This window comes from Trichomycterus rosablanca, chromosome 12 (assembly GCF_030014385.1).
Source record: "Trichomycterus rosablanca isolate fTriRos1 chromosome 12, fTriRos1.hap1, whole genome shotgun sequence".
Taxonomy (NCBI): Eukaryota; Metazoa; Chordata; class Actinopteri; order Siluriformes; family Trichomycteridae; genus Trichomycterus; species Trichomycterus rosablanca.
Genome location: NC_085999.1, coordinates 21,397,032 through 21,469,120, shown reverse-complemented (window position 1 = coordinate 21,469,120; position 72,089 = coordinate 21,397,032). Strand labels below are relative to the sequence as shown.

At 40.1% G+C, this 72,089-nt stretch overlaps 2 protein-coding genes across 2 annotated transcripts; both read left to right on the top strand.

Moving 5' to 3' along the window:
- The first annotated feature begins 13,158 nt into the window (after positions 1 to 13,158).
- LOC134324457 (uncharacterized) lies at positions 13,159 to 15,349 on the top strand. The gene is made up of 3 exons (XM_063006311.1): positions 13,159 to 14,092; positions 14,276 to 14,641; positions 14,819 to 15,349. The coding sequence occupies exons 1-3, from the start codon at positions 13,847 to 13,849 to the stop codon at positions 15,032 to 15,034; spliced, it is 828 nt and encodes a 275-aa protein (XP_062862381.1). The 5' UTR covers positions 13,159 to 13,846; the 3' UTR covers positions 15,035 to 15,349.
- Positions 15,350 to 30,670: 15,321 nt separating this feature from the next.
- On the top strand, positions 30,671 to 71,310 carry rnaseh2b (ribonuclease H2, subunit B). The gene is made up of 11 exons (XM_063006132.1): positions 30,671 to 30,803; positions 32,190 to 32,261; positions 32,505 to 32,609; positions 39,913 to 39,989; positions 41,186 to 41,300; positions 43,304 to 43,368; positions 45,066 to 45,171; positions 45,259 to 45,340; positions 65,951 to 65,996; positions 69,334 to 69,411; positions 71,159 to 71,310. The coding sequence occupies exons 1-11, from the start codon at positions 30,740 to 30,742 to the stop codon at positions 71,267 to 71,269; spliced, it is 921 nt and encodes a 306-aa protein (XP_062862202.1). The 5' UTR covers positions 30,671 to 30,739; the 3' UTR covers positions 71,270 to 71,310.
- Positions 71,311 to 72,089: the final 779 nt, after the last annotated feature.

Genomic DNA, 72,089 nt, shown 5'->3' with positions numbered 1-72,089 from the left:
ACAATAAATTTCCATTTTTGTACATTACATTTTACAACTTGTGTTTAAAAGTAATTTTTTTTTTCTGTTTAGTTATATGAGCTCCATCTTCATCAATAAAGCTCAAATGTCCATATGTTTAAATATGTTCAAAAAGACAAAGGTTTTCATGGGGTGTCCTAACTTTTTCACATGACTGTTGTTTATGCAAAAATCAGTAACCAAAGGTCTGTCTTCATTTGACCTGTAGTTAGTGTGAAACAATGGTAATTTTTAATAATTCTTTTGAATTGTAATTATACCATACAGTGTAAGTTATCTACAACCCCAAATCAGAAAAAGTTGGTACTTCACTGCATTTCGTTCGCTCTGCACAGTGACAATAAAGTTGAATCTAATCTAATGTGCAAACAATACAGAAACAGTTTTTTACATTTACTTTGACTTTTATTTTATTGCAGACACTATAAACATTTTATGTTTTGTCTGGTCAACTTAATTTTATTTCATTTATTCATTCATTCACCTGCTTCTGCATTTCAGGCCTGCAACACATTCCAGAGAAGTAAAAAGCATTTACCATTTTGTAATGCTGCCATTCCTTTTCACCACACTTAAAAGACGTTTTGGCACCAAGGATACCAAGTGATTTAGAGTTTTATTTTGTCCTATTCTTCCAGCAAACACGTCTTAAGATGTGCAACAGCACAGGGTCGTGGTTGTCACATTTTCATTTCAATTCTCCACACATTCTCTATTGGGGACATGGCAGGACTGCAGGCAGGCCAATCCAGTACCCATACCCTCTTCTTCTGCAGCCATGCCTTTGTAATGTGTGCAGAATGTGGTTTTGCATTGTCTTGTTGAAAAATGCATGGAGGCTTCCTTGGAAAAGATGATGTCTTGAAGGCAGCATATGTTGCTCTAAGATCTTAATGTACTTTTTGCCAAGGGCACTGACACAGCCCCATACCATGACAGACCCTGGCTTTTGATGGTCTGGATGGTCCTTTTCGTCTTTGGTCCGAAACACAGGGCGTCCATTAAAAAAAAAAAAAAAAAAAAAACTGGAATGCTAATTTATCTGACCACAATACACGTTTCCACGGTGTGATGGTCCATCCTAGTTGACGCCACCGTTCATTTTATGGACTCGGGTTAATCTGAGTCACTCAGTAATGTGATCCGGTTCACTTGGGTCAGTTGAGTCACTTGTACTGACATACTGATTGTGATTGATTTACTGCATGAAAATGCATCCAAATATCACTGGTCTTCCGTGCACTCATCTTCTGTAAATAAATCCTTCTCTCTTAATTATCTTGGCACCTCACACTTCTCTTGTCAGTGACAAGTTGACACTTTTTTCTAAGTGGAATCTTGATCATGCGGGAGAGGGGGGTGGACTCACCTACCAATCAGATGGGGTATATTAATGGGTCAAGGGTTTAAAATTATGGGGCTATGATAATCCTTAAGTGGTACAGTACTAAAGTAGCCTGTAAGCATTTGCATTTTAATAATAATATAACTATATTGTGTTGTTTTGCTTACAAGAAAATATGCTGCATTACTTATCTATACCACTACTACTGATAATTATAGCATGTGCATAAAATTGTCACGAGTGGGGCTAAGTGGCGAGACAGAAGGGGCAGACACACACGCAGAGATGCAAAAACTAAGAATTTATTAGTAACAAAAGTTAATCACAAGAGCTAAACACAAGAGCTAGTAACATAGTGAGTAATGAGACATAAACAGAAGAGCTAGTAAAATAGCGAGTAACGAGAGCTAAACACAAGAGCTAGTAACATAACGAGTAACGAGAGCTAAACACAAGAGCTAGTAACATAGCGAGTAACGAGAGCTAAACACAAGAGCTAGTAACATAGCGAGTAACGAGAGCTAAACACAAGAGCTAGTAACATAGCTAGTAACGAGAGCTAAACACAAGAGCTAGTAACATAGCGAGTAACGAGAGCTAAACACAAGAGCTAGTAACATAGCTAGTAACGACCTGGAGCTAAGAATAACCTGGAGCTAGGAATAACCTGGAGCTAGGAACAACCTGGAGCTAGGAATAAACTGGAGCTAGGAACAACCTGGAGCTAGGAACAACCTGGAGCTAGGAACAAGCTGGAGCTAGGAACAATGACTAGGAACAATAACTAAGAACATGACTAGAAACAATAGCAAGGAGCATGACTTAGAAACATGACTTAGAAACATGACTTAGCCTGAAGAGAGAGACGAGAGACCTGAGCCATACAGAGCCAAACCTAGCCCAACAAAGCCAAAGTAGTAGTCCAATAGTTCCCAAAGTCTGAGGAGAAGCTGCCTCCTTAAATTAGAAGCAGCTGGAGTTAATTAGTCCAGGAGGACAGCGTGTGCTCCCAGTGAGAGAGGGGTGTGGCACATAGGCACACTGGAGCACACAAAGGCTCCAAGTGTGACAGATGCCCCTCCCTAAAGGCACTACTCCTGGAGTGCCTTAAAAAAAGCAAAAACAAAAACAATGAGGTCCTGGACCCTGAGGGGCAAATTTGAAGTAGTTAAGAAAGTTCCGAGGCAGGCATGACAAAAATGCTGAAACGCGGGCTGTCGACGGAAGAGCAGAAGCGCCCTCTGGGGGCGCCAACTTGAGACCAGAAGCGCCGTCAAGGGATGCCAACGAGAAACCAGAAGCGCCATCGTGGGACGCTGACGAGGAGCCAGGAGCACCATCTAGGGGTGCCGTCGGAGTGCCGTCGGAGGGCACCAACGTGAGTTCAGAAGCACCCTCTGGGGGTGCTGACTTGAGAGCAGAAGTGCCATTGGGGTCGCCAACTTGAGAGCAGAAGCGCCATCTGGGGCATCAACGAGAGTTCAGAAGCACCCTCTGGAGGTGCCGGCCTGAGAGCAGAAGCACCATCAGGGGCGCCGACTCGGGAATAGGAGCGCCATCGAGGGGCGCCAACTCGGGAACAGGAGCGCCATCAGGGGGCGCCAACTCGGGAACAGGAGCGCCATCAGGGGGCACCAACTCAGGAACAGGAGCGCCATCAGGGGGCGCCAACTCAGGAACAGGAGCGCCATCAGGGGGCGCCAACTCAGGAACAGGAGCGCCATCGGGGGGCGCCAACTCGGAAACAGGAGCACCAACAGGGGGCGCCAACTCAGGGACAGGAGCGCCATCAGGGGGCGCCAACTCAGGGACAGGAGCGCCATCAGGGGGCGCCAACTCGGGAACAGGAACCAGCTGCGTGGAACCTGGCGAAAAGGCTTCGGGAGTCAGCTGCGTGGAGCCTGGCGAAGAGGCTTCGGGAGTCAGCTGCGTGGAGCCTGGCGAAGAGGCTTCGGGAGTCAGCTGCGTGGAGCCTGGCGAAGAGGCTTTGGGAGTCAGCTGCGTGGACCCTTGAGAAGAGGCGTCCGGAATCAGCTGCGAGGACCCTTGAGAAGAGGCGTCCGGAGTCAGCTGCGAAAACACTGGAGAGACGTCTTGAATCCGCTGCTTGGACCCTGGAGAAGAGGCATCGGAAGTCAACTGCTTGGACCCTGGAGAAGCATTGGAAGTCAGCTGCTTGGACCCTGGAGAAGCGTTCAGAATCAGCTGCTTGAACCCTGGAGGGACTTCTTGAATAAGCTGTGAAAACCCTTGAGAAGCTTCTTGAATCAGCTGCTTGGAACCTGGTGAGGTTTCTTGAATCAGCTGCTTGGAACCTGGTGAGGTTTCTTGAATCAACTGCTTGGAACCTGAAGAGGCGTCTTGAATCAGCTGCTTGGAACCTGAAGAGGCGTCTTGAATCAGCTGCTTGGAACCTGAAGAGGCGTCTTGAATCAGCTGCTTAGAACCTGAAGAGGCGTCTTGGAGTAACGACCTGGAGCTAGGAACAACCTGGAGCTAGGAACAAACTGGAGCTAGGAACAACCTGGAGCTAGGAACAACCTGGAGCTAGGAATAACCTGGAGCTAGGAACAACCTGGAGCTAGGAACAACCTGGAGCTAGGAACAAACTGGAGCTAGGAATAACCTGGAGCTAGGAACAAACTGGAGCTAGGAATAACCTGGAGCTAGGAACAAACTGGAGCTAGGAATAACCTGGAGCTAGGAGCATCTGGAGCTAGGAACAATAGCAATGAACATGACTAGGAACAATGACTAGGAACAATAACTAAGAACATGACTAGAAACAATAGCAAGGAGCATGACTTAGAAACATGACTTAGAAACATGACTTAGAAACATGACTTAGAAACATGACTTAGAAACATGACCTAGAAACATGACCTAGAAACATGACTTACAAACATGACTTACAAACATGACTTACAAACATGACTTACAAACATGACTTAGCCTGAAGAGAGAGACGAGAGACGAGAGACGAGAGACCTGAGCCATACAGACCAAAACCTAGCCCAACAAAGCCAAAGTAGTAGTCCAATAGTTCCCAAAGTCTGAGGAGACGCTGCCTCCTTAAATTAGGAGCAGCTGGAGTTAATTAGTCCAGGAGAACCAATCGTGAGCTGGGGCGTGGCAGAGGACAGTGTATGCTCCCAGTGAGAGAGGGGTGTGGCACATAGGCACACTGGAGCACACAAAGGCTCCAAGTGTGACAAAAATCAGCCACGTAATGAACACTAGTGTGTTTAACTGCTTGTTTATTGGAATATTTAACTTATTACTTAGATTCACGGACTGTGTGCCTTGTGTACTTAGCAGCAGCTCAGAGGACTCATAGGATCCGGGTTAATTGAGATTTCAGATTCGTGATTCCTGATTCAGTACAAAGATTCGAATAATTAACCCGGGTGATTCAGGAACCGCCCAGCTCTACATAAAGCTTCTTTTTTCTTTTTTGACTTTAATTATTCAATGACTATTCTTTTGGCCAAATTGATTACTAGTGTGACAAATAACATGTTGAAATAGTTGCATAGTTTCTGCAGTTGCATAGTTTCTGTAAAATCTAAGGATTTGGCGCCGTCTAATGGCCATTATTATTCAGTATTGCCAGAATTTTCAGTTTCAATCAGAATCATATCTAGTTCACGCTACATGATTTTTACCCTGATTTGCGACTTGCTGACTCAGGAAAAATATCTAGCATGCTAAATATCTGGACTCCAAATCCAGTAGTGTTAAAGGTGTTGCGACCAGTTTATGACTTGCAGCAAGTGCGGAGTCCAGCCAATGAAAACGAAAGATACAAAAGAATTGTAAATGTCATCAAGCATGGCTACAGTACTTTCTTTCAGAAACGTAGACAAGCACACGGGCCTTACAGTATTTGTGGATGATCTGTCAGAATTTGTGATCGCCCACGCCAAATCGTAGTACTATGGAGCCCCTTAGGGGTCACTAAGGAAAAAAAAATATATGAAGAGCAAAATCCGTACCCTCGGTTTAGTAATCCGTACCCTCGGTTTAGTAATCCGTACGCACGGTTTAGTAATCCGTACCCACGGATTTGTAAACTGTACTCTTAGTTTTAAAGTCCGACCGCGGTCAAGCTATCTGCGCTACAAGTTTTACTGTGCGCCTAAACCCCGTCTTACGGTAATACAGTTGCGAAGCATTGAAGAGGATAAAGCGTCTCTTTACATCTTAATATACTAAATATTAGATATAATAATATATCTGCAGAACAGACAATCCCTACTGGCCGCTTAGCTCAAGCGCACAAACATCTCGGATCGCTTGCTTCCTGCTGACGTCCATTTTTGTAAGGAAAAAAGCCCTGCATAACAATAGTCTCAGGTTTGCTGAATTAGTTGCTCTGTTTCTGCAGTCGTTTGTAAAATTTATCTCTAAACAATAATAAAGTTGCAAGCAAAGTACTAAATTCATACTAAGGAAAAGTAACAATAAAATAATCGAATGATAGAACACGTTTTAAATTTGCTAAGGCTTTGGTCCTGTCAAATGGTAATTGTCATTCAGGTTGCAACCTTTATCGTTTATGCCAAACCATAGTACCTACGGTTTCATTGGCGAGAAGGAAGGAAGCATATTCACTCTTTTAATTGTAAAAGGCAGCCCTTAATGCCCTTTAGGAATTGCTCTTGAATAAGTTACAAAATCATGAAAAATACCAGATCTAACATAGGCTAATGGCGTGCTCTCAGGGTGAATAAGAAGGGATTGGTGGACTGCACACACATCGGAGGGAGTGTGTGTCAGGTGAAAATACAATCAAATATACACCCTCCTTGGATGCCCGTCCCCAGCAGCACATTGGCTACGCTAAATTGGGAAAAAAGGGGTAAAATGCATAAAAAGATAACAAAAAACATCCCAATGAACAATAACCCAAACATAAACAAATGGCACAACAATTTCTATACTTGATAGTCAGCAGGCTGTGGCAGTGAAGTGTTGCCCGCTGGAGTTAATGAGGGCTCTGTCTCAGCCTCTGCCGATTGTGACCTATCGTGATTATGCCGATTATGTCAGTCTATCGCGGTGGACGACTACCATGCACCACCGCATTCAGACACAATAGACAATCTCCGAGAGACGATTGAGCACCATGTGTGGGCCCTCCTAAGCCCTTTACGCCATTTGGGGTTAAACAGCCATACCTAGGCACCAGGCTAGAGCGGTTCTTCCCGGCACCTCACGGCTTTACTGCACCAAGCCATGCACACATTAGCCTGAGCAACTGTGACTCGAAATTTCGCAAAGGGTTTTGGTGCTTTAACAGCAGCTGTTTTTCTATTTTGTCCAAAGACTTCCAACTTCAGCAGCGGCACATCTGTCTGTCAGGCCTCCTCCGCCAGCGGCTAAACGAACGTCTGCACATGGCGCTCCAGAGCTTCGGGACTGAGCGCTTTCACAAATGTCAGACTAGTGTGAGCACATCCGCCACTAAGACCCCCAGCCACTCATTTCTAATGCACACATGTACAGCGCTTGCCACTCAACCTCCGCCGCTGGGATGTGGCCAAAGCTACTTTAAGGATGCTAAGACTGCCACGCTCAGTCACGGCACATCCAGGAGCACTTGCTGCGCTTTACCTTCCAACGCCAGACTGAGATGCACCACTATTGTCCTGCTGGTCCAGTCGCAATAGCTCGCTATTGTCACGCTTAGTACAAAGTGGACAGACGCTCGCGGGAAAAGATCAAAGCAGTTTTAATGAAGTGCACAAACACAGCAAACAAATCCAAAAACACCAGGCAAAAGAGTGGTCAAACATGTAAACAAAAGTCCAAAGCCGAAAATCCAATAACCGAATAAACAAGCCGAGGAGAATCCAAAAATCAAAAATGCAAAAAAGACGGAAAAGGGTCATACACGAAAAATCTGTTGGCAGATTGCGCAACCTTAAATAACATTTGTAATTACAAAGTGCAAACAGGTGTGTAACTAGAACTCTGGAGAGGGGGGTCGCTTAAAAGTGTCCGTCTGGTTCCCAGAGAGTGTCAACAGTTCCGCACGTTCTCCCACTGCACTCTAGGAGTTGTAGTCATACCCCGATGGCCGAACTCGGTCAGCGGGCTGTGTGACAATACCCCCTCAAGGAGTCCGATACAGCCGAGGCTCGAGGACGACCACGACAACCTCCTCCAGGCTTGACCACAGGCCGCCCACCTGAATTGCGTAGGTGCTGGTTCTGTGAAGCCTCTTGTGACTGCTTTCTGGGACGACCTCTGGGATGAGGGGCTGGTTTACCCGGGTGGTTGTGATGAAACTCCACCACCAGGGTAGGGTCCATAATGTCCTGAGCTGGAACCCAGCTCCTCTCCTCTGGGCCATAGCCTTCCCAGTCCACGAGGTACTGTAATTGGTTACCCCTTCTCCTGGAGTCAAGCAGCCTACGAACAGCATACACCGGGGTCCCTTCCACCATAGCTGGAGGAGGTGGTAACTTGTCCGGCAAAACCTCGTCCAGTGGACCCGGAATGACTGGCTTAAGGAGAGACACATGAAAAGAGGGTGAGACTCGATAGTTTTGTGGTAGGTCCAGTTTGTATGTGACCTCATTGATTTTTTTCTTTATCCTAAAAGGACCAATAAATTTAGGAACAAGTTTTTTACTTCCCTCCTCAAACCTGGTCACGTGTTGACAGCCGTACTCTATCACCGGGGTTAAAATCTGGAGTTTCCCCTCTCCGTCTGTCCGCCTGGACCTTGTTTCTCCGCAGGACTTGTTCAATGTGCAGATGAGTGAACGCCCAAACCTCCTCACTCTTCTTCATCCACTCGTCCACTGCTGGAACATTCGTACTAACCACTGTCCATGGCATGAGTGGAGGTTGATATCCCAGAATACACTGGAATGGTGTTAATCCTGTGGCTGAGCTGGTGAGTGAGTTTTGGGCAATCTCTGCCCAGGGAAGAAAATGAGACCAATCCAAAGGATTTTCATGACAATACAGTCTGAGAAACTTGGTTAGTTCCTGATTAGCGCGTTTGCATTGCCCATTAGTTTGAGGATGATATCCAGATGTTAAACTGATTGTTACCCCCATATGTTCAAAGAAAGCGGACCAAACCCTGGAGGTAAACTGTGCTCCTCAGTCCGACAAAATGTCCTCAGGTATACCAAAAAGACGAAAAACCTGGTTAAACAACGCCTCTGCAGTCTCAAAGGCTGTGGGAAGCTTAGCAAACGGTATGAAGCGTACGGCTCTCGAAAAACGATCAATCACAGTTAAAATCGTAGTATACTCTTGTGAAGGTGGCAGGTCAGTCACAAAGTCAATCGCAACATGCGACCAAGGACGAGTAGGAACTGGAAGAGGAACTAGCTTCCCAGCTGGTAATGCTTTAGGAGTCTTACACTGAGAGCAAGTTGAACACGAAGATACAAATGTATGAATATCGGAGTACATACTCTCCCACCAGTACCGACTAGCTAACAACTGTTGAGTTCGTGTTTCCCCTGGATGCCCGGATGATAATGACGAATGAGCCCAAGTAATAAGGTGATCTCGATTTTTTACCCATTGGGCATTGCGCTGGCACAGTAATACTTTCTAACTCTTTATCAATGTCATCATCAACCTCCCAATGGATGGAAGCCACAACGCAGTTAGTCAGAAGAATTGCTTCTGGAAGCCCCTGTACACTAGAATCTTCTTCCATATTTTGACGTGAGAGAGCATCAGCTTTGGTATTTTTGCTACCTGGACGAAATGTGATTTTAAACTTGAACCGAGAAAAGAAGAGAGACCAACGCGCCTGTCTGGGATTCATTCTCTTAGCCTGACGTAAATATTCAAGATTTTTGTGATCAGTGAGAACTATAAAGGGGCGAATGGCTCCCTCCAACCAATGGCTCCCGGTCTCCAATGCTGTAATTTCTTTCGGCTGGACTTAGCTTACGAGAAAAAAATGCCACAGGATGCATCTTACCCGGATCTCATACGTGCTGGGAGAGAACAGCTCCCACACCCACCTCAGAAGCATCAACCTCAACCATGAAAGGTTTCGTGGGATCAGGATGAATGAGGATGGGGCAGACGTGAAAGCTTCTTTCAGGCTCTTGAAAGCAGTGTCTGCCCTACTATTCCACACTAGATGTTTGGGTGAACCCTTCAAAAGAGAAGTTAGAGGTGCAGAATAAGTACTAAAATTTCTAATAAATCACCGATAGAAATTGGCAAATTCTAAGAACCGCTGTAGTTCCTTAATCGTGGAAGGAACAGGCCAGTTTACCACAGCGTTGACCTTATGGTCATCCATGACAACCCCTTCTGTGCTGATGATGTAACCTAATGAAATGAAATTCGCACTTTTCTCTCTTCACAAAGAGCTGATTCTCCAACAACCGCTAAGTACCCGACGAACATGACTGACATGAGTTGCATAATCTGGAGAGTATATCAAGATGTCGTCAATATAGGCAATTACGAAACGGTCCAACATATCTCTAAGCCCGTCATTTATAAAGGCTTGGAACACAGAGGGCGCTATAGAGAGCCCAAATGGCATCACCAAATTTTCATAATGGCCATTACTAGTACTTCTACTCATCACCCTCCCTTATAAGAATCAAATTATATGCGCTACGTAAATCTAGCTTAGTGAAATACTTAGCTCCCCGGAGCTGTTCTAAGGCTACCGGCACCAAAGGCAAAGGATTACTAAAAGATACTCTTATCTTTTAGTAACCAGACTCAAACACCTGTAATCAATACATGGCCGGAGAACCCCCTCCTTCTTTTCAACAAAAAAGAAACCTGCAGAGGCTGGAGACGAGGAGGGACGAATGAAACCCTGCTGGGGTGCTTCCTGAATGTACTCCTCCATTGCTTGACACTCAGCTTGAGTAAGTGGGTATATGCGAGACTTAGGAGGAGTGGTTCCTTCTAGGAGTTCAATCGCACAGTCATAAGGGCGATGAGGAGGCAACTTGGTAGCCTTCACCTTACTAAAAACTTCACTAAGTTCAGAGTACTCTACCGGAGGATCTACTTTGGATTCCCTATCAGGGCTTTCCACTGACGTTGCATGTAACGTTATCTTAGGTTTAGTAATGCAATAAGGGGACCATGTTAATAATTCTGACCTCGCCCAGGAAATCAGGGTAAACCTAAAATAATAGAATATTCTGAGTATTGTGTAACTCATTCCAGTGTAACTAGAACTCTGGAAGGGGGGGGGGGGGGGGGGGAGTTCTAGTTACACTGGAATGAGTTACACTGAAAAGCGTCCGTCTGGTTTCCAGAGAGTGTCAACAGTTCCGCATGTTCTCCCACTGTACTCTGGGAGTTGTAGTCATACCCTGATGGTCGAACTCGGTCAGCGGGCTGTATGACAGCTATCAACTGCAGTTGAGCTTCATAATTCTCCCATAATTCTCCCATGCTCAGTGGTAGGTGTAGCGTCTGAGTCTCTTACAAATGTAAAATTGTTTTGTGTTTTTGAGGTAGTTTGGATTATTCACAGGGTATCGTATTTGGCTTGGGTAAACTAATAGGTTATGTAGTGTTAGAAATTCGGCAGAAATTCGGTTAGAAATGACAAAAGGTGTAAGGAGACAGGATTAGGTGGGTTATTCTCACGAAGTCAAGCTCATGAGGTGGCATGAGGAATTTTGATAAACAAAGTCAATGTTAACAAAATAATAAATATAAAATCATAAACATCTTTCTTTGGTCTACCTTGCACGTGTTTTGAAATGGACATTATAAGTATATTTTTTGTTGTTTTTTCACTTTTTAGGGCAAAATTCTCATTTCCGCAACGTGTCCATCTAAAAATTTTTTACATTGTGTAAAACTTTTCATATTTAAATATTAAAAACAAAAAAAAAAAATCAATGCATATCATACTATGAACACGTTTAGTAAATAAACATAAAAGATTTGTTATTTATTTGTAAAAGCAATAAACTTAATAAGAGAAAGGAGTGTGTCCAACACCAATTTTCTCATCCACCGCAACAATTTTAAATCATTGGTTAAATCCACAAGGAACTACATTTTCAAGGCATTTTCGAAGTCAGGGAAGACTTTGGCTGTGACACTCAAGATGGCTACCAGGTAAGCAGCTCTTCTCATATCTCTCTAGATAAAAGATAAAAAGTTTGCTCATCACACTGTGTGCATGACTTTCTGGTTCTCATTACCGATATATCAAGTATTGAACTTTTAAAAAAAGTTGCAGTTTTTATTTTTGATTATGATAAACTATATTCTAAATGTAGTCTAAATGTAAACAGTGAGTGAAAGTTTACCTAGCCCACATGGTGTCTCTACAGTTAGCAAAAAAGGCTAGGGTCACTCATCCTCCGCAACAGCATTCTCACTTACCGCTACAATTGAGCGCCTGTTGCGGTGGAGAGATGCACTGTTTCGGTAATGAGAAATTGACTACAAATCCTCATACAGATGACTTTTGTTTACTTCCTGATTGTTATGAGTGCTGCCATGAACATTTCTTAGATTATGCTAATTTAGCTATTGTAAACCACCATTAGAGGTCACTGATTTTCTATTTACTTACAGACGGGTAGCTGTTGAGAAAAAAAAGGAAGCAGCAAAAGCTAGGCTATCGAAGTTTAGGGAGAAAATTTACAGCAATCCTGAGCTACTTGAGGAGTACAGAAGAAGAGAGAGACAGAGGTTAGGGGACAAAGTGATTATAGCAAAGAATTATAACTGTCATTCAGAAAAACACTTGGACGCATACTCACAGACACAAAGACACACAATTGTTCGAGTTAAAAAGTTACTTTCACATCATATGCATTTCAAAGTATGGATTATATACAAATAAATTCAGATTTTGTTCATTAATGTTATGCTTTCCATTTCTAGGTATCAGGAACGTAAGAAAAATAGAAAAATAAAGACAACTCGTGATCTGACCAAAAAGCAACATGACAAAAAGAAAAAGCAATGGAGGGAAAACTCAGCCAAATATTACAGAAAAAAGAAACAACTTCAAGCACTTCTGGACATCACCCCAGCGAGTGAGAACGAAAATTCCTTTCAGCATGAAGAACTCAAAAATTCAAACAGTGAATACACTGCAGAACATAAATCCTTAACAGAACACATCCCAGTCACATCGTTGCTCACCATCAGTTTAACACCAACAACAGAAGAAAGATCCCTAAACCTGGCTGGACCAGTAGGAGCATCCACTCCACACACACCACCACCAGAAACAAGAAAAAAAGAAAGAAGAGCAAAACTTGTAAGCAAATTAAGATCAAAATTAAGATACGCTGAAGAGAAACTTCAGGAGAAGTCTAAAGAATTACAGAATCTCAAAAAAAGAATTAAAAGACTTGAAGCAAGGAAGAAGACCGCAAACAGGCCAACTGTAAATAATGTGCAAAAGGTCAGGAAAACCAGAGAGGGTTTCCCAACAATTCCCAACAGCAGCAAGAGGAGGGAAATGAGAAAACTTGTAAGCCGTTTCCTGCACCAAGATGATGTCTCCACTGTTGTCAATGGGAAAGCTGGAGAGATAAGGCAAAAGGGACAAATCTACAGAAAAAGGACCCTGTCTGACACCCTGGGTAAACTTCATAGAAGATTTTGTGCTGAGAACCCCGAGCAATGTGTGTCCAAAGCCCAGTTCTTCAAACTGAGGCCATTTTGGATAGTTAGGCCCAAAGTCACAGACAGGGACACATGTGCTTGCAAAATGCATGAGAACTTCGGCCTAAAACTAAAAAAGTTGCAGCAGCTTGCGGTTCTCAAAACCGCAAACATGAGAGACATTGTAGAGTCCAGTGTGTGTGACTCAAACAACATGTCCTGCATGTACAGACGATGCCCGGACTGCAAGGAAAAGACATTTCCCACATCACTGGATCCTTCGACCCAAGGAAACATTGTTACATGGCAGGAGTGGGTAACAAGGTCTATCAGCATTGCGAAGACTGGCAAAGACGGATCCATTGAAAAGAAGGATGTGAAAAACACTTTCCTTGAAAACAAGAACACTTCAATTGAAAAGCTGGTGGCCATGACAATTGAGAATCTCCCAAATTTTGCAATACATCTATTTAACATAAAGCACCAATTTGTGGCACTCAAAACTTTGAGAGAGACCCTCTCTGAGACTGATGTGGCAGTACATGTAGATTATAGTGAAAACTACAGCTGCAAATACTCATGTGAAATCAAGGAGACACATTTTGGAGGTGGAAACCAACAAGTAACCCTCCACACTGGAGTAGTCTACCTCAGCAGTGGCAGGGTGGAGTCCTTTGCATCCATCTCAAAGTGTCTTCAGCATGATGCCAAAGCAACATGGGCTCACATTGACCCAGTGATGAGGAAAATACGAGAAAAACATCCAGATGCCAGAAATATTCACTTTATTTCAGATGGTCCAACATCCCAATATAGAAACAAGACGTCTTTCTACTTAGCTTCCACAGTGCCTTTCATGCGAGGATTTCAGTGGGTGACATGGAACTTTACAGAGGCTTCCATGGTAAAGGTGCACCAGACGGAGTAGGCGGTGCCTTAAAGAATCTGGCAGATCGAATTGTCGCCTATGGAACAAGCATTCCAGATGCAGACACACTCTTTGAGCAGCTGGCAAAGAATTCTTCTGTGACCCTCTATAAGGTATCAGAGGAAGACATTAAGGCAAGCAATGAATTGGTTCCTACACAATTGAAATCAGTTCGGGGGACAATGAAAATTCATCAAGTGAGTCCACAGTCCAGTGTTAAGTTGAGCACAGAAAATGCAACATTAAAACACTTCAGTAGCCTATTATACAAATTAATAAAGCAAATAAGCTCACAATAATATCTATGTCTATGAAACAGCAGTATCAAACAAGGATTCTGTTTTATTTTTCTGTTTTTCTAATCAAATTTAATCACACAGCTTACATCCACAAAACCTGGAGTCATCAGCACAAGGGAAGTGTCATGTTTTTGTGAGAAAGATTGCCAATGCTTTTCTCCATGTGTCCATACCTTCTCTGAAAGAGAGGAGAGCCCTGATAACGCTGAATCTACCATAGAGGTTGGACAGTGGGTCCTTGTTGAATATGATGCCGAGTTGTTCCCTGGCACAGTCACACAGGTGAATTTAATTTTTTGTGAGAAAGATTGCCAATGCTTTTCTCCATGTGTCCATACCTTCTCTGAAAGAGAGGAGAGCCCTGATAACGCTGAATCTACCATAGAGGTTGGACAGTGGGTCCTTGTTGAATATGATGCCGAGTTGTTCCCTGGCACAGTCACACAGGTGAATTTAATTTTTTAAGATTACTAATTATTTCTATAACTGAAAATGCAATGAAATTATTAATTGACTGGTAATGTAATCTAGCTATATGATAATGTGTTTTCCAACCCCAACAGGCCAACGGGACTTGGAATAAAACATTTAAAACTGCTTTGCTTAATAATTTTTTTTTACTAGATTGTTGATGGACAATACGAAGTGGACACTATGAGCTGCGCAGGAGAAAACCGCTTCTTTGTCCCGAGCATCCGATTTCCTGGAGAAAGGGTCTGGTACTACCGCAATGACATACGGGACATAATTCCGGAACCACTTCCTGTTACCTCTTCAGCAAGACACTTCTGTGTTTTGCCTGAAATATGGGCAAGACACAGAAAAGTTACACATCAGTGACTAAAAAGTCTGATTGGTCACAGCAGGCATGCACCACTGGTCTTACGAGCTTGTGGAGTTGGAGTCTCTGAGAGATCTTTGTTTGAAATTTGTTGGACAGTTTCCATTAGTTCATTGTATTTGAGATGTTTTATTGTTGAGGGTGCTGTAGGCTACATGAAATGCTTCTTTTTATGACCAAATGTTTGTAGGTTAAATGTTCATAGAAAATATGAATTGTTCATGAAAAATAGATATTGTATGTTAAATATGTAAGTCATCTGAACCCTTGCTTATTTGTTAATGTATTAAACTGATTAACTTTGCTAAATCTCATTTCCGAAATATTCAACCTAATTTCCGAATCATCATTCTCATTACCGAAACTGTTGTTTATTTACAAATTAATTAATTATCAGAGAGACATATTTTATTCTTAATAGTATTCACATAATTTATTAAACTTTTTAATTAATCTCTGTTTATTAAAAAAAGAAACATATTTGTTTCAGTCTAATATCCTAAAAAAACAAGTTGTAAATTCTTGAGTATGTTGCGGTAATGAGAGAAATTAAGAAAAATTAAAAAAATAACAAATATGAAAAAAACACTCAACGTCATTTTATGTAGCTCTGTACATGAGTGGTGTTAATCTGCTTTTAAAATTGCCAAAAATATGTATTTTTAATCATATATTTGATGTATTGTCACATTGCGGTAATGATACATTTTTGTGGACTTCATCTTTAAAATCCAAAGAAATACACAAAATAATTTTTTTAATGTTATGAAATTAATGGACACAGTAGGTTTAGACCTTGATCTTAAATCATCAAAAATAAATTTGTCTGTAAATGCCTTTTGAAAATTTAAATGTTGGATGCCCTTTGAATCAGGATTTCGTGAGAATGACCCAGGTGTGTGTAGGAGACAGAGAGTGGGGGTAATACAGGATATCAACCAGGAAGGTTCATTTCAATATCCAAAAGATGAGAGAAGAAGAAGAATTTCTGTCAAACTTCCCCCCCCCTTGATTCTCCCTAATGGAGAATCACAAAATCTAAATCTACAAACATTAAACATATAGACAATAAGACAAAAAACAAACATTTAAAAAGGGTTATAACGATACAGATACAGAACAATGCCTATTTCCGTAAAGTTATTCTGGTGTTGTTTAAGGCTGTTACTTGATCATGCAAATGATGTAAGTTGACAGAGATGTTGGAAATGTCCTTAGAGAGGTGTATTCTCTTAGTCCAGAAGTGACAGAAACATATGGTGTCTTCAGGTAAGATGTGTCCAGGGAGCTTGGGTGGTTTGTTGCAAGGTGATGTGTCTCCATTGTTCACCTCCATTGTTCATCAGTGTGCAATCCCATGCAGTAAAACCACGTCTGAGTGTGTCAGGTGGACACGTTGTTGTAGTGGGCTTCCACAGTACCAGTCAACTAGGCGGGTAGTCATGCAGACACACTTAGCTCTCTCACCATTTAACTTCTGGGTAGTTCTGTGGAAGACACAAAGAAACATATGCAGTTAACTGTTCCTTATTGAGATTAGTCACTTTAATTAATTTAATTCATTAATTAGGTTACTTGCTGCTCCTCACTATCTGTCTCTTAGAAGGGGATGCTATGGTAATGTACAGTGTGTTGAGATCTTCACCACTGGGTTGGCCCTCATAGCCTAAAAACGACAGTTTTTCCCTTGTGGCTCTGTACATTACCCACCCCTCCTCTCACTGACCCTAACACTTAGTTCAGAGGAGCAGACACGACCTTACAGTGAGAAATGTGAATCCATGTTTTCTTTCCCTTACATTTCACTGCCGAGTCAGTAATGTGCAGAATCTAATATGGGCCATCCCATCTAGATTCTAAGGACTGTTTGTCATGCTTCCTCACCATGACCCATTGGCCTGGAATTATTGTATGACCTCCTTCAGCTGGTTTACCCCAAGTATTTTTAACCTGAATGTGAGCTTCCTGTACTGCTTGCGTGAGTATTTGACAGTAATTAAGAAGTGCATCTGACAACAAATGCACATCTGCCTTATAGAGATCAGTTAATCAATTAAAGGTAAAAAAAAAAACAAAAAAAAAACTTGCCCTTTTAGCCGCTTCATCAGCAATTCTGTTCCCTTGTGCATCAAATGAAATGCCCCCAGTGTGTGCTTTAACTTTTACAATAGCTATATCTATGGGTAAGTGAACTGCCTCCACAGAATCAGCATTTTTAACATGGTTACATAGATAGATAGATAGATAGATAGATTCTTTATTGATCCTTTGCAGGAAATTTCTTTGTTACAGCAGCTCAGACAACAGTCAACAACAACTTCTTTTATACATACAACATTAACTTACAGTGCAAAAACAAGCAATAAGATAAAAATGTACAGTATGGTACTATATACACATGTAAACTTTTTATGGTGCATGCATAGCATACAGAAGTAAGTATTTCTTATAAATGATTTATTTGAATTATTGTGAACTGTTAAACAGTCTGATAGCAGTTATAAGAAAGGATTTTCTGTAGCGTTCAGTCCTGCATTTAGGAGGAATCAATCTGTGACTGAAGGTGCTCTGTCGAAACACCTCCAGGGAGTGAAGTGGGTGTGAATGGTTTTTGATAATTGAGTTAAGCTTTGTGAGCATTCTTAACTCTGCTACCTGCTGAACTGAGTCCTGTTCAGACCCCACTATGGAGCTGGCCTTTTTGATCTGTTTGTTTATTCGTTTTGTGTCCATTGTTCTAGCACTCTCACCCCAGCAAACCACTCCAAAGAAAAGAGCACTGGCCACCACAGACTGATAAAAGGTGCACAAAAGGGGCCTGCTGATGTTAAAAGATTTCAGCCTTCTTAAGAAGTACAGTCTGCTCTGCCCCTTTTTGTACACCGTCTCCATGTGTGTAGACCAGTCCAGCTTGTTGTCCAGCTGAACTCCAAGGTACCTGTAGCTGGGTACAAGTTCCACCTCAGTTCCTAGGATAGTAACTGGCTCAGGATCCCTCCTCCTCCTTCTAAAGTCCACCACCATTTCTTTGGTTTTTGTGATGTTTAGTTGTAGGTGGTTGTTGCTACACCAGTCCACAAAGTCTTTAACCGTGCCCCTGTATTCCTGCTCACATCCTGCCTTAATACAACCCACGACTGCTGAATCGTCTGAAAACTTCTGGAGAAAACAGTTGTCTGAGTTATATTGAAAGTCCGATGTATACAGCGTAAACAGGAAAGGCGACAGGACTGTTCCTTGTGTGTTCCTTTGTTTCCTGTGCAGCCGTCAGGAAACCTCTATGTTTTCACAAGTGCCCAAAATCATGGGCCACCCCAAATGCATAACGAGAATCAGTATAAATCGTAGCCCTCTTGCCTGATGCAAGTTTACATTCTTCAGTTAGGGCCACTAACTAGGAGGAAGGTAGCTGTCAGTTACTGCCCATCCAGATCTACGTTGACCATCACTGTGGGTTGAGGAACCATCTGTAAAAATAATCAAATCAGGGTTATCGAGAGGGGCATCTTTAAAAAAAAACAGGATGAGGATTAGATAATTCAATGTGTAGCAGAAAAATGATTATTACTGGATTAAACATTGACACTTCTCTTCAGTTTTCTCTGCATCCAGAGATCTCCATGTCTGTTTCTCTTCAAAGAAGTTTACGACCTCCTTGAGGGAACCCTAAAACGTATTTGCCTGGACAGCCTACTCCCCGGTGGACTTTTATGACTGGTCAGAGCTCTAAAGATGCCAAGGTAATTTGTGGTCTTAACCAGATCTGCACACTCTGGACATTAAGTTCAGCTTTTGGCGCCAGCAAGGCCAGCCAGATGTCACCATCAAACTCAAATTGTTTACACTTAAGGATGCTAAAGACATGGAAAATGTGGATTCCATTTAGGGCCAGGCATCGTAAAACTTCCTCCAGCCAAGTAGAAGCCTGCCTTGACCAGAACACACACCCAACTTTTACGACTCCAGAGGCCAGAGACAATATGTGTCCTGACACACACATACTTTGGAATTCGGGGACTGGGACAATATGGAAAATTAACTAAACCAAATTAATTCTAAGCAACGAACCTTTAACAATTACCTTCACAAACTTGTATGTTTTATAATACAAGTGACCTGTGGTTTTATGTTTTTATTTACTCTTCATGGATCCCATACAAGTGCCCAGAACTACTATCGTATACAAAGATGTGAACATCTGTACTGTATGCTTAAATTTCAATATGTATTGATTCCTGTATGTTGTACTTGTGTAATCCATGAATGACTGTTTAGATTTTCTTTTATAATTTTAGGTAATACTAAGAGTTGATTTGGAATAACTTCCACAAAGATCTAACTCTTACAAAACTTAATTTGTGAACCAACTTAACCAACTCATGTATTGTTGTATCATAGCGCCACCTGCTGGTTGTCAGTAGTTAAAAGTACATGGTCTTAAAGAAAAGTTTAAATTGATTGGCTTTGACTTAGATAACCCCGCCCTCTGCTAACAGTTTAAGATGCAGTGCAGACTCAGTTTTTCAGTGAAGAAAGTGCAGGAAACAGTTCAGAAAGATGGAGTAAGTTCAGTAAGTTCTAGAGGTCGACTAGGCCTTAGAACAAAAGCCGCATGCCTGCTAACTGTTAGCGTTCGCAAGTTCGGGTTAAACAAAAGTTCGCGTTTGGACAAAGTCCTTATTTGACCGCATGTAGAAATCCAACCTTTTTAAGTGAATAGCACAACTCGTGGTGATCGGAAAATCTGTACCTGTGGAGAAACGAAGGAAGGAGCATCGTTTGGCCATAAAGGACACCTTCTATATGCGTGTGTGTTCGAGATTCTTCGGTGAAGAGACGGGGAGAACAGCAATTGTTCTACGGACCGAAGCCCGAAATAGAATCAACAAAGACAATCGCAAGGTGATCCAAACCTGGGCCTCTCTCTTCTACCTCCTACTGCCGATGTCTCCAGGTAACACGTTCCGTGCTCTTGTTAAAAGGTTGGTTTCACTACAAATATTTTATTCGTTTCACTATTTTCGTATATTCTTTAATTAGATCTTAGAAGGGTTTCCTTCCATCATTCAATCGTAAATCTCAACCTAATTTTACGTAATAGTCCATCTAACAATGTATGCATGAATCTTAGGCCATTTAATTAATAATTATTGTATTCATTATGTTATTGTTTGTTTAATAAACATTATAATGGTATGCAACTTGGCACGGTGTTTTTAATTACTTAGATGTGAGAAATATTCCATTTTACGAACTCACAATCAGAGAAAAGACTGATTTGTTTAAACTGAGGTTTCCCAAAATCGCTGGTGGTGCTCCGTTTTAAAGGCTATTAATTATATAATTAATTAATTACTCAATTATTATTTTATCCAATTAATCCAACAAATGCAATCATGGTCGTCTCCTTCCTCAGTGGCATCAGTCAGTAAAGACATCATAAGGGAGCAAGGGCTGCTCATGGGTGCATTAGGATGTCATGAAGTCACAATCTTCATGTACAAAAACAGTAAAAGGCACTTTTGGATCATAAAGACAGAGAGCTGGTGCAGATACCAAGGCTGATTTGAGCTTGAAAAAAGCAAATGTGCTATCATTTGTGTGTGCAACAGGGTCGTGTTGTCCAGGGTTACTTTTAAACAGATCATATAGTGGTTGTGAAATTGCAGCATAAGAATCTATCCAGGGTCTACAGTACTTGCATAGACCTAAGAAAGCTCGCAATTTGTGCACTGTAGTTGGCAGTAACATTGCATTAATTGCAGAGCTTCTAGCAGGCAAAAATCCTCTAGAACCCTGGGTAACCCATTGTCCCAAATATTGTACACCCACACAACACAACACAACTTTGACTTGTCATGGCTGGCCTTGTGTCCTTTGCTAGCCAAAAAATCATGAAGTGCCCTCATATCTTTGTGATGCATTTCCTCATTCTCACTACTCAATAGAACTTTATCAATATCAATGTTCCAAACACAAGAATCAGCAGAAATTAAGAAAGAGCAGTTCAGGGCCCTCAGAAAATCCATACCAATATTTTTTCAACTTTTCCTACTCAAAATTGCCATGAAATTTTTTTAGGCCCTAGATTAACCGATATGGGTAAAGATGAAGTTAAGGGAATACCAGCATTACCTATTCCCTCAGCTGTGATGTGTTTGTTTGTTAAAGGTATTCCTAAAGAAATGCAAACTGTTTCTGACAGAGTAGTGACTTGAGCCCCTGTGTCTATAAAAAATGAAAAATTCTTTTCCCTGATTTGAACATCAACAAAAACGCAGTTCTCAAATACTTTACTGATAGCACACAGATAGGCTGAAGCGGCTGGGCAAATTAGTTTAAAGCTGGAGCAGACGGAAGCCCTGTGCATCCTTGCACTGCCTTAATTATCATGGCTAACTGGTCCTGTGATATACGCAGAAAAACTATTTCAAACCGCCTGCAATACTCTGCCACTGATTGCCCTTTCCTCTGTTTACAATGTGTTATCTGTCCCCAGTCAGTGTCAAGATGAGAGAAAGCTCTTTGAAGAAGATAGATGATTGCATTATCCACCCCAATGCTTGGCTGGTTGGCAAACTGTAGCGGATCCATTACTGGTTTTACCAGTGGGCGGAGATAGTCAAGAACAAGTCTTTCCATGGCCTTTATCAGGTGAGAGGTCAGTGCCACTGGTCTATATCCATTTAAATCAATGGGATGTGCAGTCTTTGGTATGGGCACTATACATGATGCCTTCAAGAGGACTGGAACTCTCTCCTGTTTCAGTCTTAGGTTAAAGATGACCTGGACTATCCCACACAGCTCATCTGCACAGTGCCTCAGGAGCCCAGGGTGGATGCCATCAGGGCCTGCAGCCTTTCTCACCTTAATTTTTCTCAGTTCCCTCCTCACTTGATCTCTTGTGATAGATAGAGAAGAGCAGGCTTGGGTGCTGTGGTAGGTGAAGGTTGTGATGAGGATGGACAAAGGAGTTGAGAGCTAGGTGTTAATAGCATGGGGTAGGCATAGTGGAAACAGTAGACGTTGGGGGCAGCTGGATAAGTTCCATAGTGTTCATGGGGGGCAAGTGCCTAATCAAATCTGTTAAAGAATGTGTTAAAGTCGCTAGCCCACTGTAGGTCTCCTACAGACTGTCTGTTGGTTTCCTTAGTTCCTGAAATTGTTCTGAGGCCCCTCCAGACTCCATTCACATTATTCTGCTGCAGCTGATCCGCCATCCTCTTCCTGTAGCAATCTTTGCCTTCCCTGATCTTCTTTTTCAGCTCCTTCTGTACACTTCTCATTTCCTCCTTACTTCCTGATCTCTTTTTCTTATTTAGAAGAGCCTTAAGATTGTGTAAAACAAGTCCAGTGTTTTATTGTCTATTGTATTGTCTAACATATTGCTTGTAATTCGGGAGTAGACGAGGATTTCGTGCTCGATCACCTTCCCCAACTACCTGCAGACGAATCAAGGGGAGAGATTCCAACCTTGTCTGAGGTTCAGGAAGCAATCAGGAGACTTAAAACAGCAAACAGCATTGATGGCATCCCAGCTGAAGTGTTCAAAAAAGGAGGCGTCTTGGTTCAGCACCATCTGCATGAACTTATTGCTAAGATATGGGCAAGCGAGCACATACCATTGGACCTAAGAGATGCTCTGATTGTTACAATTTATAAGAAAAAAGGACAACTAGACAGGAATCTCACTCTTGTTGATAGCGGGCGAAGTCTTAGCAAAAATACTGAACAGTGGCTCGCACAAGGCCAGCACAAGGAACAACAGACATGATCTTCAATGCCCGTCAACTGCAAGAAAAATGCCAGGAGCAGCACATAGATGAATTTGAAATATGCACCCACATCAAGAAAAAATCATAAAATTATTGCTGTGTACTGGGTTGTTTTAAATGTACCACCAAAATTTAGATCTGGTCTAAGATCAATTCAGTTAGCAGTTTTAGGAAAAAGTGTTGATGTAAAGAAATTTGGGCATGAGAAATTTCTGTAACCCTTGGTAAGGGACATCAAATCTCTTGAGCAAGAGGGGGTGTTTGTGGAGCCCTTAGGCCATCAAGTGAAGGCAACTGCATTTTGTGTATGTGCAGATAACCTTGGACTGGCCGGTTTCCAAGAGAACTTCAATGTAGACAAGTTCTGTAGATTCTGTTAGGCTAGTCGCAAACAGATAGCAACTGTAAGAGCTAGTGAATTCCATTTGAGGAATGTTAGCCAGCACAATACTTTTGTTGAGGAGGTTAAGCAGAGTGATACTCTGAAAAGTGTTAATGTGGTCAAAGCAGAGTGTGTATTGAAGAAGCACTTAGCTTTACTCATCCAGCACAATTTTTTTAAGGGATTATACCTGTTAAACTGTCATTGTGTCTCAGAGATTTAATTTCCACAGGCTTCATTACACTTGATAGACTTAATCACAGCATCTAGACATTTCCTTGCCAGCACTCAGACAAGGCCAACAAACCAAAGACAATTCCCAAAGAATCAGAATCAGAATCACTTTATTTCGCCAGGTATGTTACACATACGAGGAATTTGCTTTGGTGATACACACAATAATACACATAATAGTCCACATAGTAGTACACACAATACAAATAATAGTACAGATAATTACACATGTATGACATGTAACATAAAACATATTTAACAGACCCGACAGCACACGGACTGTTAACCAGTATTTACCAACATTTGCCCAAGAGAACAACTGTGGTTAAAAAGTGTTACAGCTCTGGGGAAAAAGCTGTTAGCATGTCTGGTTGTGTTTGTTTTTATTGTCCTGAGTCTCCTGCCAGATGGAAGAGTTTGAAAAAGGTGATGTCCAGGATGAGAGGGGTCTGCTGTAATTTTGCCAGCACACTTCAGCACTCTGCTGTGGTAGATGTCCTGAAGCGTTGGCAGACTACATCCAATGATCCTCTCCGCTGTCCTGATTATACGCTGGAGTTTGACTCGTTCATGTGATGTTGAGGAACCAAACCAAATGGTGATGGATGATGTCAGGATGGACTCGATGATTGCTGTGTAGAACTGGATCAGCAGACCCTGTGGCAGGTTGAATTTCCTCAGCTGTCTCAGGAAGAACATTCTCTGCTGAGCCCTCTTGGCGATGGAGAGTGTGTTCTTTTCCCACTTAAGGTCCCTGGATAAGGTGGTGCCCAGGAACTTAAGTGACTCCACCACTAAGACCATAGAGCCATTAATTGTGAGGGGAGGTAAAGAGGGCGCGTTGTGCCTGAAATCCACCACCATCTCTACATTCTTTTGTGTGTTGATCAGCAGGTGGTTGTCGCTGCACCAGGAGACCAATTGCTCAACTTCCTTTCTGTAGGCAGACTCGTCGCCATCAGTGACCAGCTGGTTCCTTAGAAACACAGTCATTTGTATAGAGACTGAAGAGAAGGGGTGAAAACACACAGCCTTGTGGTACATCAGCACTTAGGTTCCGCTGGTCTGAAATGTGTTTTCCTAGCCGTACCTGCTGTGTCCTATTTGCCAGGAAGTCTATGATCCACCGGCAGATGGCATCCGGCACAGACAGCTGGGACAGTTTAACCTGCAGCAGCTCTGGCACTATGGTGTTAAAAGCCGAGCTGAATAGTGATCTTTAAAGTGAACGACGGGATCCGGCTCCTGACTGGGAGCCGATTCGTTTTTTTCCGGTTTTTTTTTCTGTCAAAACCGCACGTGATTGGTGAAGATACGTGGTGGCGTTCGTGTAATTACACTGAGCAGGAGGGGAGGGGTTACACACACACACACACACACAGAGACAGCGTGCACACGAACAGGAGGGAGCGAGAGAGAGAGAGAGAGAGAGAGGGAGAGAGAGAGAGAGAGAGAGAGAGCTCAGCGCTTTACACAGCCAGACATTACACGCTGGAAAGGTGAGGAAAATGAGTGAGAGGAGACATAGTAAAGTTTGGACACGAGAAGCCCCTTTTACAGAGAAGTTCAGACCCACTGAACCAAGTGTTCACTGGGAGACCAAGTGTTCAGTCTACCCACATCTTATACATGTGATGGCACATAGACTGTGTATCTGTCCCCTCAGAGAGAATCTTTTTTAACAGGGCAGATCATAACAGAAAGGAGAAACAGGATCAAGCCATCAAAGATGAGCTCCTTGGTTTTTCTCAATGGCAATCTTCACTAAATACTTACAAATACTGTCACCTGGATGCTTTCACCTGGATTTTCTTTTTGTTTTGCACATTTTCATTTATATTTTGTTGAGTGGGAGTGATGCTTCGTTGATGTGTTGTTTCACTCTAGATGCTTGTTTATTTTGTTTTGTTTATTAGGATTTTAACATCACATTTTACACTTTGGTTACATTCATGACAGGAACATTCACCTCACTTGCATGTCTTTGGACTGTGGGAGGAAACCGGAGCACCCGGAGGAAACCCACGCGGACACGGGAAAGACATGCAAACTCCACACAGAAAGGACCCGGGCTCTTCACCTGGGGATCGAACCCAGGACCTTCTTGTCGTGAGGCGACAGTGCCAACCACTTAGCCACCATGCTGTCCCACTTTAGATGCAAACGTACAAATAATATACACAATCGGATCTTTTTGTCTAATTGAGATGGGTCTTTGTTTTTGTATTTTATAATATATTGTTGTGGCACTCTGTTCCATGTTGAGTATATAAATAAAGCAATTTAAATAATAAACATTTGATACAATGTTTTTTTGCATTAGTCATTCATTTTACATGTAATTTGGTAATAAATTAATTTAAGCAACAAAAAAATCTAAGGAGCCACTTGGGAGCCGAAAGAGCCGGCTCTTTTTAGTGAGCTGAGCCAAAAGAACCGGCTTTCTTAAAAGAGCCGAAATTCCCATCACTAGAGCTGAAGTCCACAAACAGAACTCGAGCATAGGTTCCAGGACTGTCGAGATGCTGTAACATTAAGTGCAGAGGAAAAGCAAAGCAAGTTTGCAAAGCAAGGTTTTCAAATGGGTCGATTGGTGGAAATGCCCATGAAAATTGGGTTTTGTTGCAACTGCTTCCCCTGTTGATTGGTGGTTGTGTTCCAGAAAATAAGCCACTGTGGGAGATATTAATGGACTTGAAGGAAATTGTTAAGATTGTTGTCTCGAAGGAATTTACAGAGGAAATATCGTGTTTCTTGTCTTTCAAATTATCACCGCTTACTTCTTACATCTACATTTCCTGACTTTGAATTACGATTACCCACACCTTATTCGTTGTTTTGGGCCATTAGTGAACTTTTGGACTTTTAGGTTTGAATTCAAGCATAGTTTCTTTAAGAAGGTGGTGCGTAATACCTATAACATAAACATGTGCTTCTCACACTTGGGATAAAGCATCAGCAAATGATTGTCTATCATTTAGACAGTCATACCCTTTTTAAATTAGAACTGTATGTTGAGAAAGTAAAGGTGGTTAGAATATCTTCTTTAGAATCAACATTGAAGCTTGCTCTACAGCAAAAGTTCCCAAATCTTAAATATACAGAGTATCACAAAAGTGAGTACACCCCTCACATTTCTGCAAATATTTCATTATATCTTTTCATGGGACAACACTATAGACATGAAACTTGGATATAACTTAGAGTAGTCAGTGTACAGCTTGTATAGCAGTGTAGATTTACTGTCTTCTGAAAATAACTCAACACACAGCCATTAATGTCTAAATAGCTGGCAACATAAGTGAGTACACCCCACAGTGAACATGTCCAAATTGTGCCCAAATGTGTCGTTGTCCCTCCCTGGTGTCATGTGTCAAGGTCCCAGGTGTAAATGGGGAGCAGGGCTGTTAAATTTGGTGTTTTGGGTACAATTCTCTCATACTGGCCACTGGATATTCAACATGGCACCTCATGGCAAAGAACTCTCTGAGGATGTGAGAAATAGAATTGTTGCTCTCCACAAAGATGGCCTGGGCTATAAGAAGATTGCTAACACCCTGAAACTGAGCTACAGCATGGTGGCCAAGGTCATACAGCGGTTTTCCAGGACAGGTTCCACTCGGAACAGGCTTCGCCAGGGTCGACCAAAGAAGTTGAGTCCACGTGTTCGGCGTCATATCCAGAGGTTGGCTTTAAAAAATAGACACATGAGTGCTGCCAGCATTGCTGCAGAGGTTGAAGACGTGGGAGGTCAGCCTGTCAGTGCTCAGACAATCCGCCCTGGTGAGAAGTACCAAGACAACTGTATCTTGCCTACAGTCAAGCATGGTGGTGGTAGCATCATGGTCTTGGGCTGCATGAGTGTTGCTGGCACTGGGGAGCTGCAGTTCATTGAGGGAAACATGAATTCCAACATGTACTGTGACATTCTGAAACAGAGCATGATCCCCTCCCTTCGAAAACTGGGCCTCATGGCAGTTTTCCAACAGGATAACGACCCCAAACACAACCTCCAAGATGACAACTGCCTTGCTGAGGAAGCTGAAGGTAAAGGTGATGGACTAAACCCAATTGAGCACCTGTGGCGCATCCTCAAGTGGAAGGTGGAGGAGTTCAAGGTGTCTAACATCCACCAGCTCCGTGATGTCATCATGGAGGAGTGGAAGAGGATTCCAGTAGCAACCTGTGCAGCTCTGGTGAATTCCATGCCCAGGAGGGTTAAGGCAGTGCTGGATAATAATGGTGGTCACACAAAATATTGACACTTTGGGCACAATTTGGACATGTTCACTGTGGGGTATACTCACTTATGTTGCCAGCTATTTAGACATTAATGGCTGTGTGTTGAGTTATTTTCAGAAGACAGTAAATCTACACTGCTATACAAGCTGTACACTGACTACTGTAAGTTATATCCAAGTTTCATGTCTATAGTGTTGTCCCATGAAAAGATATAATGAAATATTTGCAGAAATGTGAGGGGTGTACTCACTTTTGTGATACACTGTATATATATATATATATATATATATATATATATATATATATATATATATATATATATATATATATATATTAGGGCTGTCGAAGTTAACGCGATAATAACGCATTAACGCAATCTCAATTTAACGCGATTAAAAAAAATAGTGCCGTTAACACACTAATTACATTACGAGATTTTTTCACTTCTAAAACTAAAGCAATTCATTTTTCACCCACGGGAGACAGATTGAATTATTCTCACTGACCACGCTCACACGCACGTTTAATGTTATTTAGTTCCGTTTGACAAAAAAACCCCTTAAAAATAGAGCTAACAGTGAAGATAACCGGTTACAAAAGCAGCGACCGCTGTTTGTGTTCAATACTCTGTTCACAGTGTCGATACAAGTGATTCAGGAATCGATTCATTGTAAGCGCAGCGTAAGTTTCTTTTCTCAGTCATCTCTCCGTGTTTACTGTTATGATGAATGATGCGGTTGTAAATAAACACCAAATACTACAGAACATTCTGTGTGACTCGCTTACCTTATAAAGCTCAGGCTTAATTATACTGGTTATTACCACAGAGCGGGAGTCGACTCAGAGTCGTTTACGATTTACCGAGGTGAACCACGAACGTGCTGATAGAATCGGCTCAGATGGGATCGGACTGTATTATCTTTTTAAAGTAAATATTTCAATCAGCAGAATCGCATCGCATGTATGATGTGCACAACGTTAATGACGTGCGTTTATTAATGAACGTTTACGTTAGCTTGTCAGAAGCTTTCTCAATGATGTCTGTGCGGTGTTTTTTTTTTTACAATTAGTGATGGCAAGCAACTGTTCCACTGCACTATTTTACACTAAAAACTACACTATTCCATAATGCTCCAGATTGCATCATTCTAAATAGGTATCGGTATCGGCGAGTACAAAAATACTTGTACTCGTACTCGGTTGGGAAAAAATGGTATCGATGCATCCCTAGTGAAAACACACTCACTTCGTGTAGAAACGTCCATCAAACCATCGTCACGATAAAACCACAGAAAAGTCTGTTACAATAACTGCGCATCTGACATTTATACGAAGTCAAGGGTCTCTGCTAGATAGTATTACTGCCTAATATGTGAGTGAATAAAACTCCCTTACAGTTTTCTCTTGTCCCAGCAGTTTTTAACATCAGTACATTTAGCATAAAATATGTTCACCATTTTAATTGTAACATTTCACTTAAAAATCCTTGTTTTCTATAACATTTACACAGATTTTTTTTAATGCGATTAATCGCGATTAACTATGTAAAATTCTGAGATTAATCGCGATTAAAAATTTTAATCGTTTGACAGCCCTAATATATATATATACATCGATCAGCCATAACATTACAACCACCTACTTGTTTCTACACACACTGTCCATTTGATCAGCTTCACTTACCATACACTTACTCTGTTCTTCAACAGTCAGGACCCCCACAGGACCACCACAGAGTAGGTATTATTTGGGTGTTGGATCATTCTCAGTGCTGCAGTGACACTGACATGGTGCTGGTATGAGTGGATAAGACACAGCAGTGCTGCTGGAGTTTCTAAACACCTCACTGTCACTGCTGGACTGAGAACAGTCCACCAACCAAAAATATATCCAGCCAACAGCGCCCTGTGGTAATTTATTGACTGTTTGTTTTGGTGCCACTGTGGCTGCCTGACTGGGCCAGGTTACCATGGCAATTTGTTGTTGACCATCCCCCTTGAATCCTTGATCCATTAATATACCCATCTGATTGGTAGGTGAGTCCACCCCTTTCTCTCCCCTCCATGTCCCTATCCCCCATGATCAAGATTCCACTTAGAAAAAAGTGTCAACTTGTCACTGACAAGCGAGGTGTGAGGTGCCAGGAGAATTAAGAGAGAAGGATTTATTTACAGAAGAGGAGTGCATGGAAGACAAGTGATATTTGGTTGCATTTTCATGCAGTAAATCAATTGCAATCAAGATGTCAGTACAAATGACTCAAGTGACTTAAGTGAACCAGATCACATTACTGAGTGACTCAGATTAACCAGAGTCCATAAAATGAACCGAATTTACCACCACTATTACGATTAGTTATGCCTGTATTACAAAATTGAGTCCTAGACGTGTAGTCACGTTATTATTACTTTTTGCTCCGTCTTCTCAACACGTGCTTGATTTACACTGAAGCAAAAATGAAGCAAATATACGCATGTCAGCGCGTGCACGCGCTTGTGTGTTTATTTCCGGTTGAACTGATAAAAAAATTTGATTTTGGAAAGTCTTTCAATTATTGCTTGTTTGTTATTAGATTTTTGATCTTAAAACGAAAAACGAATAATTCCCCGTTTTCCAATATTTCTAATATTCTTTTTTGTACTGTTTGGAATACTTTTGCGGCGGCAATCGCACTCCGCGGATACCTTTGAATTGTCACGACTGCCTGCATTTTAAAACAAGCCCAATAAGGCGGGAAAATCGCAAACCTGGCAACCCTTCAACTTGCGCCAAACGCTTTCGTTGTGGAACGTACTATTTTGAAGGGGTGTTTGAAACTTGACAATCAGGTAATTACTAGCGTGTATTATTTATTTATAAAAAAAAATAATCCGTATTTATTTGTTTTATTTTGTAAATTAAAACAAGTATGATTTCTGTAACACATAAACGAGCAGTTAAAGAAATGTGGTTCTTTTAAAATTCTGCCCCCCTCTAGAACATCGTAAAAAAAAGTGGGCCCTCCATTATTCAGTATTGTATGTCTGACACCCTCTTCGATTGTACCGTAACATTCATCTAAATATATAGAAATGACAACGAAAAAGGAGGGTTCCCTACACACCAGTAATGATAGCTGGATTGTCATCGCTACAGGTATGTAAATCAAGGAATTTGGTTAAACTTTGTTTTTAGGGATAGGTCAAACTAAATGTAAGTTGCATGGCGAAGCTTGATCTCTGCAGCTAAATACAACGCAGTCAGTATTAACTGAACGGTCCGGTGATCGTTTCTCTTTTTGTGTATTCTTAGTGGTTTTAATTGGCAAGAAAAAATTATTGAACTTTTTGTATTAAAATAATATTGTAGATACTTGCGTATACTATATACAGTATATCAGTAGTAGTTGCCTAACAAAACTTCGCCGTCCAGCATTCGGAACGCCTTTGTTCCATACAGCAGAGAATCAAGATCGCAAGACTGAGAAAGCAGTATCTTAAAAAAAACTATGAACATTGCTTGTTTTTGCTTGCAAGTGGTGTTATGGACACGCCCCAGAAGCTTTTTCTTCACCACAGAACATTCATTACTGGGTAATATTTTACTATACCATAGTCACGGAAGAATACATTATTAACTTTTTATCTAACCATAAAAAACTGCTCCACCAGGGCTTGTCAGTACTATTTTATTTACATTTCTACTTATTTTTGCCTTTTCTGTCTGAATGACATGATTAGTTTTTTTTTATTTAGAGAGTACCTAGAGAGAGATGCTGAACTACTAATATAAATGAAGGATAAACACTATAAAGCAGCAAAAAAAGAGGCTGCATTCAGAGACACATTCTTGACATGTCAGAAAATGCATAGATATGTGTTCCTGGTTTTAATAGTAAAGGGATTAATGGTTTTATACAGTCAAAGATGCACATCAAAATCAAAATAATAACAATCATTTTAAACAGTAACTTTTTACATTTTAAGGTCTTAGCTTAATGTATAGACAGAAAGTAGGTACCAGTTAGTAAATTTGACTGGCTTTTATTTTCTCTGCTAATAGGAATGACCAATTCCTTGATTGGCTGATGCATAAACATGTCACACTGAATTCTGTCAAAAGTTTAAAACTGGTAAAAAAATTTAACTTGATGATGGCAGAAAACATCATTCACATCAGTATCAGTGGTCAGTGTTTTTAATGGATGCTAGTAATGTACTTAGGAATAATGCCTTAGTGTCCTTTTGCAGCTTAGGTTTGATGAGTGTCCTGTGACCTTTTTAAGTGGCTGCATTAATCAAAATTCTGATTTGTCAGTTATAAGTTAACTGGTTCATCATTAACATCCCTAGTTAAGATCTTCAAGAACAGAACATGGGAGACAAAACCATAAACTTGCAGTATGTAAAATAAAAAGTGAAACCTTTGGAAAACGGTTAACTTGCTTGTTGTATGTTTGCCAGTTGTTTCAGTTATTGTAAGTTTTTACAAGTTTACAGCTTTCCTCTTTAACCGTAATTAAACATGATGTGCTCTAAACAGACTCAGCACTGGACACGACAAAGCTCCTTGATGGTGATCCGACATTTGTCAGACTCAAGAACCCAACTACAGGTCTGAACAATTTCTTTAATCTTCTTGCATGACTCACTGTAGCCGACAACATCAACCTTTGTTCTGGTGACCCTTTGTTTTTGGATTTTTTTTTTTACTTTTTACACATAATCCATCTTTTTAGGACCTTGAGCTGGATTATTGGGTTGAGAGTAAAGGCATACCTGAAACTGTGCTAGACATTGGGTCCAAGGACTGAACACAGTTATCTATAAATTATAAACTTATAGCTCTGTCATCTAGGTGCTGCATCACAGTACTTGTTCAGCAGTGATGCCCGGGTGTACGAGGTGAAGGCATTTACTCAGGATTTACACTCTTGGTTTATCGACCAGACGGTCCAAAAAGGTGAGCACACCCTCAGCTAAGGCTACTTTATTAAAAACCTTTGTGCTATTTTGTCTTTTGCTTAGAATTTTTACCCCTTGTAAAAATGTGGGGCTTGCACACACATGCCTATAATCTTAATCACTAAAAGGACAACAGTGTTGACAAAAACCTAAAAAGTCAAATTACACAATCAAAATGTCCATCATCAATTTTTGTTCAGTGTGGGGCTCAATGCATCTTAATTCTTTTTTAATTGTCCTTTGCACCAGGAAGAATCCAACACCTTTGTCAAATAACTTGTCAGTGTTCTTTTTGACTACATTCTAAAAAGCATTAACTGCTGTAGTTTTTATATCCTTATCCATTTTTTATCTTTTTGTCTGTTGTGTTTTGTGTTCTTTCAGTATGTGGTAACCTATGTCCTAACACCTGATTTAAATCTACAGTGTATTAGAGCAGGGTAATAGCCAAAATGTCCAGATCCACGCTGTTTAATCCTATGCTTATTTTCTGTATCTTGACAGGACATTGTGGCAGATCTTTGTTTTCTTTTCTCTTGTAAATTTTTTTTCTAACACAAAAATAAATGTGTGAAAGTATTCCTCACCTTATTTTTCTCTATCTCTTATTAATCTTTTAACTAATTTTAAGATAGACAGCAGAAGTAAACACAAAATGCAGCTTTAATTGGTCATTTAATTAATTATAGATTTAGATTTATTTAAAACCTATATCACCCTTGTGCCCCTGTGGATACGTAAGAGGCGAGTGAATGAGGCACCTTGTTTGCCGTGGGGTGTGACCCCAATGATACTAACCAAACTGTCACCATTTGCAAATCAAAAAGGTATCATGGGAATAGCAGGCACAGTAAAAAACGCAAAGAAACTACGATCGGGTCAATCTTGATAGAAAATCCTGCCTCAGGAAAGTACAGAATACAAAAATGTTCATAAATATCAGTGTGGAGACTTTCCCTCATCCAACCCTAAACAGCAGCAAGTCATCCACTGTTGTGATTTAGGAGACATGAATGAGGAGGAAATAGGCTTCCCAAGAATTGAACAGTGTAAGATGAATTACAATCAAGAAACAAGATAGTCATAAAAACTTACATTAAAACCTTAGCTACCAAAGGGTGGATGTATACGTGTATATCTCAAATCCTACTAGATGCTTTAAATGATAGAAATTTGGACACGGATCAGCTGGATGCAGAAGCACCATAATTTGCTGCAACTGTGGTGAAGAGGGACATAACGTACCATGCACTAACAAACCAAAGTGCAAGAATTGCAGAGACCCACATGCTGCATCAGACAAAAACTGCCCGAAATGGCTGAAAAAGAAAAATCAAAAGCATTGAATATACAAAAAAGATCAGCCATGCCAAAGCAAAAAAACAGGTTTCTGACACCTCAAATTTCAAATCTTTCAAATTTTTCAATCTTTCAATCTTTCAAATTTCAAATTTCAAATCTGCAAGAAATCTGCAAGAAATCTGCAAGAAAATTTGCTGATATAGTACAAACAACAAAAACATGCAGCTGCCAAACCTACTACACATGGCTTAGTAGAGACAAACCACAAATGATCAACCCCCTCCCCCAGGACCAACACTCCCAAAATAAAAAAACACATACATCTACATCATCACATACAGCTTAATCATGGCCTCACAGCTGACCACTAGCACCAACAAACCTTAAGAACAAATGGGCATCAAAAATGACAAGACTCTAAAAACTGACTGTCCCCAACTACCAAACAGCTTAGACCACACAACACACGAAAATCAAGAACATAGAGATGAAAGAAGAGGGACATACCAGACACTGCAGTATATCCCCAAAAAAACAAATCTCGCTTAATGAATGAACACAACTGGAAATACATATTTACATTTAGGACGTGGGACACTACAGTCGGCCTAACAATATGCAGACCAGAACTACTCATGGAATTTTCTTGGAAAATATGGGAAGACCTCCGTACTGGACATCACAAAGATGGAGACTAAGTAGAGGCTGGCCTGCCTTTTAGAACTTCTCTAAAGAAAAATTAAAGGCAATACCTGCAAGAAATAAAGACCCCTTAATATGGGTTACAACAACTTTAAACAAAATTGCAAAATAAACCATACCCAAGACATCCAATGAACCAAAAAAGAAGAGCAATTCTTGGTTCAGTGAAGTAAGATCTGAAAAAGGGCAGAAAGAATTATCAACAAATACCCCAAAATAGACAACCTTAATAATCTATAAAACACCAGAGCAAAAGCCAGAAAAATTATAAACACAGGTAAAAGACAGAGCTAGAATTTTTTTTACAAATAACATTAACACAAACCGACAGACAAAAGATGGAATCTAAACAGGAGCACACAACCATGAATCCAGTACCTCAAAAGCAGGAAAAGAACATCCAGTAATGATAATGTAATAGCAGAATTACTGGCAAAAACCTGCTAACCAGAACTACACCCCTGAATTTCAGAGGACTCGGATACGAAGGGAAAGAAAAAAAATAGATTTCAAGGTGGATAACTAAGAACCATACAACCAAGCTTTTTTACTGGGCAAACTGCACTACTCCCTCCAGAAACTCCCAACAACACGCCCCAACAATACACGCTGTCAAATGCTGAAAACAAACTGTATTTACAAACAGATACTCGAACAAAGCAAAATTATCACAACTCAGCTCCATCTACACTGCAGGACCCCATGCCACACTTATGGCACTAAAATATGCAGAAGAAAACAAAAAACATAAAATCTTAATATGCACAGGCTCACAATCATGCTTGGTACTAGGACACAGCGGGATAGCAGGGAATGAACAAGTGGATCAGCTAGCCAGAGAAAAAAACAAAGCAAAATACAACTCTTCTTACATTTACTTTGACTTTTATTTCATTGCAGACAGTATGAACCTGAGATATTTCATGTTTTGTCAGGGCAACCTTATTTAATTTATTAATAAACACCCATTACTACATTTCAGGCCTGCAACACATTCCAAAAAAAGTTGGGACAGTAAAGCGTTTACCACTTTGAAAGGTTCCCATTCTTTTTCACCACACTTAAGTCATTTTGGCACTGACGATACCAAGCGATTTAGTGTTTCAGGTTTTATTTTGTCCAATTCCTTCTGCTAACATGTCTTAAGATGTGCAACAGGATGGGGTCGGCGTTGTCGCATTTTTTCATTTCAAAATTCTCCACACATTCTCTGTTTATTAAATTGTCTACCGCTGCTAGGGGATCCCTGATTGCAGTCGAGGTGGGTATATTGCTGCTTACGCCTCATCCGACATGCACGTAGCCTTTAGCGGAACCTTTTTTCACCTATGCACCCTGCACAAGCGCCTCTCTATCTGCCAATCAGGGTCCTTACACATTGTTTGATGACCCCCCACATAGTCAGGTCATCCCCCCTTTCAGAACTGTGTCTGCTGCAGGCACTGCCAATTATGCCTGCTAGATGGCGCCCAGCTGATCTGTGGCAATGCCGAGTTTTGAACCGAGGAGTTCAGAATCTCGGCGCTAGTGGAATATCCTGCTGCACCACGTGGGCGTGCAAATGGCGGTTCTTGATGCAGTGCCTTTGAGGTACATTGTTTTTAAACATTTCAATAATGTTTTCACGCAATTGTTGACAAACTGGAGATCCTCTGGCTATCTTTGCTCATCAATGTTCCTCACCTGGTTGCTGCTTTTGTACCAAACCATAATTACAATCACCTGTTGACATCACCTGTTTGGAATCACATCATTATTTAGTTTTTTCATCTCATTACTAGCCCTAAATTGCTTATTGCTTATATTATATTAACAAATTAAATAAAGTTGACCAGACAAAAAATAAAACATCTTGGGTTTAAACTGTCAGCAATCAAATAAAAGTCAAAGTAAATGTAAGGAATACTGCATTTTTATTTTATTTGCATTTTCCATTAAGATCCTCTCAAAAGATATCAAACCACTATTACATTTTTACATCAAGTAAAAATGGCAAACTGTATGGAACACACAGACTTTGGGAGATACACCGAAACATCAACGAAGGACCCAAGAACAACGTATAGACCAAGTTATACACACAAAGTGCAGAGTCGGCCACACCAGAATACAAAAAATAAAATAAAATACAGATTTGTTTTCTGTTAATTTGTTACATTTAACAGGCAGTAATCATACATGTGTGTGAAAGTAAACACACTGTTAATTGAATTTGGTCAACTGATTCACTAGCTAAGGGGAGAATTACTTTATATAGGGCTAGGTATAAATGAACAGCATTTTTCTTTAATAAGTTAAGTCTCATGAAAATCAACATTTTGTGTTTATTCAGGTTATCTCTCTAGTGTGATGATCTGAAACACAAGTTAGACCAATATGCAGAATTAGAGGAAACTGGGAAAGGGGCAAATTCTTTTCCACAGCACTGTATCTTATGTGTATAAAATCAAATGTGAGGTCAATCCACAATTCTAATAGAAGTTGACTGTGATTGTTCCCAGTACAGTACAATTGTTTATCACTAAAGCCCTGCCTAATTCACGTCCGTAACAATCGCACCACGGACCATGAAATAAGCTGTTTCCCAAGAAACAGGCATTTTGCTGTGAAATTTAAAGTTTGTGTTTAGCGGTTTAACATTTTTCGTTTGCGTAGCGTTTAAGTGCCTTACATTTACTGGTTAATTTGCAATATGAAGCGGTCCTAGCAATCCTACGGCAATTAATTTAGCAATCGGTTAGTTAACATGTCCAAGATGTTGAAGTGTAAGGCGGCTAAAAACACTACTCAGGTAACTGAGTTTGGAAAACTCCCAACCAATTCTGTGGATGCAGAGAGAGCTTAGTCAAAACACAGATGATAATTTTCTTTGGGACAGAGCCTCACAACGCTGAATGTTCTAGGTTTACATTTAGGTACGCTGTTCGGTGTATTGTAGCTTACATTTATTCTCTCATTCAATTAATTCATGTGTCATTTAATGACTGCCATGAAATGTGGCTTTTTTCTTTAAAAACCCATGAAATCTGTGATTTTTTTTTAAAATAGGTCCATGAAATTAGGCACATTTTCCTGTAAATTTAGTAGGGCCCTACTTATTACAGACAAAAGTGGTGTTGGGCTGGATTAAGTTTACCTCCGCAGGGCGGGTGGGTAGCACTGCCACCTCACAGCAAGAAGGTCCTGGGTTCGATTCCGAGGTGGAGCGGTTTGGGTCCTTTCTGTGTGGAATTTGCATGTTCTCCCTGTGGCAGCGTGGGTTTCCTCTGCGAGCTCCCGTTTCCTCTCACAGTCCAAAGACATGCAAGTAAGGTGAATTGGTGGTACAAAATGTTCTGTGACTTTGACATTAAACTTAAACTGATGAATCTTGTGTAACCAGTAACTACCTTTCCTGTCATGAATGCAACCAAAGTGTGAAACACAACATCCCAATAAATAAATATATAAATATCTTGCCACCTCAACACTGACTCCTACTGTCTGGCAGGGTTTGTTGGGGAGATTGGAGAAAAAGTGAAAAATAATTACTACTTCTACTAGAAATAATTATAATAATAATGAGAAAAGTTTACTGCAAACATGTTTAATGTACGTTGGCAGCTTAATGTGTGTTTGATCAAATAATATGTACAATGTATCACAAAAGTGAGTACACCCCTCACATTTCTGCAAATATTTCATTATATCTTTTCATGGGACAACACTATAGACATGAAACTTGGAAATAACTTAGAGTAGTCAGTGTACAGCTTGTATAGCAGTGTAGATTTACTGTCTTCTGAAAATAACTCAACACACAGCCATTAATGTCTAAATAGCTGGCAACATAAGTGAGTACACCCCACAGTGAACATGTCCAAATTGTGCCCAAATGTGTTGTTGTCCCTCCCTGGTGTCATGTGTCAAGGTCCCAGGTGTAAATGGGGAGCAGGGCTGTTAAATTAGGTGTTTTGGGTACAATTCTCTCATACTGGCCACTGGATATTCAACATGGCACCTCATGGCAAAGAACTCTCTGAGGATGTGAGAAATAGAATTGTTGCTCTCCACAAAGATGGCCTGGGCTATAAGAAGATTGCTAACACCCTGAAACTGAGCTACAGCATGGTGGCCAAGGTCATACAGCGGTTTTCCAGGACAGGTTCCACTCGGAACAGGCTTCGCCAGGGTCGACCAAAGAAGTTGAGTCCACGTGTTCGGCGTCATATCCAGAGGTTGGCTTTAGAAAATAGACACATGAGTGCTGCCAGCATTGCTGCAGAGGTTGAAGACGTGGGAGGTCAACCTGTCAGTGCTCAGACCATACGCCGCACACTGCATCAACTTGGTCTGCATGGTCGTCATCCCAGAAGGAAGCTGACGCACAAGAAAGCCCGCAAACAGTTTGCTGAAGACAAGCAGTCCAAGAACATGGATTACTGGAATGCCCTGTGGTCTGACGAGACCAAGATAAACTTGTTTGGCGCAGATGGTGTCCAGCATGTGTGCCGGCGCCCTGGTGAGAAGTACCAAGACAACTGTATCTTGCCTACAGTCAAGCATGGTGGTGGTAGCATCATGGTCTTGGGCTGCATGAGTGTTGCTGGCACTGGGGAGCTGCAGTTCATTGAGGGAAACATGAATTCCAACATGTACTGTGACATTCTGAAACAGAGCATGATCCCCTCCCTTCGAAAACTGGGCCTCATGGCAGTTTTCCAACAGGATAACGACCCCAAACACAACCTCCAAGATGACAACTGCCTTGCTGAGGAAGCTGAAGGTAAAGGTGATGGACTAAACCCAATTGAGCACCTGTGGCGCATCCTCAAGTGGAAGGTGGAGGAGTTCAAGGTGTCTAACATCCACCAGCTCCATGATGTCATCATGGAGGAGTGGAAGAGGATTCCAGTAGCAACCTGTGCAGCTTTGGTGAATTCCATGCCCAGGAGGGTTAAGGCAGTGCTGGATAATAATGGTGGTCACACAAAATATTGACACTTTGGGCACAATTTGGACATGTTCACTGTGGGGTGTACTCACTTATGTTGCCAGCCATTTAGACATTAATGGCTGTGTGTTGAGTTATTTTCAGAAGACAGTAAATCTACACTGCTATACAAGTTGTACACTGAATACTGTAAGTTATATCCAAGTTTTAGTTCTATAGTTTTGTCCCATGAAAAGATATAATAAAATATTTGCAGAAATGTGAGGGGTGTACTCACTTTTGTGATACACTGTATGTTGTTAATTACCTAATCCAATTTGAATGGACTTTTGACTTGTATGTGTGAATTTGTTTGTATTTATAGATGGCAGACTGCTGTTTGTGACGCCAGTGGATCCACTTTTTCTGTTGTTGCCATACCTGCAGAATGCAGCAATGGATGTAAATATTTTTAGCAGTACTTTAACAGTGTTACAATGGTATCCAAAAAAGGTGCTCTGGGTAGCAAAATGTCCACATATATATACTGTATATTTCAGTTTAATTTTACTAGCTATACCCAGGCATAATTACTGCGAGACCTGTTATATTTACACCGATCAGGCATAACATTATGACCACCTTCCTCATATTGTGTTGGTCTTCTTTTGCTGCCAAGGTTTCCAGCAGAACATTCCCCAAAGCATCACACTGCCACTGCTGGCTTGCCTTCTTCCCATATTGCATCCTGGTGCCATGTGTTCCCCAGGTAAGCGACGCACATGCACCCAGCCATCCATGTGATAAAAAAGAAAACGTGATTCATCAGACCTGGCCACCTTCTTCCATTGCTTCGTGGTCCAGTTCCGATGCTCACATGCCCATTGTTGGCACCCTGACTGTTCTGTGGCTATGCAGCCCCATACGCAATAAACTGTGATGCATGTGTATTCTGACACCTTTCTATCAGGACCAGCATCAACTTCTTCAGCAATTTGAGCTACAGTTGCTCGTCTGTTGGATCGGACCACACGGGCCAGCCTTCACTCCCCACGTGCATCAATGAGCCTTGGCCCTGTCGCCGGTTTACCACTGTTCCTTTTTTGGACCACTTTTGATAGATACTGACCACTGCAGACTGGGAACACCCCACAAGAGCTGCAGTTTTAGAGCTCTGACCCAGTCATCTAGCCATCACAATTTGGCCCTTGTCAAACTCACTCAAATCCTTACGCTTGTCCATTTTTCCTGCTTCTAGTACATCAACTTTAAGGATAAAATGTTCACTTGCTGTCTAATATATCTTACCCACTAACAGGTGCCGTGATGAAGAGATAATCAGTGTTATTCACTTCACCTGTCAGTGGTCATAATGTTATGCCTGGTCGGTTTACAGCACTTGAATAGAACCTGTTTGGCAATGTGTAGTAGGCTAGAATATTTTGAAAAGCAGCAGATAATGTCTGTTTTAAAAAGATTCAAATACAAAGTATAAAAGTGTCTGCAAAATGCTGGAAATGTAATGTAAGCACTGAAATGGAATTGTTGCCTTTCATTTAGGAAAATCTTTAAGTGGTCTCTTAGTTTTTTTCCCAGAGCATTTTGTATAATATTGTGAGGCAAAATGAGGTTTAGGATTGTGATAACCATGTTGACAGGGAAAGTTCAAGCCACTCCAGCAGATGGTGATGGATGAAGAATACCCAGGATGCATTGCGTTGCTGAAATGCATGCAAGCGTTGGACACACTTCATCATGTGGCAGATAAAAAAGGTGTGTGTATGCACATAGAGCAATTGCAGTCTCATTCACATTTGATCAATAAATAATCAGAAAAAGCCATTGTACAAAATAATCACCTTACCAAGCCATCAAATCCTATACCAAAACAAATCGAGCACAGTAAAACCTCGGGGGATATGAATAAAGCAACATATAAGACATAAACCTACATCCAGCTGCAATAGCACAGACAACCACTACAACTATTCCACCATGGGATTTCAGGAGTCCAAATATTATTCTAGACATTGCCTAAATTAAAAATCTAAACATATCCAAACAAATCAGGGAAAATACCCCTCCCACCTGCCCATGTATACTGACAGATCTAAAACAGCCAACCAAGCCCTCACCACAGATCAACACAAGGGAAAAACAAACCTACCTGTCTTTACCTCTGTATTTTCTGCAGTAGCGTATGCCCTTCTTATGGCACTACATTATGCAAGACTAATGAACAAACGCAACAATTTGATGTACAGACTCCAAATCATGCTTTCAGGTACTAAACACCCACAGCCAAGCACCCCACAATAATCAAAATACAGAGCACCAAAACTCACAGACAAAAAGTTTGATATTAGACTATGCTGGATACCTGGGCATTACAGAATATCAGGAAATACAAAAGCTGACTAGGTGGCAAAAGAAAGAACTCTACTCAAGAAAAAAATCATCAACCTTAAACTTCCACCAACGGACATCAAACCCCTTTATAAACCCCAGAAATATACCAAAAATACATTATGGAAAATGTACAGACCAAGTTATCTACACTAGATGTAGAATAGACAATTTCAGATGGACACACCATAAGACTGAAAACATATACAGTCAAGTCAAGTTTATTACAGACTCATTATATACTGCCTGGCCAAAAAAAAAAGGTCGCACACTCTAATATTTCATTGGATTGCCTTTAGCTTTGATTACGGCACACATTTGCTGTGGCATCGTTTCCACAAGCTTCTGCAATGTCACAACATTTTTTTCTGTCCAGAGTTGCATTAATTTTTCCCCAAGATCTTGTATTGATGATGGGAGATTTTGACCACTGCACAAAGTCTTCTCCAGCACATCCCAAAGATTCTCAATGGGGTTCAGGTCTGGACAGGTGGTGGCCAATCCATGTGTGAAAATGATGTCTCATGCTCCCTGAACCACTCTTTTGCAATTTGAGCCCAATGAATCCTGGCATTGTTATCTTGGAATATGCCCATGCCATGGAGGGAAGAAAAAAATCCATTGATGGAATAACCTGGTCAGTATATTCAGGTAGTCAGCTGACCTCATTCTTTGGGCACATAACGTTGCTGAACCTAGACCTGACCAACTGCAGCAACCCCAGATCATAGCACTGCCCCCACAGGCTTGTAAGGTAGGCACTAGGCATGATGGGTGCATCACTTCAGCCCCTTCTCTTCTTACCCTGATGCGCCCATGGTTGTTTAACAAATGAGAAGCTACTTACTGCATCAGTTTGGGTTAAATAACTTGTTACCAGCTGAAACATAATCACCCATGCAGTAATTATCCAATGGGAGGCTCTTACCTATTTGCTTAGTTAAATCCAGGTGGTGACCTTTTTTTTGGCCAGGCAGTGTATTATAGATTGAGTTCTTTTTTTGCCTTAAACACCTACACACAATTGCCAATAATTACGAAGTGAAAACAGGGTTTAAAAAATATGCAATTTTATTTTACTTACAAAATCGTTTATTTAGGGGTTACATATCCACACCCTTAGCCTAATACTTGATTGATGCACTTTTGGCAGCATTTACAGCTTCAAGGCATCTTGGGAAAGAAGCTACGAGGTTAGCCCAGTTGTTTCTGGATATTTTTGCCCGTTCCTCTTGGCTCTGTCAGGTTGGATGGTAAGCGTTGGTACACAGCCATTTTCAGCTCCTGCCACAGATGTTCTTTTGGATTCAGGTCTGGGCTCTATTACTAGTTAGTTAGTTTTAATAACTTTTTTTTCATTTTTGTTCTAGAGGTGGGTAGTCAGGAGTTCCACAGATACAACAAAGAGAAGAGCATGGAGTGGCTAAAGAAAAAGGTTTGGTTTAAAATTACACTGTATGGCTAAATGCATTTGGGCACTTGACCATGAGCTTGTTGGCTATCCCATTTCAAAAACAAATGGTGTTAAAATAAAGTGATTCCTGTGAGATTCTTTCAGCTATTAAAACAGCCACTTGTTTGAAAAGCCTTCTCACAAGACTTTGAAGTATGTCTAGGAATTGGTGCTCATTCAGTCAAGAAAATGTGGATGACTGGGCACTGATGTTTGTCAAGAAAGCGTCAAATGATGATTCATGATTTTAAAGCTGTTCAATTGGCCAGGGCCCTGTGAAGACCTCTGGAGTTTTTTTAAACCAAGCGTGTCTTTATGTCTTTGTAGACCTTGCTTTGTGCACAGGAAAGGGCCATCCCCAAACTGTTGCTGCAAAGTTGAAATCATATAATTTGATGTATTACTCTTGTTAGCTTTTGTTGTGGCAATCATGCTATATCACTGCTGTTATCAGTGTTGGCTGCACTGATGGATCAGCTTTCTTCAATGTCGTTTTTACTTAGAACAGACTAACCCCTGATAATGCACTCAGCATCGTGGAATGGGTGTCTCAATACTTTTGTCCATATAGTAAATATTGTCTGATGAATAAAATGAGAAATTTTACATTGTTTCACTAATACCATTATGACTACAGCAGATTTTAGTTTTAAATTTGATAGTCATTCTGTAATAAAAACACATTTTCCCTATAACACATTATTAAAATCATGTGCAATTTAAGTCACAGTAGCTTTTTTGTTGGTCTTTAAAGACATCATAGTCTTTTTTTTGTTCTGTGTGTCTTAAAAACCACTGTTGGCAGATACCCATTGTGACTGCATGTAAGCCTTCCCAACACAATGCAAGTAGGGTTGGCAACTGAAACTCAGTTCCAATTTAGAATCGACTACAAAATGGCAAACAGCAGGTACAAACTAACTTTAGTTTCTGCTTGTCGGTTCCTAAATGCAATAACACTTTATTATTCTAAACAATGGATACCTGTCTGCAAGGACCTGTCTATGTTTCTATATCATGCATCAAGTAGTGTGCATGGCTCACTTTAAGACAGTGTGCAATGTGGACCATGGTTAAATGTGCAGCTTCGCTTTATAAAACAAAACAACAGCAGGAGTGATAACCAAAAACAGAAATGCTGATTTTCCTTAACAAGAACATTTACTCAGCTCATGTTTTATGTATTGACTTTGCTTATTTGGTTGCAGGCAGCTGTGCTTTCTGTACTGCATACACTTTAGTTCCATCAATTTTACCTGTTGCTGCTCGGAAGGACTTTTCTCAGAGATTACATGGATATGTCACAGTTTAATATTTTTAGTATCTAAGCATTTTTTTTTTTTTTACTGTTTTGGAATTAGAACAGGGAATTTTTAAGCAGTAGCCAAATTATAATTGCAAAAATACAAACAATACCCAAGCCTAAATCCAAGTTTGGATTTTTACAGAGGTTAGATTTTACCCAGCCTTGTTGCATACCACCACCTGCCAACAAAGGCACAGTTGTAATCAGTTAATTATCCTTTTAATAATGATGGTGACTCTTAAATAATGTGTTAAATTAATTAAATTAGTTATATTAAATTAATTCAATTAAAATGAAAAATGAAACTTTTTGTGTTCATTTAGGTACAAAAAAAACTCAAACTATATTATTATGTATTGTATTGTCTTTCTAGGTCTTGAACACAGTGAGTGGACTGAAAAAGAGTGATATTTGTGTAGGCGGAGGGGTAAAATCCACAACATATGTCAGAGTTAAACAAGAAACAGATGTCACTGATGGTAAGACTTTGTGTGTGTGTGTGTGTGTGTGTGTGTGTTTGTGTGCATGCATTGCGTATGCTTAAAATACATTTGTTGTTTTTGCAGAAGATTACTTATGCTATGCTTATGGACTTATCTCAGAGTATATCAGTGAAGAGCTGAGCAAACATCTTTACAAGCATTTGCAGTAAGTCTATACATATATACATGCACACTGTACAGCCAAATCTTGTTCTCTTTTGTATACTTATGTGCAACATTAAATAATGAAGCCTAGTGGATGTGTATTTGTAATGGTTGTTAATGACACTTGTTTCAAATGATCAAGACTGATAAAGACAGTAGATGCAATGATTTCGTCAAAAGCAGTTGGTGGATAGAATGGTGGATGATTTGAAAAAGGCACAGAGTTGTATAGCTATGGCAAGGGACTGGCTGAGGTGACCTAAAATGTCATGTTGCATAATGTTTTTGTTCAGATTAATTGGAATATTGCTGTTGGTCTGGCAATATTTTATTAGTATTAACAATATTGTTATCGCTTAGGCTTATTAGTGTGATTGCAGTAGACAGTCACACTTTTGTTCCCAGTTAGTGTTATTATTATAATTATTAGTGTGATTGCCGTAAGCAACTAGAGATATGCTTTTCTTGACGAAAATGTGTGTGTGATTGCAGCTCAGCAGTGGTATATTATGTGAGGGTTGAATACTTTTTGTGAGTTATGTGATGATGTGTGTGCAAGTGTGTTATTGGTGGGGATATTGATTGATTGAGTACTTTATTAATCCCCGAAGGGAAATTGTGGTGTCGCAGCAGCAATAACAGTTATTACAAAAAACATCACACAATGACTTTACAATGAGGTAAATGAAAGAATCAAAAAATTAAGACAAATGTAAATACAAGTAAGATATAAAATCTAAAAAAATATATATAAAGAAAATAAAATATAATAATATAAAAAATAAGAATATAAAAACATCTAACAGGACAAGAACAAAAGAAACTAAAAAGGGGGGGGGGGCCTAAAGGTGCAGTTACAGACGTTGTGCAATTTAAAACTGTGCAAATAAAACCATGTGCAAAATTGTAAGTTTAATTGTCTTTCGTGGGTGTTATAGGTTCTGCATCCTTCTCTTGCACAAGTGAGAGTTATTATAGGTTGCCACAGCTGTGGGCAGAAATGACTTCCTATAGCTCTCTTTGTTGCAGCGAAGTTGGCGGAACCTTCCACTAAAGGCACTTTGCTGTTTAATCAGTAGGTTGTGTAACGGATGTGAGGTATTGTCCATTACGTTGAGCAGCTTGTGCAAAATTCTCTGCTCAATAACCAGCTCTAGGGGCTCCAGAGCAAAACCCAGCACAGAACCAGCCTGAACCAATATGAATACTTTTGCTCAGTCAAGTGAGTGTGTGTGCAAGCATGTGTTAACACACTTAGCATATGTTGCTAAGTGTTTGCCAAGGTGTATTCGCTGGTTGCTGAAGTACAGTTTGATGGTTGCTATGGTAACAGTTTGTTGTTAAATAGTTGCTTGGCAGTCGCTAAGATTATGCAAGGTGGTTGCTAGGGTGTTGCTAGGTGGTTGCAATGGTAGCGAGTTAATTGCTAACATGCTGTGTTGTTGCTAATGTTTTGCTACACAGTTGCCCAGGTGTACAGAGGTTGCTAAGCTGTTGCTAGGTGGTTGTTATGGTGGTTGGTAGAGTGTGTGCAAGTATGTATGTGGGGGAAGGGGTGTAAATGTTTTTGCTCAGATAGGAGATTGTGTGTATGCAAACACATAATTGGTGAGAGTTGTGAATAGTTTTGTGTGCAAGCAGGCAGTTGGTAAGGGTGTGAATACTTTTTTCAGACAGGTGTTTGTGTATTTTAGGTGGGTGCTTAGGTAAATAAAGGCGTGAATGGGAGGAAGAAGGCATGAATAAAAGGAGAAATGGAGGAGGGCAGGTCAGGGCATGGCGGGTGAACAGGTGCGCATATCCAAAAGCTGTATACAACCCATGGTGTCATCCATGTGGTGGACATTTTAGAGCTGGATTGGCGTTGATATCTCGAAAATTGCAGATAAGGAGAGCCGAACAAAAGACAGGTGGAATAATAATAATAATAAGACTAGCGGATAACAATGTATGATTGTCTACTGCAATCACATTGGGAGGAATGTTGCCTAAGTGGGTAGCAATGTCGCCTCACAGCAAGATGATCCTGGGTTTGATCCCCGGTTTCCTCCCACAGTCCAAAGACATGCAAGTGAGGTAAATTGGAGATACAAAATTGTCCATGACTGTGTTTGATATAACATTGTGTGAACTGATGAACCTTCTGTAATGAGTAACTACCGTTTCTGTCATGAATGTAACCAAACGTGTAAAACATGACATTAAAATCTTAATAAACAAACAAACAAACTGCAATCACATTTATCACTAGGGAGGTGCATTTTCTGTGATTCTGTGAAGTGTGATTGCAACTTAGCAGTGGTAGAGTATGTGAGCATGTGGGAGTTAAATACTTTTGGTGAGATATGTGATAGTGTGTGTGTGCAACTATGTATTTGGTAGGGGTGTGAACACTTTCGCTAAGATAGGTGATTGTGTGTGTGCGCAGGGGTTTATTTAGTGGGGGTGCTAATACTTTTTCTCAGACAGGTGTGTTTGCAAGCACACAAGCATGCTTTGCAGTTGGTAATGTTTTGCTAGGTGTTAGCAAAAGTGTACTTGTTAGTTGTTAAGGTTTGCTAAGGTTTAGCTAGATGGTTACTATGGCAACTGACTGGTTGTTAAGAGTTACTTGGCAGTTACTAAGATAATACCAAGTGGTTGCTAGGCCGTTGCTATTGTAGTGGTTTAATTACTAACTTGCTAAGTGTTGCTGGGTGGTTGCTAAAAGTTTGCTACGCAGTTGCCACTGAGGTTGCTAAGCTTTTGCTAAGTGGTTGTTAAGGTGTTGCTTGGTGGCTAGTAGGATCTATGAAAAGGTATTCCTAGGCGGTTGCTGTAGTAACAAGTTGATTGCTAGAGTGTGGTTATGTTGCTGCTAATATGTAGCCTCATGATTGCCAAGGTGTACTGGGGTTTGTACGTAGTTGCCAGATAGTTGCTAAGGTGTTTCAGGTGGTTGCTAGGGTGCATTTTTGTGGTGGTTGTTGTAGTGTTTTGTTTTGTTTGGTCGCTAGGGTGTATTCAAGTATGTACAGTGTATCACAAAAGTGAGTACACCCCTCACATTTCTGCAGATATTTTAGTATATCTTTTCATGGGACAACACTGACAAAATGACACTTTGACACAATGAAAAGTAGTCTGTGTGCAGCTTATATAACAGTGTAAATTTATTCTTCCCTCAAAATAACTCAATATACAGCCATTAATGTCTAAACCACCGGCAACAAAAGTGAGTACACCCCTAAGAGACTACACCCCTAAATGTCCAAATTGAGCACTGCTTGTCATTTTCCCTCCAAAATGTCATGTGATTTGTTAGTGTTACTAGGTCTCAGGTGTGCATAGGGAGCAGGTGTGTTCAATTTAGTAGTACAGCTCTCACACTCTCTCATACTGGTCACTGAAAGTTCCAACATGGCACCTCATGGCAAAGAACTCTCTGAGGATCTTAAAAGACGAATTGTTGCGCTACATGAAGATGGCCAAGGCTACAAGAAGATTGCCAACACCCTGAAACTGAGCTGCAGCACAGTGGTCAAGATCATCCAGCGTTTTAAAAGAGCAGGGTCCACTCAGAACAGACCTCGCGTTGGTCGTCCAAAGAAGCTGAGTGCACGTGCTCAGCGTCACATCCAACTGCTGTCTTTGAAAGATAGGCGCAGGAGTGCTGTCAGCATTGCTGCGGAGATTGAAAAGGTGGGGGGTCAGCCTGTCAGTGCTCAGACCATACGCCGCACACTACATCAAATTGGTCTGCATGGCTGTCACCCCAGAAGGAAGCCTCTTCTGAAGTCTCTACACAAGAAAGCCCGCAAACAGTTTGCTGAAGACATGTCAACAAAGGACATGGATTACTGGAACCATGTCCTATGGTCTGATGAGACCAAGATTAATTTGTTTGGTTCAGATGGTCTCAAGCATGTGTGGCGGCAATCAGGTGAGGAGTACAAAGATAAGTGTGTCATGCCTACAGTCAAGCATGGTGGTGGGAATGCCTTGGTCTGGGGCTGCATGAGTGCAGCAGGTGTTGGGGAGTTACATTTCATTGAGGGACACATGAACTCCAATATGTACTGTGAAATACTGAAGCAGAGCATGATCCTCTCCTTCCAGAAACTGGGTCGCAGGGCAGTGTTCCAGCATGATAATGCCCAAACACACCTCTAAGATGACCACTGCTTTATTGAAGAGGCTGAGGGTAAAGGTGATGGACTGGCCAAGCATGTCTCCAGACCTAAACCCAATAGAACATCGTTGGGGCATCCTCAAGCGGAAGGTGGAGGAGCGCAAGTCTCGAATATCCGCCAGCTCCGTGATGTCGTCATGGAGGAGTGGAAAAGCATTCCAGTGGCAACCTGTGAAGCTCTGGTAAACTCCATGCCCAGGAGAGTTAAGGCAGTTCTGGGAAATAATGGTGGCCACACAAAATATTGACACTTCAGGGACTTTCACTAAGGGGTGTACTCACTTTTGTTGCCGGTGGTTTAGACATTAATGGCTGTATATTGAGTTATTTTGAGGGAAGAATAAATTTACACTGTTATATAAGCTGCACACAGACTACTTTTCATTGTGTCAAAGTGTCATTTTGTCAGTGTTGTCCCATGAAAAGATATACTAAAATATCTGCAGAAATGTGAGGGGTGTACTCACTTTTGTGATACACTGTATGTGGGGAGAGGAGTGTGAAAACGTTTGTTGAGATATGTTTTATTGTGAGTGCAGGTGCGCAGCTGGTTAAGGTGCAAATACTTTTTCTCAGACAGGTGATTGTGTGTGTGTGTGAGCAAGCATGTAGTAGTGGGGGTCTAAATACATTTGCACAGACAGGTGTTTGTGTGAGATTGCTAAGATATTTTAGGTGGTTGCTAGGGTAAATGAAGGAATGAATGAGGGGATGGAGGGATGAATAAAAGTAACAATGGACGAGGGGGTCAAAATGTTTGTAGATTAGACGTTGATGAATTGCACTAAATGTGCACATACACTTTGGAGGCTGTCAGATAAAGGAAAGATTTGTGTTTTTCCTAGGGCCAAAATTAATAGTAGTGAATGGGAGGAAAGAGGACTGGTGGAAAAAATGAAAAACGAAACAATGAATTTGAATTTGTGCCCTGATATAATACATCAGAAGCAATGTTTGTTGGTTGAGCAGAAGTACAATTGATCAATGTGCCTTTAAAAAAATGAAAAGAAGTGAATGGGACCAAAAAGGGGGAAAAAAACATGGCGTGGCAGGTGAACGGGTGCGGGTAACCAAAAGCTGTATACAAGCCATGGTGTCATCAACGAGAAAGGTGTTTTAGAGTAGGAATGGCATTTATATCTCGAAAATTGTGGACAAAGAAAGTTGGACGTAAAGCGCTGGAATAATAATAACTATTGTGTGTGTGTGCAGCTCAGCAGTGGTCAGAATACTTTTGGATATGCAGTTGGTGGTGTCCGAATACTTTTGGTAATGCAGCCGGTGACTTCCAAATAATTTAGTACTTTGTAGTGGTGTGAATACTTTTGCTCAGACAGGTGTCTGTGTCTATGCTTTCATTTTAGCACATCAGTAGATTAACCTGCCTTTTAAAAAATTAATGGAAGTGAATGGGGCAAAACGGGGTACAAAAACATGTGTGGCAGGTGAATGGGTATGCATTTTGAAAAGCTGAATACAGGCCGCGGTTTCATCAACGGTAAGGACAATTTAGAGTTGGAATGGCGTCATTATCTCGAAAATTCAAAAAATGAATGGAAGTGAATAGGACAAAAAATACTTTTGCTCAGACAGGTAAGTTTGTGTCTGTGCAAGCATGCAGTTGGTGGCGTCTGAATACTTTTGGTCATGCAGTTGGTCATGTCCGAATACTTTTGGTCATGCAGGTGACTGTGTGTGTGTAAGCATGTAGTTGGTAGGGGTGTAAAGCTTTTGCTCATAATAATAATAATAATAATAAAAGTAAAAAGACTGCAAACAATAGAGATTGACAAGTGCAATCACTACTACTAATAATAATTGTAAGAATATTTATTATAATAATAAGACTAACGGATGACAATATTTTCTTATTTTGTTAGTCTTATTATTATTATAATTTAGGGCTTCACCTTATTTTCTTATCGATTAATCTAACCATTTTTTTTTGTTGATTAATCGATTAGTCTAAACTTATTTACTGCTTATTTTAAAGGGTTTTATGTGTGCGCTAACATAAAATAATGAAAAACAGAATTCATTTTAATGTTTCAATATTTTCTCTAATCTTCTCTTAACACAATATGCACTTCAGGGCAGTATTCTGCAAAAAATAGCTGCAGTAATAGGTACCTTTATTGTCAAACATTAAATCTCCCATAATAATAAAGGAAGAGCTTGTAAAATTCAAGTAAAGTAATATACGTAGAATGCCTTTATTTGTAATATACAGTGCCTTGCAAAAGTATTCAGCCCCCTTGAACTTTTCAACCTTTTGCCACATTTCAGGCTTCAAACATAACGATATGAAATTGTAATTTTTTGTGAAGAATCAACAACAAGTGGGACACAATCGTGAAGTGGAACGAAATTTATTGGATATTTTAAACTTTTTTTAGAAATAAAAAACTAAAAAGTGGGGCGTGCAATATTATTCAGCCCCTTTACTTTCAGTGCAGCAAACTCACTCCAGAAGTTCAGTGAGGATCTCTGAATGATCCAATGTTGACCTAAATGACTGATGGTGATAAATAGAATCCACCTGTGTGTAATCAAGTCTCCGTATAAATGCACCTGCTCTGTGATAGTCTCAGAGTTCTGTTTAAAGCGCAGAGAGCATCATGAAGACCAAGGAACACACCAGGCAGGTCCGAGATACTGTTGTGGAGAAGATTAAAGCCGGATTTGGATACAAAAAGATTTCCCAAGCTTTAAACATCTCAAGGAGCACTGTGCAAGCGATCATATTGAAATGGAAGGAGTATCAGACCACTGCAAATCTACCAAGACCCGGCCGTCCCTCTAAACTTTCAGCTCAAACAAGGAGAAGACTGATCAGAGATGCAGCCAAGAGGCCCATGATCACTCTGAATGAACTGCAGAGATCTACAGCTGAGGTGGGAGACTCTGTCCATAGGACACAATCAGTCGTACACTGCACAAATCTGGCCTTTATGGAAGAGTGGCAAGAAGAAAGCCATTTCTCAAAGATATCTATAAAAAGTCACCTGGGAGACACACCAAACATGTGGAAGAAGGTGCTCTGGTCAGATGAAACCAAAATCGAACTTTTTGGCCACAATGCAAAACGTTATGTTTGGCGTAAAAGCAACACAGCTCATCACCCTGAACACACCATCCCCACTGTCAAACATGGTGGTGGCAGCATCATGGTTTGGGCCTGCTTTTCTTCAGCAGGGACAGGGAAGATGGTTAAAATTGATGGGAAGATGGATGGAGCCAAATACAGGACCATTCTGGAGGAAAACCTGTTGCAGTCTGCAAAAGACCTGAGACTGGGACGGAGATTTATCTTCCAACAAGACAATGATCCAAAACATAAAGCAAAATCTACAATGGAATGGTTCACAAATAAACGTATCCAGGTGTTAGAATGGCCAAGTCAAAGTCCAGACCTGAATCCCATCGAGAATCTGTGGAAAGAGCTGAAAACTGCTGTTCACAAACGCTCTCCATCCAACCTCACTAAGCTCGAGCTGTTTTGCAAGAAAGAATGGGCAAAAATTTCTGTCTCTCGATGTGCAAAACTGATAGAGACATACCCCAAGCGACTTGCAGCTGTAATCGCAGCAAAAGGTGGCGCTACAAAGTATTAACGCAAGGGGGCTGAATAATATTGCACGCCCCACTTTTCAGTTTTTTATTTCTAAAAAAAGTTTAAAATATCCAATAAATTTCGTTCCACTTCACGATTGTGTCCCACTTGTTGTTGATTCTTCACAAAAAATTACAATTTCATATCGTTATGTTTGAAGCCTGAAATGTGGCAAAAGGTTGAAAAGTTCAAGGGGGCTGAATACTTTTGCAAGGCACTGTATGCATATACATATGTGCAGTACAACAGGAATTCTTTCTTTGCATATTCCAGCTTGTTTCCTCCACACTTCTTTGCTTGACCCTTAAAAAGAGAAACATAAAGCATATCAGAATTACAGTGATGGGGGCATAATCACTACTGTGTTGTCAGATGTCTCATCAGAAAAACACTAGACCTCAAATTAAAATGGCTGTGACAGTTTAATTTATCACTGTATGTCACAGCAACTCTTTACCTGAAATATAGAATCAATGTTCTACTTAAAAACTACACTTAAAACGGTTATAACTGGGAATTACTTCATTCTGGTGTAACATGTAGTTACGGTAATCACTGGTAAATGTATTTTTTAGGGCTGTCAAACGATTAAAAATTTTAATCGCGATTAATCTCAGAATTTTACATAGTTAATCGCGATTAATCGCATTAAAAAAAATCTGTGTAAATGTTATAGAAAACAAGGATTTTTAAGTGAAATGTTACAATTAAAATGGTGAACATATTTTATGCTAAATGTACTGATGTTAAAAACTGCTGGGACAAGAGAAAACTGTAAGGGAGTTTTATTCACTCACATATTAGGCAGTAATACTATCTAGCAGAGACCCTTGACTTCGTATAAATGTCAGATGCGCAGTTATTGTAACAGACTTTTCTGTGGTTTTATCGTGACGATGGTTTGATGGACGTTTCTACACGAAGTGAGTGTGTTTTCACTAGGGATGCATCGATACCATTTTTTCCCAACCGAGTACGAGTACATGTATTTTTGTACTCGCCGATACCTATTTAGAATGATGCAATCTGGAGCATTATGGAATAGTGTAGTTTTTAGTGTAAAATAGTGCAGTGGAACAGTTGCTTGCCATCACTAATTGTAAAAAAAAAAAAACACCGCACAGACATCATTGAGAAAGCTTCTGACAAGCTAACGTAAACGTTCATTAATAAACGCACGTCATTAACGTTGTGCACATCATACATGCGATGCGATTCTGCTGATTGAAATATTTACTTTAAAAAGATAATACAGTCCGATCCCATCTGAGCCGATTCTATCAGCACGTTCGTGGTTCACCTCGGTAAATCGTAAACGACTCTGAGTCGACTCCCGCTCTGTGGTAATAACCAGTATAATTAAGCCTGAGCTTTATAAGGTAAGCGAGTCACACAGAATGTTCTGTAGTATTTGGTGTTTATTTACAACCGCATCATTCATCATAACAGTAAACACGGAGAGATGACTGAGAAAAGAAACTTACGCTGCGCTTACAATGAATCGATTCCTGAATCACTTGTATCGACACTGTGAACAGAGTATTGAACACAAACAGCGGTCGCTGCTTTTGTAACCGGTTATCTTCACTGTTAGCTCTATTTTTAAGGGGTTTTTTTGTCAAACGGAACTAAATAACATTAAACGTGCGTGTGAGCGTGGTCAGTGAGAATAATTCAATCTGTCTCCTGTGGGTGAAAAATGAATTGCTTTAGTTTTAGAAGTGAAAAAATCTCGTAATGTAATTAGTGTGTTAACGGCACTATTTTTTTTAATCGCGTTAAATTGAGATTGCGTTAATGCGTTATTATCGCGTTAACTTCGACAGCCCTAGTATTTTTACATCGATGAAGTGCAAAGAAAATAAATAAAACGATTTACAGGCTGTAGCGACAGGCTGTAGTGTTAGTTTAAACTTTTCTCTTTCTCCAACGCGCCATTTAAAGTAAACAGAAAAATATAACATGGGTGAATAACCATCTTGCATAACGCCCGGTGCTACATTACATTACTGCTACAGCAACGGTGCAGAAATTACCTTAACTGGTAAATTTATTTTACTAACATGGGGTGATGAAGACAAAGAATCAGCTACTAACAGCGACTACTACTAACATTAGCACTGTAGCTACATGTGTTAATAACCCTAATATATAATGCTAGGGTGAAGAAGTAAATGTAAACAAGACTTACCGGTGTGTTTTGCTGACGTGACGTTGAAAATGCGCTCCGGGATGCTTTTGCTTTAAATGCTTGTGCATAGAAGTCGTACTGCTGTAATAAACCATCTTCACTTTGCGACGTTTACAGAGCACCACATTGTTGTATCTTTGTGAAAACCACTCCTAAACTTTAGATGCTCGTGATAGAGTTCTTTAGCCGCAGCTTCCCCAGAGAAATCTATGTTTTTAGTGGGCGTGGCCATCTTTGCGTATTTTTGTAATTGACGCGTCGCCCCACCCCTATTATAATCATTACTGTTATTATTTTTATTAGTGTGACTGCAGTATGCAATTACACTATTGTTATCCATTGGTCTCTAATTTTTTTATGATGATTAGGCAATCACACCATTATTTGTTTGTCTTATTATTCGTGTGACTGCAGTTGGCAATCTCTCTTTTGTTATCCGTTATTATTATTGTTATGCACTAGGCAATCACACTATTGTCATCTATTAGTCTGATTATTATTATTATTAGTGTGACTGCAGTAGGCAATCACACTATTATCTGTTAGACTTATTATTAGTGTGACCGAAGTATGCAATCTTACTTTTATCTGTTAGTCTAATTATTATTATTGTTATTAGTGTGATTGCAGTAAGTAAAGTAAAAGTAAAATTTATTTATATAGCACTTTTCACAGCTAAGAATCACAAAGTGCTTTACAAAAACATTGCAAATATATACACTTATCTACATAATAAAACACAACATAAAATAAATTAAACAATAATAATAAAAAGTAAAAAAAAAAACTAAATGAATAAATGAATAAAAAAATAAAATAAAAAAATAAAATAAATAATTCATTCAACATTATACAAATGCCTGCTTGAAAAGATAAGTCTTTAGTTGTTTTTTAAAAGAATCTACAGAATCTACAGATCTTAAAAAGTTGGGTAGTGCATTCCATAATTTTGGAGTGTTGACCTCAAACGCGCGATCCCCACTAGTCTTTAAGCGGGAGCGTGGGACAGACAGCAAGTTCAGCTTGCTAGACCTAAGAGAGCGCCCTGATACATATGGGTGGAGTAGCTCTGATATATACATCGGAGCCTGATCATGCAATACTCTATAGGTAAAAGTCAAAATTTTAAACTGGATCCTATACTGCACAGGAAGCCAGTGTAGTGATCTTAACAGTGGGATTGTGTGACACCGTCTATTTGAGCTCGTAAGTAATCTAGCAGCGGCATTCTGTATTGTCTGCAACCGATCACAAGCAGACATACTAAGAGCAGAAAACAGGGTATTGCAGTAGTCAATACGAGATGAAATAAAAGCATGTATAATCATCTCTAGGTCAGCATTTGAAACTATAGATCTCAATTTGCTTATATTTCTTAAATGAAAAAAACAAGATCTAGTCAGCTGTTTAACATGTGTGTCAAATAACCTCAGTCTTTTCTGCATTGAGCTGTAAAAAATTATTTGCTGTCCAGTCCTTAATAGCACCCACACAGTTCATGAGTCTACTTATATTATGCAACTCATTAGGTTTAAATGAAAAATATAATTGGATATCATCAGCAAATAAGTGATAAGCAATATCAAAACTATTAATAATCTGTCCCAGAGGCAACAAATACAAAGAAAATAACAGTGGCCCCAAAACTGATCCTTGTGGAACACCACAAAGTAGTGAAACAGAAACTGACCCAACATCTCCAATAGATACAGCAAAACTTCTCTCAGTCAGATATGATTTAAACCAATCCAGCGCTATGCCCGATAAGCCCACCCAGTCACGTAACCTATCTAGCAAAATTTGACGATCCACAGTATCAAACGCAGAGCTAAGGCCAAGCAAAACCAAAACAGAACATTCACCTGCATCAGAATACATTAACAAATCATTGGAAACCCTCAAAGAGCGGTCTCCGTTGAGTGTCCCTTTCGAAATCCTGACTGATACTTATCAAAAATATTATATTTCTCCAGAAAAGCAGTGAGCTGGTTAGCTACCACTTTCTCCAAAATTTTTGATAAAAATGGGAGTTTAGATATAGGTCTAAAATTTTTAAGCTCTGCAGGATCTAAATTGGGTTTCTTCATTAATGGCTGAACAATAGCATGTTTAAAATAAGAAGGTACACACCCTGTTGCCAGTGAAGAATTGATTATATTTAACAATGCGGGGCCTATACTTAGTAAAACTCTTAAAAATAATGAAAAAGGCATCACATCTAAGGTGCTTGTTGATGGCTTTAATTTCCCAACAACATTCAACAACTCATCTAAATCGATAGGTTGGAAAGAATCCAAAGCAGTAAAAAGACCTGGAGGACCAATATTAGACAGATACGACCTCGTCTGAATATTAGATCTAATAGCCATTACGCTATCAACAAAAAAAGAAAGAAATCTGTTGCAATCCTCAACAGAAACACATGACAATGTTGTAACTGGTGGCGAAACAATGGTATTAATTGTATCAAACAAAATCTTAGGATTTCTCTTGGATGATAAAATTAGATTTGCAAAATAAGCAGAACGGGCATCTTTTACTAAATCATTAACAGAAAGACGAAGATCTTTTAAGTAAAGGCGGTGTACTTCCAACTAGGGCTGGGCGATTTTACCAAAAAAAAAATCTCGATTATTTTAAAATTATACCCGATTGTCGATTACGATTTCGATTTTTTTTTTTGTTCTTGTATAATGCAATTAAAATAAGACTCAAATTTCTTTTTTTGCATTGTAATTAAAGGCTGCAGAAGTGCACAAATAGTAACAGCACCACATATAATTATTCTTTTAAGGGACTAAAACTTTATAACAATAACGATATCACAATAATTAAGACAAAATAGATCTAAATTATCTATATCCTTATCTATCTATATCTAAGAATAGCTCACAAACAACTTTTATTTTAAATAATGTTCAGCAGAACCTCCTTACATTAGGAAAAAAACTACAAAAAGTTCTTTACAGGTTTCTTAAAAGGAACACGAGCCTTTACTGTGCTGTTTCCACCACTGAGTGAGTCTGTATCAGTATCTACATTGGGGGGGGCATCAAGTGATCACTCAGCTCAGCTTTGATTTTATCCTCTTGTGATTTCCCCCAAATGTGTATGTGGATACAACATTTTAAACATTTAAGGATGTGTAATGTGTCATTTTAGTCACATAAAACTTTCAAACTGTATTAACCACTATTATGTGTCGTAGAATGATTCGATTCTATTGAACTGCCCTTTAAGCCAAAATAAAAGAAACCGATTTGCGCATTTGGGAGTCGTTACATAAATACGGCTCTTTAAAAGGAACCGAGACAAAAGATCCGACTCTCTATCGCAGAATTCACTGCAGCAGTTTCCCAGACGCGATTTTTTTACTCAGTAACGGATGTGATTTAAAATGTAGCGAATTACAACTCTTAGTACAAAACTTACTTAAGTAAAAGTAAAATTACAGGCTGTAAAATCTACTTTAAAAAGTACAAGTACACAAAAAAAACGACTCAATTACAGTAACGCGAGTAAATGTAACTCGTTACTTTCCAGCCAATCCTGATCGTGCTCATCGGCTCCGTATTTTGATTCAGTTCAGCGGTGTTTGATTCAGTGAATCTTAATTAAACTCTTCTGTTTGTGTCTCGTTTTGCCGATCGTGTTTGCGCTCCTTATTACTGAATCTAACCGTTACCGTGTATAATCCTTGTTGTCTTCCGTTTACTGTTTTGGTTTTCGCTGGTTTTGGACTCTACTTGATTTTGTACACTGTTTTCGCCCTTTTTATATTAAACTTTCCCTGATTTATATTCCGCGGGCGTCTGGTCAGTTTCTGCTTCGTGACATATTGGTATTTTAATTAAAATATAAAGTGTGTAAACAATCGCGATTGTCACGTTCTAACATCGGGTGAAAACGTTCATGCGAATTAACCGAATTAATCGTGAAAATCGCCCAGCCCTACTTCCAACCCAGTAGACTTCCATAACCGTTCATAACTACGGCACTTCCGTCTTAAGGAGCGGACCTCATCAGTCATCCATGGAACACTGTTATGGATGGCTTTAGACCTGGCCTTTACCGGAGCTACTTTACCCAGTATTGAAGAACAATGTTTATTAAAAGACTGCATTAAAAACTCAGCATTACTGCAATTTATCTAGAAATCACAACCATTAAAAATTGATCAATCGATTTCTGAGTTATAATGCGAGAATGTGTCATTTTTTTAGGACAAAAATGATCAACATTTCCAGACAGGTTAAAAAAGACACATTTATGATCACTAATCAAAAGATCTTCACACCTGATATGATCAATATCTAACCCCAGAGAGAAAACAAGGTGTAAAGTATGACCACCTAAACGAGTGGGACCCGAAACAAACTGTTTAAAATGAAGAGACTCTGTAATATTAATAAATTCTGTAGCTATGCAGTCTGAGGCATCATCAATATGCAGATTAAAATCTCCAACCAGTAGAACATTGTTCAGCTTAATAACAGAGGTAAAAAAAAATCAGTAAACTCAGATAAAAACTCACCAGCTGGACCAGGAGGTCGATATATTAAAGCACAGTAAAATGGCTTTAGCCCTCCAACTTTTATGAATTGCAGTTCAAAAGTAGTAAACTCTTCAATACTTACTGACAATTATATAGATTTTTCCAAAACACCGCAAGACCTCCACCGCGACCAGACAATTGTGGGGTCCCAAGAAAAGAACAGTCCAGCGGGCAAAGTTCATTTATGCCTAGTTCACACTACACGATTTTTGCCCTGATTTTCGCTCGGCGACTGGTCGGCGATTGATTTTCCGGGTCGGGAGCAACTCAGCGTTCGCTCGGCGATCAAAACTCGGCTCTCAGTCGCTAAGTGTGAACTATCCAACAACTCGACCGGACCGGCTCGCCGACCGCTCGGCGACCGGATCGAGTTTTCTAGCACGTCAGATATCTGATCTCAGATGGGCAACTGGGAATGAGTGACATGTCGAACAGCCAATGAGAACACAGGATACGGTGTGAGGGGAAATGCAGAAGAGGATATAGTTTATATCAGGATACACCGGCACACACACGTAGTATTTCTGATTTGATCGTCCTCTACAAAACATAACACCCACGCTGCATTACAAAATTATTAATTAACATCCACTTTACTGCAGAACAAGCCATATACTGTTTGTGTTGCCAAATCCACTCACATTCATTTATTTTTCCTCTTTGATTTTACGCTGCACATCAGACCACAAACACTTTGATCACTCGCTACTTGTTGATGTGCATTTTTGGACGTGGTGTCATTAAAACCCTCGTCACTTCTCACGTGTGTTTTTGTTTAAAAGAAGAAAAAAAGGAGACCAGAGAAGCTCGCCTGTGATTCCAGTTGGTGATGGATCGTGTAGTGTGAAACCCCATATCGCCGATCAGTCGTGTAGTGTGAAATATACACCGACTGAAAGACTCCCGGGTGCAAGAGATTCAGTCGTGTAGTGTGAACTGTACAGCGACCTGACGACTTGGAAAGTCGTGTAGTGTGAACTTGGCATTAGGTGAACAAAATACATATTTCGTTGCCAGGTTTCAGTTACAAACAAAAAGGCCAAATTGGTCCTAATAAATAAGTCATTTAACACGTGAGCCTTATTCCCCACTGAGCATGCATTAATTAAGCACATTTTCACAGGGGAAGCCAACCAGGTTTCATTAGCTGAGGGAATCGGTCGAAGAGTATTGAAGTCCACTCCACGTTTTCTATCCCGCTCCGCATGTAGTGTTGAGACGGAGCGCACAGCTGACCAGATAGATGGAATCACGCTGGGACTGGAATCGGACTGGGAGTAAACAAACTTTCTCCGGGAGCTCCTATGAATGTAGTGGCGCCGGCGTAAAAGTCCAAGTTGATTTATTACTGATAAACACAATGGAGTAGTGTAGTTGTTGAGTTTCCTCAGTTGATTGACAGAATACCTTAACATCGCGCGCGTGTGTGTAACAACAGTTACACTATTGTCATCTGTTAGTCTGTTATTCTACAATCACACTTTTGTTATTTATTAGTCTTATTAGTTTTATTGCAGTAGACAATCACTATTGTTTATCTGTTAATTATCTGTTCGATACATCAAGGTTGTTTCACATCAGAATTTTTGCCATATTCACATACACTATACTGAACTTCTGCTCAAATGAAAGCTTAGACACAGACACCTGCATGAGCAAAAGTATTCACACACGCACAAACTACATGACCAAAGGTGTTCAGACGCCACCAACTACATGGCCAAAAGTATTCAAACACCACAAAATGCATGACCAAAAGTATTTGGCTGCCACCAACTGCGTGACCAAAAGTATTCGGAGTACACCTACAGTAGTGTTAGCGTAAAAGTAGTGTAAAAAATAAAGCGCAAAATCATTATATTAACTTTTATTTCCATAAATGCAAATGCACTGATAATACTACACGTTTAATTCTAAATCAAAACAAAATTTAGCCAGTTTGTGTTAATCCTTTACAGAAAGTAAAGAAAAATGAATATTAGGCTGTTCAAAAAAATAGCAGTGCCAGCATTTTTCTTTGAAAACTCAAAAAATTGAAGAAGAAAAAAAAAAAAAAAAAAAAAACTGAAAAAATGGTTTCACTTTACTTTACAAATTACTGAAATAATATTTAGTGGAATAACAATTGTTTACGAGATCTGTGTTGCATGAAGTTGACCAACTTCTGGCACCTCTGAACAGGTATTCCAGTCCAGGATGATTAGACTACATTCCACAGTTCTTATGCATTTTTGGGTTTTGCCTCAAAAAAACGTGTTTCAGATGTCAGCCCACAAGTTCTCTATGGGATTGAAGTCAGGGGATTGGGCTGGCCACTGTATTACCTCAATCTTGTTTGTCTGTAACCAAGATGTTTTGGGTCATTGCCATGTTGAAACACCCATTTTAAGGACATTTCTTCTTCGACATAGGGCAACATGATCTCCTCAAGTGTTTTGATACAGTGGGGTCAAAAAGTATTTAGTCAGCCACTGATTGTAATGGTTCTCCTACTTAGAAAGATGAGAGAGGTCTGTAATTTTCATCATAGGTACACTTCAACTATGAGAGACAAAATGAGAAAAAAAAATCCAGGAAATCACATTGTAGGATTTTTAAAGAATTTATTCGTAAATTATGGTGGAAAATAAGTATTTGGTCAATAACAAACAAGCAAGATTTCTGGCTCTCACAGACCTGTAACTTCTGTAACTCTCACTGCTCTTCTGTCCTCCACTCGTTACCTGTATTAATGGCACCTGTTTGACCTCGTTATCTGTATAAAAGACACCTGTTCACAGCCTCAAACAGTCAGACTCCAAACTCAACCATGGCCAAGACCAAAGAGCTGTCAAAGGACACCAGGAAGAAAATTGTAGACCTGCACCAGGCTGGGAAGAGTGAATCTACAATAGACAAGCAGGTTGGTGGGAATAAATCAACTGTGGGAGCAATTGTAAGAAAATGGAAGACATACAAGACCATTGATAATCTCCCTTGGGGTCAAGATCTCATCCCGTGGGGTCAAAATGATCATGAGAACGGTGAGCAAAAATCCCAGAACTACACGGAGGGACCTGATGAATGACCTGCAGAGAGCTGGGACCAAAGTAACAAAGGCTACCATCAGTAACCCACTACGCCGAGAGGGACTCAAATTCTGCAGTGCCAGGCATGTCCCCCTGCTTAAGCCAGTACATGTTCAGGCCCGTCTGAAGTTTGCCAGAGAGCATATGGATGATCCAGAAGAGGATTGGGAGAATATCATGGGGTCAGATGAAACCAAAATGGATCTTTTTGGTAAAAACTCAACTCGTCGTGTTTGGAGGAAGAAGAAGAACCCAAGAACACCATACCTACTGTGAAGCATGGGGGTGGAAACATCATGCTTTGGGGCTGTTTTTCTGCAAAGGGGACAGGGAGACTGATCCGTGTTAAGGGAAGAATGAACGGGGCCATGTATCGTGAGATTTTAAGCCAAAACCTCCTTCCATCAGTGAGAGCATTGAAGATGGAACGTGGCTGGGTCTTCTAGCATGACAATGATCCCAAACACACAGCTCGGGCAACGAAGGAGTGGCTCCGTAAAAAGCATTTCAAGGTCCTGGAGTGGCCTAGCCAGTCTCCAGACCTCAACCCCATAGAAAATTTGTGGAGTCCGTGTTGCCCAGCGACAGCCCCAAAACATCATTGCTCTAGAGGAGATCTGCATGGAGGAATGGGCCAAAATACCAGCTACAGTGTGTGCAAACCTGGTGAACACTTACAGGAAACGTTTGACCTCTCTCATTGCCAACAAAGGTTATGTTACAAAGTATTGAGTTGAACTTTTGTTATTGACCAAATACTTATTTTCCACCATAATTTACAAATAAATTCTTAAAAAATCCTACAATGTGATTTTCTGGATTTTTTTTCTCATTTTGTCTCTCATAGTTGAAGTGTACCTATGATGAAAATTACAGACCTCTCTCATCTTTCTAAATAGGAGAACTTGCACAATCAGTGGCTGACTAAATACTTTTTGGCCCCACTGTATATTCAAACTGATCCATGATCCCTTGTATGCGATAAATAGGCGTAACACCATGGTATGAAAAACATCCGCATAGCATAATTTTGTACCACCATGCTTTACGGTCTTCAAAGTGTGCTTTGGCTTGAATTCAGTGCTCGGGGGCATCTGACATACTGTCTACGGCCATTAGACCCAAAAAGAAAAATTTTGCTTTCATAAGTCCACAAAATGTTGAGCCATTTCTCTTTGGACCAGTCAATCTGTTAGCAAATTTGAACCCATTCAGGACACGTCTTTTTCTTAACAACGGGACTTTGCAAGGAGTTCTTGCTGTTAAATTGGCTTCACTTAATCATCTTCTGTACTCACTGGTAACTTCAGATGTTCCTTGATCTTTGTGGAGGTGATCACTGGCTGAACCTTTGCCATTTTGGCTATTCTTTGATCCATTTGACAGTAGTTTCACGCTTTCTTTCGCGTCTTCCAGCTTTTAGTTGTCACTTCAAGGCATTTGAGCTGATTTGAGCTGAGCAGCCTATCATTTGCTGCACTTCTCTGTATGTTTTTCCCTCTACAATCAACTTTTTAATCAAAGTACGCTGTTCATCAGAACAATGTCTGGAATGTCTCGTTGATCACACATCATGGCTTCTATACACCTTTTAAAAACGCTCAACAGTTCATCTGCTACGCACATATTTATTCCCTTTTTTGTCCTTTTTCTTCCTTCAATTCATTTTTTAAAATGCTGGTCGATCTACTGTACTTCTGCTTGACAGCATTTTGGATATACTATCTTAGGGAAGGCCCACCACCACAATGTCGTTTTGACTCACGTTTGTTGTTCTTTTTCCCAATATCCCTTATTCTTATTTTCACTCCATTAGTTTCTCTTTTCTTTATATGACAGCCACCAGACATTATGTACACCTTTAGTTTAGGTCAAAAAGCTTCAATCAACAAACATATTTATCCACCTTCCTCAGTTTCTTCTTTTTTTTTTCTCCGTCATTCACCCTAGCAATCACCTAAAATACCTTAGCAACCACACACAAACATCTGTCTGAGCCGAAGTATTTACACCCCCACTAAATACATACTTACACTCACGGACAATAACCTGTACTTTCACACACCCTGGCAACCACCCTCTAGCACCATAGCAGCCACCTTACCAGCCACCTAGCTACAGCATTTTAACCTCAGTGCACCTTGGCAACCACCTAGCTACACCTTAGCAACCGCATATCTGCTTCTAATGTATCGATCCATTACCATAGCAACCTGCCTGGGACCACCTAGCAACCATCTTTTATATCCTACTACCCAACTATCTACACCTTAGGAACCACCTAGCAACATCTTTGCAGTAAACCAGATATGCCTTGGCAACAGTGTAACAACACCTTAACTGCCACCTAGCAACAGATTAGCAACATTTGTATGCTTTGGCAACTATGTAGCAAAACCCTAGCAACCACACAGCTACACTTGGCATGTTTGCAATTAACCTGCTATCATAGCAACTGCCTAGCAACACCTTGACAGTTTGGCATTATTTTAGCAACACCCTGACAAACAATTAGCAACACATTAGCATTTGCCGAGCATGCCTTTAGGCTTGCACACACACACAATCACCTATCTGAGCTTAACTATTTACATCCCTACCAAATACATGATTGCATACACACACATAAAACCACATAGTTGCCTACTTCTTAGCAACCACCTAGAACACCATAGCAACCACCCACTATCACCCTAGCAACCACACAGAAACACCTGTTTGAGGAAAAGTATTTGTACCCCAACCTGCCTAAGCAAATGTATTTGCACTCCCACTAACTGCATGCTTCACATAAAGGGGTAAGTAAAGCTAGTTCTGATGTGGATTGAGCTGTCCTGCTGTAGTCTACTGCCTTGCATATTCCAAAGACGTGTATGCATACTGTAAATCAAGCACTATGAATTTTAAAATGACTAGAATGACAAGAAGATTAAAATGTATAATTTAGCTGCACACAGTATATCAGTCAACTGACATTGATAGCTTAATGTTTTGTTTTGTTTTTCTGTTGAAGGTTGCCTGAACTATCCATTCAGAAAGAGCTGGAACCTCCCTCAAAGGTAAGCCAGTTGTTGTGCTGAAGATTTATGTCTTTACATTTCTAAGCAGATAATGATTGAATTTAGTATTTTCATAAATGAAATGTTGTCATTCATTTCAATCACTATATGATTTTTGTAAATAATGGTTATCAGGTACCCACTAATGCACACTAGTTTAAAAAAAAGAACTTACATGGATTTAGTGTCCACTTCCAAAACTTTTAATAAGCACCAGTGCAACAGCTTATTAAAACCAGTTTTTACTTTTTGTTGAGTGATTTAATTGAATGTATTGTATGTTTAAAGTATTGCTGTAAACTAATGCTTTGCTTGTTAATGTATTTTCAAATCATTCTTTGCTTTGCAATCAATTTATTTCTCATTAGGCATTTGGAGTAGGGTACGGTCAGTTACAAATACGAATTATTTGTCCAACAAGTTTAGATCTGTCTGTAAAACAATGTGCCACATTGCACAGTTTACAAAAACATTGTAACATTTTCTTACATTAGTAAGGGCATGTAGAATTTAATATTTGTATGCAAATTTTCCTTTCTGTGACTGAATTATTGAAAAACATGTACTTAGTGAGTTGTTTTTTATGATGTGGGATTTTTGGAAGAAAAAATATACATACAGCAACATTTATTAATTTGGTAGTGTCATTTAACAATCTTTCTAACATTGCCGCTAAATTTGCTATTGCCTCTAAATTCTTTGATAGTGATAAGGATTAACTATAGCTGGGGACTTATGTGTGCCCATAATAATAGAGTTAGTTTGACTATACCCATTATACAGTGCCTGTAATGAAAATCAGTATACCAGTTCACAATGTCACTTTTTTGTTTTCAGTTTCAGCACATTAAACATCCAACTCTTCCAGCTTTATTTACACATTTTGTCAGATGTAACCTTCTTTGCTTTAATTTCCACCTTTTTTATTTAATTATAACTCTCAATCTGTTAAGATATACAGCGGGGAAAATAAGTATTGAACGCATCAACATTTTTCTCAGTAAATATATTTCTGATGGGACTATTGACATGAAATGTTCACCAGATGTTGGTAACAACCAAAGTAATCCACACATATAAAGCAGTCAAAACAAATAAGTCCAAAAATTAAGTTATGTGTAATAAAGTGAAATGACACAGGGAAAAAGTATTGAACACGCTTACTGAAATTTATTTAATATTTAGTAGAAAAGCCTTTGTTGGTAATGACAGCTTCAAGACGCCTTTTGTATGGAGAAACTAGTCGCATGCATTGTTCAGGTGTGATTTTGGCCCATTCTTCCACACAAACTGTCTTCAGATCATGAAGGTTCCGGGGGCATCTTCTATGAACTCTGATTTTCAGTTCTTTCCATAGATTTTCAATTGGATTCAAGTTGGGTGATTGACTGGGCCATTCTAGCAGCTTTATTTTCTTTCTCTGAAACCACTTGAGAGTTTCCTTGGCTGTGTGTTTGGGATCATTGTCTTGCTGAAATGTCCACCCTCGTTTCATCTTCAGCATCCTGGTAGATGGCAGCAGATTCTTATCAAGAATGTCTCGGTACATTTCTCCATTCATCCTTTCTTCAATTACATGAAGTCTACCATATGCTGAGAAACAGCCCCACACCATGATGTTCCCACCTCCAAACTTCACTGTTGGTATGGTTTTTTTGGGGTGATGTGCAGTGCCTTTTCTCCTCCAAACATGGTGTGTGCTATGACATCCAAAGAGTTCAATTTTGGTCTCATCTGACCAGACTATATTCTCCCAGTATTTTATAGGCTTGTCCAAATGTTGTGCAGCAAACTTTAAACGAGCTTTAACATGCTTTTTCTTCAGAAATGGAGTCTTGCGCGGTGAGTGTGCATAAAGGCGATGGCGGTTGAGTGCATTACTTAAACTTTTCTTTGAAACAACTGTACCTGCTAATTCCAGGTCTTTCTGAAGCTCTCCGCGAGTAATCCTTGGCTCTTGGATAACTCTTCTGATTATTGTTTTGACTCCTCTGTCAGAAATCTTGCGAGGAGCACCTGGCCGTGGCCGGTTTATGGTGAAATTATGTTCTTTCCACTTCCGGATAATGGCCCCAGCGGTGCTCACTGGAACATTCAGAAGTTTAGAAATACGTCTGTAACCAGTACCATCAGTATGTTTTGCAACAATAAGGTCTTGAGAGAGCTCTTTGCTTTTACCCATCACGAGATGCTTCTTGTGTGACACCTTGGTAATAAGAAACCTTTTGTAGGCCATCAATTAGGACTAAACCAGCTGATATTAATTTGCACTGATAGGGGCAGGATTGCTTTCTAAATACTGACAGATTTCAGCTGGTGTTTTGGCTTTCCATGCCTTTTTGCACCTCCTTTTCTTCGTGTTTAATACTTTTTTTCCCTGTGTCATTTCACTTTATTACACATAACTTAATTTTTGGACTTATTTGTTTTGACTGCTTTATATGTGTGGATTACTTGGGTTGTTACCAACATCTGGTGAAAATTTCATGTCAATAGTCCCATTAGAAATACATTTACTAAGAAAAATGTTGATGTGTTCAATACTTATTTCCCCTGCTGTATCTTACTAGCTTTGCACGCCTAGCTTGAGAATATTTACCCATTCTTCCCCTACTGGTTAAGTTCAGTTTGATTTTGTGCTGAACGACAATAGACTGCTTTCTTAAAGACTGTCCATGGATTTGACAGGGCTTTTACCACAGACTTTGAGTGGTAAGTCACTTTAGTCTTTTTTGGTAGTTGTTGTCATGCTGGAAGGTGAACCATCTGTCTGTCTTCTGCTGTCTAAGAGGAATGCATGTTTTCATCAAGAATGTAGGTGTATTGGCAGCATTGTTTTTTTTTTTTCTTTAATCCCGTCTTATAACTTAATTGTGACTTATGTAAAACCACCACAACATACTTCAACAATGTATTTGAGGGATCTTATGTGAAAAATAAAGCTGTAAAAGTTAGATTTTATTTATTATTTTGGTGTAATAAGACAAAGGGTAAGCATTTTGACATAGTATGGTGATTTTCTATAGGCGCTGCAAAAGTACATAATGTAATTTTTCTGACCTTGCCAAAAGACTTGTTTTTGTCTGGGTCATCAGATGTAAGTACCATAAAAATGGTATGGTCTGCCCTGAAACAGAGGCTGCTGGACCATGGATGGCACTGAACACAGACAAGGGCTTAGAGGCTGCTGCGCATGCAAAAAAGACCCTACTCAAAAATTATCACCTTCAAGTTTGACTAAAGTTTAACAATCATATGGGCAATTAAAAAAAGCCAAGAGGATTCTTATTACATAGAAAAGATGTAGCAATTATGAGCGCTTTCTCATGTTTAACAGAAAAGAAAATTGTCAGATAAACCAGTGGAAGCTGGGGAGGACTACACCAAATTCAACAGTGCTGATTTCATCCTAAAAGTGAGTGAGAATATAGATCTGGAAAACCTGAAGATTTTTGCTCTGAAGCTTCGCTTTTGTACTTATTCCTGCTTATGTCTGTCTGCCATTGTAGTATGGCTGCTGCACCTTTGTTACATAAAGACAGTTTGATATGCATTTGATACAGTGGGGTCAAAAAGTATTTAGTCAGCCACTGATTGTGCAGGTTCTCCTACTTAGAAAGATGAGAGAGGTCTGTAATTTTCATCATAGGTACACTTCAACTATGAGAGACAAAATGAGAAAAAAAAATCCAGGAAATCACATTGTAGGATTTTTAAAGAATTTATTTGTAAATTATGGTGGAAAATAAGTATTTGGTCACCCACAAACAAGCAAGATTTCTGGCTCTCACAGACCTGTAACTTATTCTTTAAGAAGCTCTTCTGTCCTCCACTCGTTACCTGTATTAATGGCACCTGTTTGACATCGTTATCTGTATAAAAGACACCTGTCCACAGCCTCAAACAGTCAGACTCCAAACTCAACCATGGCCAAGACCAAAGAGCTGTCGAAGGACACCAGGAAGAAAATTGTAGACCTGCACCAGGCTGGCAAGTTGGTGTGAATAAATCAACTGTGGGAACAATTGTAAGAAGATGGAAGACATACAAGACCATTGATAATCTCCCTTGGGGTCAAGATCTCATCCCGTGGGGTCAAAATGATCATGAGAACGGTGAGCAAAAATCCCAGAACTACACGGAGGGACCTGATGAATGACCTGCAGAGAGCTGGAACCAAAGTAACAAAGGCTACCATCAGTATACACACTACGCCGAGAGGGACTCAAATCCTGCAGTGCCAGGCGTGTTCCCCTGCTTAAGCCAGTACATGTCCAGGCCCGTCTGAAGTTTGCCAGAGAGCATATGGATGATCCAGAAGAGGATTGGGAGAATATCATGTGGTCAGATGAAACCAAAATGAAACTTTTTGGTAAAAACTCAACTCGTCATGTTTGGAGGAAGAAGAAAAACCCAAGAACACCATACCTACTGTGAAGCATGGGGGTGGAAACATCATGCTTTGGGGCTGTTTTTCTGCAAAGGGGACAGGACGACTGATCCGTGTTAAGGGAAGAATGAACGGGGCCATGTATCGTGAGATTTTAGGCCAAAACCTCCTTCCATCAGTCAGAGCATTGAAGATGGAACGTGGCTGGGTCTTCCAGCATGACAATAATCCCAAACACACCGCTCGGGCAACGAAGGAGTGGCTCCGTAAAAAGCATTTCAAGGTCCTGGAGTGGCCTAGCCAGTCTCCAGACCTCAACCCCATAGAAAATTTGTGGAGTCCGTGTTGCCCAGCGACAGCCCCAAAACATCACTGCTCTACAGGAGATCTGCATGGAGGAATGGGCCAAAATACCAACTACAGTGTGTGCAAACCTGGTGAAGACTTACAGGAAACGTTTGACCTCTGTCATTGCCAACAAAGGTTATGTTACAAAGTATTGAGTTGAACTTTTGTTATTGACCAAATACTTATTTTCCACCATAATTTACAAATAAATTCTTTAAAAATCCTACAATGTGATTTCCTGGATTTTTTTATTTTCTCATTTTGTCTCTCATAGTCGAAGTGTACCTATGATGAAAATTACAGACCTCTCTCATCTTTCTAAGTAGGAGAACCTGCACAATCAGTGGCTGACTAAATACTTTTTGGCCCCACTGTATGTCTAATAATTTAGTTTGTAACATCTATGTAATTTTGTTCTTCTTAGCCTCCTAAGAAGATGACAGCAGCTCAGAAGACTCTGGCAAAAGTCGACAAAACTGGCATGAAAAGCATGTCTGCATTTTTTAGCTTAAAAGTCAAACAGCAAAAGAACTAAATGTTTGTGTATGTATTTTTGCTAATAAAGTTTAAAACAAATACTTATTCCCTTACTCATTTATTTAGACTTGTGTGGTGCAGCAGTATAGCCCACCACAGCCAAGATCGAGTTTGAATTTCTGTGGTGCCATCAGCTGGCTGGGTGTGTACACAGACATGATTGTTTTTGTCTGGAGGGTGACAACCTTAATTTGCATATCAGTATCAAGTAAGTATATAATTTAAATCTGATTTGGGTTAAATTAAATTCCCACTAAGTTCCATGATTCCATTACTGTAGCATACCTCCACACTGACTGGAGAGCTACATTTACATTTTTTGCATTTAGCAGAAGCTCTTATCCAGAGCGACTTACAAAAGTACTTTCTATAGTGAACATTACTTTATTCTAGTTTAAATAGACAACAGTCCAATAATACAAATCTACTGAAAACCCTGTTAGAACCAGAGGGTTTTTTAAATGCAAGAAATAAATAAGTAAGCATTAGTAAGTACTTAAGTATTAGTAAGTCAGCTTAAGTGCATAGTAAAGAGATGGGGTTTTTAATCATCTTTTGAAGACAGCGAGAGACTCGGATGTTCAGACAGACAAGGAAAGCTCGTTCCATCACTTGGGTACAAGTACAGAGAAGAGCCTTGATGCTTGTCTTCCTCAAGTTCTGGGTGGAGGATTAAGTCGAGCAAGACTAGTGGTTTGGAGGTTGCGTGGTACAGAGCAGGGTTTTATTAGACCTCGAAGGTAGCTTGGGGCTGGTCCATTTTTGGCTTTGTAGGCGAGCATCAATGTTTTAAACTGAATGCGTGCAGCTACAGGAAG

What these genes read in the sequence shown, in the direction of transcription:
- rnaseh2b (XM_063006132.1), top strand. Translation starts at nt 30,740, where the DNA reads ATGACAACGAAAAAGGAGGGTTCCCTACACACCAGTAATGATAGCTGG. An exon ending in CGACCAGACGGTCCAAAAAG is followed by an intron (nt 32,610 to 39,912) that starts GTGAGCACACCC and finishes TTGTATTTATAG; the next exon opens with ATGGCAGACTGCTGTTTGTG. An exon ending in TGGAGTGGCTAAAGAAAAAG is followed by an intron (nt 43,369 to 45,065) that starts GTTTGGTTTAAA and finishes TTGTCTTTCTAG; the next exon opens with GTCTTGAACACAGTGAGTGG.
- LOC134324457 (XM_063006311.1), top strand. Translation starts at nt 13,847, where the DNA reads ATGGAACTTTACAGAGGCTTCCATGGTAAAGGTGCACCAGACGGAGTA. An exon ending in GGACAATGAAAATTCATCAA is followed by an intron (nt 14,093 to 14,275) that starts GTGAGTCCACAG and finishes TTAATCACACAG; the next exon opens with CTTACATCCACAAAACCTGG. An exon ending in TCCCTGGCACAGTCACACAG is followed by an intron (nt 14,642 to 14,818) that starts GTGAATTTAATT and finishes TTTTTTTACTAG; the next exon opens with ATTGTTGATGGACAATACGA.